The sequence below is a fragment of the Lepidochelys kempii genome, chromosome 14 (genome assembly GCF_965140285.1).
Source record: "Lepidochelys kempii isolate rLepKem1 chromosome 14, rLepKem1.hap1, whole genome shotgun sequence".
NCBI lineage: Eukaryota > Metazoa > Chordata > Testudines > Cheloniidae > Lepidochelys > Lepidochelys kempii.
The window spans coordinates 10,760,703-10,830,510 of record NC_136393.1 but is presented as its reverse complement, the minus strand read 5'-3'; the positions used below and the strand labels follow the sequence as shown (position 1 = coordinate 10,830,510).

Genomic DNA, 69,808 nt, shown 5'->3' with positions numbered 1-69,808 from the left:
AGGAGAGGGCTAGGGTAGCTGAAGGGGATGATGTCTAATGCCCATTTGTTAACTGTAGTGGTTGCTAGGGCCCAGTGGAAAGGAGCCAGATGTTCCCAAAGGCGCGAGCAGACTCCAGATGGGCTCCTGTGTGACTCCTGAGGCTCCATCAAATCGGCTGCCTCTGGCATACCCAAAGATGTGAATGATGGGCATCCCTTGGAGAACCTGGGCTTCTTTCTTTGAGAGTACTCTTGTTGTGAGCCTTGGGAGTAGGACAGTGTTCTCTCCTTGGGCTGATACTTGTGTGATTTTCTTAGCGGGCTGGTGTCTAAATCGCTTAGGACTTGAGGGGTATGGTACTGTCCTTGAGGGAAAATCTTTGTCTGTCATCTGGCTGAAGAACTCAATTACCTCAAAGGGCAAGTCCACCAGTGCCCCTCGAGCATGTTGTCAGCTATTCTGAAAGCTTGGCAGCTGATTGCAGAACATTTCTGAATAAACACAACATTAGGCTTCCCATCTGCAATATAACTTCCCACAGCCCTTTTTCATTCTTTTATTCTTTCGTTTTTTCTTTCTACAGTGACTGACAATCCTGCTGTGCCGGACAGGATTCTTGCTACGTTTCAGAACTGCTGAGCTGAATTTTTACTAGAACTGGGAACCATAACTTCAGCTGTAGATGCCTGAGCACATTGGGGGATGTTAGTATTTGGATCCTTTGCTTCTTAAACTTCCCTTAAAAATCTGTGCCACCAACGGTATGGCTTTACCAGAATTTTGAGTGTACTAACAATGTTGCAGTGTCAGCCCTTTAATGTCCCAGAGGCAAAGTAATGAACTCTTAAGGCAGCGGGGGGGGGGGGGGGGGATGTGCCTTAAAGAGGTCTGTATGGATTAAGGTGGGGGGACACTGATGCAATAGGGAGAGGAAGGTAGCAGTTACTCTGTTACGGCTGTTACTCTGAAACCTCAGGTAGCAGTGACGCTGCCCGAGCTGTACCTATTGTGTGGATTAAGCACTCGCACTGGAATAAAGGCCACTGCTCGTGTGTTTATGTATATAGACCTCAATCCTGTAAATGCTTAACAGAAGCTGTCAGATTCGAGCTGTCGGTCAAGCATTTTGCAGGAGTCCAGAACTGACTGAAAATGCACAAAATATAATGAAGGAATAAATGAATACTTTGGCATTGCATCCATCATCTCTGAAAGAAACATCGGGAAAAATCCTTCAGACAAGAGAACAGAGCTGTAAATCTCTGGAGAGGCTGATAGTGGCCTCATTCTTCCTTAATAAAGGATAACACACATTATTACAATCTTGGACCTGGTTATATTTATAGTTTAACTCCTGTTCTTATCAAGCCACACAATCATGCGTAGAGGAGTTCATTCATCCACTTGATTTATAACTGGAATATGAGCCATATTTTGGCACATGCCATTTTCCAGTTGTGAACTGCTTTGGTACAAGTCCATGAGCGCCATCACCTGGACAGGATCCAGCCAAACATCTGATATCCAGGAAGCTTGGAAATTCCAAAAAATAGTGCTAGAAATTCCCTGTCACACTCCTCCCCGCGCAGAAGAGATATACCCTCAGAATGTGTATAGGATATGGCCATTATTGATTGCGCCAACAGATTCCCCTCAATCCAAGGACATACTTTGCATACTCTGGCTGACTGACAGTTAGTCTTGCAAGCCCTTAGGAACATTTGAAAATCCTATGCGATAACATAGCTATGCGCTGAAGAGTGAGGAAGGACGTTGAAGGAGAACAAAATGGATTGGCACACTGGAAGGGCTCATGGTCATGAACAATGAAACAAACAAACAACCCAGGTAGAGCCCAAGTCTGTGTCTTTTCAAATATAAGTACATTAATGATGCTGGTGTTTCTTTCTTTTTTCTCGATGGGCAATTTTAGTCAAAGACACCGAACATGGGTCAAAAGTTAACTCTCTCTTTGGATTCTTATATGGCTCATTAGTCTAGTATCTGAGTGCACATTGTAACTAATGACTCTTTGCACTCATTTGTATTGTACACTCTGTGCACATATGGTTCATTGTTTGTATCATAGCTAGATGGATACTTGTATCTGTCTCATACATCAACCTTCTAAAACAAGGGATAATGTAAGAACTACTTAAGTATCATCTGTGCATATATGTATAGTATGTATTTTTCTATTGATGTAGAGAGACTAATTAGAACCGTATCACAGTTTGAACACGTACAAAAGAGTTCTACAGCACCTATTCATGACTGTGTTTTGGAACCTTATTCTTATCTATACATTGTAAATTTACACAGTACCTGCAGGACATGTGTTTTGCAAAATGGTACTTAAAATAGCACTTGCCTAACATCTTTTTGTTAGAAAGGAGGCTTGCTTTTATGGCTGGAACACAGGGTACCCATCTAAATTTCATATGTATAGTTCATGCTTTAAATGCTGCGTGATGTGTGTGAGAAATATGTGAGATTTATCCATCTCGCTGTCTGTCTATAATATGGGAACACACAAAGTTAGACGTTTACGTGTGTGAATGTGGGTACACTACAATCCATTTAGATAACTAGAGAGGAAGCTATACATAAATAAATACTGGTATACCTGCATAGATATATACGTAAACGTCTTTGTGTGTATAGATATATGGGTGGACTGACAGAGATGAGAGTTTCGTGTATATATCTCACCTCACATCAAAGTATTATATATGTATTTAGTGAGATTATCTCCAGTGATCTAACCCTGGCAGCAAACGTTTTCAAACACAAGGGGTCATACTAGAGCTAATAAGTATCATCTTGATCCTTCAGTTGAACATGTAACCTGTCACTCCCCCACCAATTATTATCGTATTAAGCTTCAGCAGGAAGGAAGACACGCAGAGAGGACGTTTTAGCTCAGATGTTCATGTTACTACTACAGGTGGTTGGACATGTGTGTTCGAAAACACTGAGACCACAGTATGGTGGCTGAGGAGACAACACCCGCCTAACTAATAACTCTGCAAAGCTTGCCAGGGTTGACAGCACAGCAGTTCAAGCAACGTAAAGACCAGGAGTGATATGATCTTTTGGAACAGATCAAGGTTTCCATTTCCCTTCTAACTACTTTACCGGCTTGTGCTATGGTATCACCGTGGATCTGCCGTGTTTAAATTCTTCAGTGCCCATGCAGGAGCAAAGAACATATTTGGCCTTGAGGGGCTAACGATCAGTTGGTTTGTATCCTGGTACACAGTTTTAGTATGACTTGTTAAGGAAGGTGATAGCCAAAGCAATAGCCAAATTTAGCCCTGGATAGTTTCATTGACTTCAGCAGAGTTTCCCTAATGATGGATTTGCCCTTTTATCTGTAATTCAAACCCTATATAACAGCTACTTCACTGTCCTTAATCCACAGTAGTCTCAAGCCAGGTATTTTTATTGCATTATAATGGAGCACTCCATCACTCTCCATTGCTGATGGAACCTGGCTGATGCATTCTGGAACCTGACACAGCACCTACTCTTGAGAACAACAGTGGTACAATCTATCAAAACAAATCACTCTGAACCCATCTGCGGGAAATAGGTAAGCTCAGAGAAATCTGCATTTGTTCCATGAATCTGTATCTTAAAAACAGATCAAGGGGTATAAGCTGGGCACTCCCAAGAAGGTTATGTGGTACTGGAAAAGCTATAGTTGAATTAATTAAAACCGGTGTATTTGGAAAGTTAGCCTGATAGATTCCTGCTTCCAGACTATATGTTCCCACATGAAAAAGCTTCATGCGTTGTGAGTTCAGTTTGCTTGACTGCATATACCCCACCCCCTCCCCATGCAAATAATAAAAAGCAAGGGAAAAAGCAGTTGCTCACCAACCCATCCACACCCCACTCACCAGCAACCCTTCTCAACCTCAGCTCCCTCCCCTTCCACCATCCACAACCCACATATCTCCAACCTCCTCCTGAACAATTAGCATGACACCTTGACTCCAACCATGGTTGCTGGTTACATGGCCCCGAGATTCAGTAATTAATATGGACTTTTGCATGTTTCCCGATTACACAATAGGTGTTTTTGAACTGGTGGGTGTGAGGCATGATGTCAGATGGTATACGGTGATAATGCAATATAGATTCTGCTGTGTTCAGGAAAGGTCTCATAAATGGGTGATCTACATCAGGGATCATGCTCCCGGGGGTAGTAGTTTTTATTTACAGAGCAGAAATCGGCATGTGTGTGCTCACTGGTATTTCAAATCTATGGCTGAGGTCCAGCCAAATTGGGTCTATAGAGACAGGATGGTGTGGTGGTTAGAGCAGGGAGACCTGAGACCTGGGTTTTGTTGCTAACTCTGCCAGTGACTTACTGTATCACCTTGGGCGAGTCATTTAACTTTTCTGGCTGCAGGTTCCTCATCTGTAAACCAGGGCATTGATAGGACTTACACAGCTTTGTAAAAGGTTTCAAGATCCCTGGGGAAAAAGGGTAATTTGCACATTCTTCTTATTTGCACCTGGAAAATAAATCCCTTTGGTTGAGGGCTCCTTGAGCATGTGCAAAGGCAGGGATAGAGCCAAGCACATCAATCCCTTAATAAAAGACCTAGGATTAATCAATAAAAACAGTCAAGGAGTCAAAGTCCAACTCCCATTAGAATCTCTCCACTGACTTCAATGGGAGCTGGATTAGGCTCCTGAGGGTGCATTTTATTAAAGGTACTATTTCATGGTTTACAGAGAGAGTCAATGAATCCCTCCCAGTCATTACAAAATAGGACCATAGGGTAGAATCAAATATAAAGGGGATAAAACAAACATATGACAGTGAAATGGGTTATTACAAACACACCAGAAGGCAACTCACCTTTTGATCGAAATAGAAAGGAGTGGTTTGACAAGCTTACCAAAGCCAAGACAATGACAGTTAATAACAACTGCAAGGCAGCCTATTGGAGACAACAAGATAGAAAGAGGCAATTCATGCACAGACAGATGGAACCATGGGAAACTGTCAGCATACATGCCCCTGGAAAGAAAGATGAATATTTCTGGAACTGACTGGGCTATACAATGCGGTAAGTGTGACTATTGAACTGTGACTCAGTGCCAGCTGCCAATTTCTCTCTTTAGAAAGAGAAACAATGCACTGCTTGTATCTGAAGCTAAGAGCCAGATCCCCTCTCCCTGCTGCATGAAATGACTGGCAAAGCTCCCACTGACTTTCTGGGTGCAGGATGTGACCCAAACTGGCACAGAATGGCAAGTATCTGCGTCAGTCGGTGCCTCTCTGTACCACTCTACATTAACTGCCAAAATCTCTCCCACTTTGAGTCACCAGGACAGAGATCCCAGGAGCCTGCAGATGCTCTTGTGCTGAAGAAGACTGACCTTATTTTTAAATGGAAGAAATTATCTTAGACTAATAGGAGATGAGTCCCAGTTTAAATCCATCTTGAAATGGATATTGGGATTGGATTTTGGCTGCAGCTGGCTTCCATATCAATCATGTATTTCTTTACATCTTGCCCCTCCACTTCCTTCCCTCTCACGTCATGGAAACATTTATAACTTTCAAGTCCAAATGCAAAGGATACATTTTAAGAAGGGGCCTTAATCTAGCCTCTAATTTTGCAGCTTTAATTAAATGTGGCCACAGATAGTAGCACTGAAGCAGCTCACTACCCGATTGCTCCCACAAATAGGAAATCTCTACCAGTTTTCACACAAAAATGTGTGAGAGAGAATCAGGCCACCAAGTTTGGCCTTGACTGAGATATAACTCATCTGAGAACAGGTCCAAAATGTTAGTGATAGTGTTTCTAGATTCAAGAGAAGCAATGTTAACATTTGCGAAGAGAGGATATGAAGATGATTGTATAGTCTTTCAGCAGATGGCTATAAAGCTACTGTACATTCTGTAAATACCAGCTGCCTATATTTTAACCCAAGTTTTCCTCAGCTAGACTCATGGATAGCAGAGAAAAAGATGAGACTCCAAACCCTATCCTCTCTCTCTCTCTCTCTCTCTCTCTCACACACACACACACACCCACCCACCCACCCCTGGATTTCTGCGAAAGTCAGAATTAGGTTAATTAAATAAACTATGTCAAGCTCCTCAGAGTAATATTCCAAAATTCCCAGCCACTCTTCATAGGGTTAACACATCCAATCCTTTTACATCAGCACAAAGCATAATTATTTTATTTAAACACACATTAGGAGTCCATAGTTTGAAATTAATTTCCAAGCAGGCTGCTGTAAATATCAGGATGTAAGAAGTGGAGCGATGAGGGATTTTTGAAAATTAAATTTTGTCTGCATAAGAACATAAAATTGTGCGAGATCACAGTAAAGTTCAGTCCAACAGTTGCTAACAGCTGATGCTCAAGTGAAAGGTGAAATACTATAATTGCTTATTGACCTCTGCAAATATTAACGTACCCCATCAAACCTGAAATTTGATTATCCTTATCTTAATCCAGCCACAGTGCATGACACAATCTTATGTGGTGTTGAGTTCTACATACAGACACCATGCTAACCAAAGTACTGTTACTGTGTATTTAGATGCATATTGTCTTTATTAAGCTTGACTTAGTACGAGGACAACTTTCTAACACATCTGTTGACGGGGGAGAGAGACAGACACAGTGAACTTTTGCTCTGATTAGCAGTGATTATTTATGAGGTAATTTTATTTATGAAAAAAACCAGAACTCAGCCAAGCAACAACAAAAATGCCCATTTTGCAATATTAGTGAAACAGCTGACTTCAGAAAGGGGCACACATTTAAGGGCACTATTTTTTTTTTTTTAAACAAAAGCTAATCTTACTTTATACGAAGGTTTTAGAGTCATAGAATATCAGGGTTAGAAGGGACCTCAGGAGGTCATCTAGTCCAACCCCCTGCTCAAAGCAGGACCAATCCCCAATTTTTGCCCCAGATCCCTAAATGGCCCCCTTAAGGATTGAACTCACAACCCTGGGTTTAGCAGGCCAATGCTCAAACCACTGAAATATTCAGTGAAAACCATGTCCCTGGATTTGTAACATTTCCCTGGAAGTTTGATAACACTAGCCCTTAGCCACTGCAAGGGAATCCAAAACTGAAACTGATCCAATTAATGTTGACTATGTTATTTTCATTTCTCAGGCTAAGTGAAGTGGGCCCCCCCAAAAAATCCCTAGAAAGGATCATAGTGAAAAATACTATCTAATTTTAATACATATCTGTATTAGTAACATGTAAAGAATTTAGTTTTTGTAAGTTTGTGATTTTTAGTGGAATGACCTTTTAAACTTCCAGAGCAAGAAATTTCAGTGATTTAAGCTTGCACTGTATTACTCACTGTGCCCATGTAGTTTATGATACATTCTAAGATCATCACACTATTTAAAAGCAAGAAGCAGTGCATGATTGTTGGAATAAGCACCATTCTAAATGTTCTTGCTTTTGTGGGTTTGATTCTAGTGTCATTTTAACATCGTGTTGAATAAGCACAAACCTTTCTCCAGCCAAGCTTCCTGTGATCTGGTTTGAACTTCCTGTCTGATAGGAGGCTTGGCTGTCAGTTGACATTGGTAACACTGCTCACGTCAGGGAAGCTGCAAGAAGGTCAGCGTCTGTTATAACATTCTGGCAGATCAAGAGCTTTATACCCTGCCACCTAAACCTGTGCGTCATTGTTCTTAATATTGAACAGGATGCATAAGAAAGCAAGAACTCTTTTTCCAGGAACTAAAGCCTCAGTAATTTAGTGGACTAGAATCAATGGCTTTTTGTTTATATAAAAAAAACTAAGGGGGAGATTTGCAAATCTCTCCCACACAATTTAAGAGCACAAATCCTTTTAACCTGTCTCCTAATTCATTGAGGCACATGTGAAAAGTATTCCCGTAAGCGCATACAGCTCTAGGGTAAAGTCAATGGCAAATCTTCCACGGCTTCACTGGGGCCAGGATTTTACCCCTAAATTTTGTAAGAGGACTCTGGTTTCCTCTGGTTTATCCTTAGTCATCATAATAAGTGTCCTCATTTCACAAAAGAAATATGCAGCAATACTCTCTTGTATTCAAAATAAGCTGATGACAGAGATACATCGCTCAGAGAGAAAGCTAGTTTCTATGCCAATTATCTTGGCAAATACTACATTCAGGTGACTAATGGGAATATCAACTTTGTGCCTGCCTACTAGAGAATAACATTTCAATAGAAACTCAGAAAACTTTTAAAGAAACCACCACTTTCCAGTCTGAGCCCCTTTCCTGAGGCTAGGCCCACAAGACCTAATGTTTGGATTAGCTGACTAAGGTTCCAATCTTGTGAGATGTGTCCTAAACCCGAGTGGAGTTGAGTGCTCATCACCTTGCAGCTCTGGGGCTTATAGGACCACTTAACTTCCCCTCCTAAACAAAAGGAGTGGTTGATTCCAGCTGTGGGAAAGAGAAATACATTGTGAAGTGGTTGCTGGGAGATGAGGGTGGTATGATAGGCCTGAATGTATTTCAAGTAATTGTATGGCATGAGTTACAAGTGATTCATATTTATGCAGTATATAATGTACTACGAATGAGTTACAAACTTATTTAAGATTTTACTGCATGAGGAGAGAGGTTCTTAATAGAGCTAAAGCTGGAACAGTTGCAGGTTAAGTGACCTGCTCCACCCTAAATGAGACTGAAACAGGGATTTAATAAAAAGGCTCCTATATCAAGTAGGAAGGCATTCATCCTGGGCATTCTTCTGGTAACAGGAAATTCTAACTATTTTTAGCTTTAATCTTACTGCACCTCTCACTACTAAAAGCAATTATCTAGCATAGACTAGCATCCTGTATTCCTTTAAAAATAGCAAAGCCGTGAGAAAAGTCGTAGTCAAGCACCTGATGTCAACATGACGGCCACAGTCACAGGATTCCTCTGGAGGTTAAAATAACCTGGACCTAAATAAAGAATCCTGGAGGTGACTCATAGAAAAATGTTCCATACAGAGGTAAAGTAAGACTCCTGTATGCAGCGGTGCCTGAAAAAAATATTAAACATTAATTTTAAACCAAAATTGTGCAAATATCCCCAGTAATTTCATTTAATTCAGTCACTGATTACTATGGTCAAAAAACTTCTAAAAAAAATGTAAAAAGAAAAGGAGTACTTGTGGCACCTTAGAGACTAACCAATTTATTTGAGCGAAAGCTCATGCTCAAATAAATTGGTTAGTCTCTAAGGTGCCACAAGTACTCCTTTTCTTTTTGCGAATACAGACTAACACGACTGTTACTCTGAAACCTAAAAAAAATGTGTATTATAATTCAAGTACCAGCTTTCAGCATTCAAATTATTGGCTACAAAAAGCAATTTGGTTAATGAATCAAAATGCTGAATACAGAAGACAGTCCAAAGTAGATCCATGTAGCAAGATTATCCATCTGTTGTGTCTTGTCTTACATTGTAAGCTCCTTGGGGCAGGGATGGTCTTCGTACATTTTGGACTAGTGTTTTAGGGTATGTCTACACTACAACCAGAGATAGGATTGCGGCACAAGTTCGCATACCTGCACTGGGCTTTGGCACTCCATTTGGGTACAAAAAACAAAACAAAACAAAAAACCCCACACCATGAAGTTTCCAAATTCACAAAATATTTATTTATTTATTTATTTTACAGTCTAGTACATTCAAATTCATGTAGACTAGAATACAGTAATTCAAAATAGTTTTGGCGAGTTCAAATATTTAAAAAACATTTTCACTATTAAACACTCCAAACAACTGGCCATGAAAATTAACTTAAAAGATAATGGAACAAATCCAAGCTAAAATTCCCATTTTTGACATAAAAGCAAACTCTTACCTAGATTTTAGTGGTTTAACAGTGCTGCATTTGAACAGAATAGATGAACCCACAGAATTGAAAAACATGGAAACAGATGTTAAAAAAAACACAGGCATCCACATGTTTAAGTCTCATACAAGGGAACGTCTGCCCAGATGTTCCATTTTTATGCTTTTTAGAGATTTGACTAGGGTGCTTTAGTGGTGCCGTTTTCCAGTCATCAGCTAACACTGTATGGCAACTCATTTCCATGCCTTGATTTTTTTTTTTTAAGTGTCCCTTCCTGGAAATTTTATAGAAATGTACAGATTTGATCATATGCGAACAACCCACTGGCAAGTTCAGATGAAATATTAAATAGTACCTTGAAAAACATCCCTATTGTGCTAGTCTATTGTTTGAAGACAGGCAATACCCAGAACAAAATCTGAAAAAGGCAACATGTTTGTTTTTTTTAGTTTTTAAAACACTGACATGAAAAACTGAGTAAATTAGAAAAAAGGATCGAGTCAATCTTAATATAAGACATTGATAATGTAGCGAGACAGATACTATAACTGGAAAACAGCATTACAGTGAGGCTTCTACATCTAGATATTTAATGCACATGTTCTACAATCATGTTTTGCTACATTTTGTTTTCCTGTACAGAAAATAGCAATATGATATGCCCAGTTTTGCTCTTTTTAAGGTCCCAAATTGATGAGAGATATTGTATCAAGTTCTTCAGGCTTTCTTCACTAAAAGGCCAAGTGTGTGAAGACCAGTAACTATAAAATACTCTAAGTTACCAGCAATTGCAATGTACCAGTTTCAGCTGGGATTCTGAAGGGGCCTAAGGGAGTTAGACATCCAACACCCACTCAAAGCCAGGGGTCACTGGTACCCAACTCCACTGAGATCCTTTTGATATCCCAGCCTTAATGTTTCAGCACCAATATATGTTAACTTTTCTGGACAATTACTGATGCTTCCTCATTGTAATTTGGATACTGGGATATTTAATAGCTGGTCACCTGCATTGATACTGCCAAGTTTTGAAAAGTCTGCTCTAATCAATTCAACTGTCTCTATAGATGGCATGTGTGGAGGTGTCTTAAAATGTTTGACTGGTATTAACTACTTGTCTGAAACACTTTGTTTCTTTCATTGATAAGCCAGATGGTAAAGTGGACTATGGGGATATGCTGAACATTAATTGGTTGATATAGACCCTGCTGGTGTGCACTAAAGGCTCCCTTGTGGACTTTAATGTAGTGCTATTTAAAACAGTATTATGTTAAAGTGCATTAGGGAGCCTGTCATGTGCAGCATCTGGGTCTATATGGACCAATTAACGTGTAGCATGTTAGTGCACTTTACAAATCGCACCCTGCAAGCTGAACTACTCCACTATGTAGACAAGCCCTAAGTAACTAAATATACTATAGTGAGCAGCATGTTTTCACGTCCAAGCTTGGCAGAACCACGTTTCGAAATTCATAATTTTTAAAAACTTGTACTTACAACCCCACTGGTAATAAAACTTTTGGAAGAGGTATAATGTTTGCTTATCAGTACAGTATATGGAATGTAACATTTTCTTGCAAGAGTTTGCAATATGAATAACTGCATAGATGACAGTTGTGTGTTTTCATTTCAATAAATGTACTTTTAAAATTTACAAAAAACAATTTAAAATTTCTATAAAAGTCATATTATGCCAAGATGACTGGTGGTAAAACTAGATCTATCCCTCCATGATTTATGTTTATTAAATGGCTAGTGGAAAAATGGTAGAAACCAATTTTAAAACAAAAGAAGTTACAGTTTTGCTATTGCACTGACTTTCACAATTTGAATCACTAATTTAGAAAAATTCATATAGTAAAAACTGTAAAATTAATCTAGAATACAAAAATTCTGGTTAGTAAACATCAGGAACCCAGTTCTACTAATGTGGAATGGACTATCAGTACTGTACTATAGTGCCTTGATTATTTACAGTGCTTACTGTATGAAGGGCAATTCCAGGACACATTATTTAACGTCAGTTCACAGTAAATGTACTCAGAGAACTATCGACTTCAGTGCGGTTTTTCCTGTGCAATTTTTCAATTCCCCAGAATTCCTTACATCAAATAATACTGTTATGGAGGCCTAGTGCAGATTATTTTTTTTTAAATCATAAGTGACGGATAATGTCTGCAGGGCTTCTATAAAGGTACTTCCAAATGGCATAGTAATGAACTGCAGCTGCAATAGCTACAAACATGTGCCAGATGGCATGGGCAAATGGAATGATTCCATCACTCTTGAAGAACACCACTCCCATGCAATAAATTAAGCCTCCCCAGGCAACTTCTTGAAGTCCATCGGTGTTGTTCTGTTAATTAACAAGGAAACCAAAAAAAAGTTAGCCTTCAGAAATTAAAACTGGAACAGAGAGTTAATAAGTCTCTAGGTCTTGTTATTGGGGCTGGGAGAGGGGGTGGGACGGACGACTTATTTAATGACGTTTAAAAGGCCAGACAATATTATTCTGAGACATCACTTTGGAGTACATAGTATATTGATCCTAATTGTGGGTGAGTTTCTATAAACCTTTTCATGTGACAGCTAATATGAACAGAACAAACAGGGCAGCCAATCCTAAATGCTTACGGTTCAGCTTGGAGTTTCAACCTCAGTTTGTCTGAACACTGGCCTGGCCTTGTGATCATTGTAAGATGTTATGCCACACGTGTAAAGTTAGACTGTCACTGTTTCTGCTGCTATAGTTTTGTTTCCGATTCATCACTTCACAGTTCTAGCAGTTTGAACAAGCTGTAATGTACTTAAATGTATTTACAATATAATGGCTATTCTTGATTTTGTGTGTGGTGACATGTTCGACAGGTTACTATTATCAAAGCAATATCAGGTGACATGTTCAGAGTTGAGCAGGTCTGACATTCTACCCAGTTGAGAGTGGAGTACGCACATGGGAGATCACAAACACATAAGGATGAATGTAACGGGCAAAAGAGACATGATTGTATACAGCTTATCTCCATGAGTTACGGACAACATTCAAGACGACAGAATTTGAAGGCATATTTTATGGCTTGTATTCAGGTTTGCTGCAGGAACAGTGATTATAGTTATGCATGCTGCAAAAAGTTGATAAGCAATTCTGAATATACTTTGACTATTGTGTCTATTGCTATTGTCAAGACATTTGAGCTGAGAATGGGCTATTTTGATCATTTTCAAACTATACTGAACAGACTAGGAGGATGTAATGATTTTTTAAAAAAATACATTTCCCAATGGCATGGTATAATGGTCACTAAATAATAAATTCTTGTAGAGAAGTTAATTAGTTCACTAGGGGTGGTTCTGAGTAGTGGCATCTGTGATTCAATCTTTAAATACATTATATCCATTAATCTGGAGATGCCTCTAATAGGAAGAGTCAGACTATTCTCCAGCCTTCTTCTAAGGCAAGTCCTTTTTAAAAGAGGGAAGGAGTAACCTATTTGTAGATTTTGGGCCAGAATGGGGTGGGGGGAAAACCAACCAAAAAAACCTTACAAACAGTCAGTGAATAAGCCAAACAGGACTACAGGAAGTCTTATGCCACATTTCTAAATTAAAAGCTTCCTTCTGAATGTCCAAGGGATAAGGAAGCAAGTATTAAACGGAGTCATAAATATTACAATTCAAACACTTTGCTTTGAAATACGTGGTGTTTGGATGTATGGAACTGAAATGCAATATTTGATTCTTTCTGGCTCTAGTGAAATAGAAGTACTATCCCTACATGATTCTTTTAAGCTTTTTTTTTTTTTTTTTTAAAGAAACTGAATCTACATAATGGATGGAATTTCATTGCCTTATCGCTTAAGGACCATTAAACCCAAACAGATGGCTAAACACTTTCAGTGCTTCTACAACTAGCATTTATAACAGTGTGTTGAACTGAAATTAACAGCTATACAGACAAAATGGAACTTCACTGGAACTCCCTTTTAAACTACTTAAAAAAGGAAAGGTATTTATTACATTAACAGCATATTCCTTACCATGGATATCACTACCAGAGCAGGAGAAAATCCCATTGCTAAATAGAAAAGGAGTTCAACAATCTTATACCTAAAGGAATAATTTAAGGAAAGGTACAAGATGAATTTTTAATGCACATTTAATATTTCCTTAAAAGACAAAACAGCTAATGCAGGGGTGGCCAACCTGAGCCTGAGAAGGAGCCAGAATTTATCAATGTACATTGCCAAAGAGCCACAGTAATACATCAGCAGCCCCCATCAGTTCCCCCCCCCAGCTCCCAGTGCCTCCTGCCCACCAGCAGCCCCGCCAATCAGCACCTCCCCTTCCCTCCCTGCACCTCCCCATCAGCTGTTTCCTGGCATGCAGGAGGCTCTGCGGAGGAGCGAGGGCATGGCAGGCTGAGGGGAGGGGATGGGAAGGGGTGGAGTGGGGGCAGGGCCTGTGGCAGAGCCAGGGCTTGAGCAGTGAGCCCCCCCCCCCCGGCACAGTGGAAAGTTGGCACCTCTAGCTCCAGCTCTGGAGTCGGTGCCTGTACAAGGAGCCGCAGATTAACTTCTGAAGAGCCACAGGTTGGCCACCCCTGAGCTAATGTATGACCTTTTAAACTAACAGATGCACATCAACCACCTAAAGACTTTGTATACAGATAGATCACATTGAGGTTTTATTTACTTAACAGAGGGCTGATATTTTTCTAATTAAGGGAAAGAGGATGACACTATGCTAGAAACATTGCCGATACACTTTCTATATATGGCTAAATATATCAATTTTTCTCCATACTTTTGAGATGTACCTGTAACTACAACTGAGTCTCCCACCAAGTGGGTCAATGCATATGGTTTCAACCCTTCTTTCTTACTAGGTGGGGAAAGACTTATGAAGATTAGTCGCTCGCTCCTTGGGAATGAGGTATGCAATGAGAGGCAGTCACATAGGCTCAAGAAAACAGTAGCGTAAACTAAATAGACTGCCCTCTTCAAATAGCTCAACAGGGGTGTTGTAGAAATTTCCTGGGTTAGTAACCTCTCTATTTGCAACTTAATACTGCACTGTAATCCTATAAGGAATACTGTATCAATTAACTAGCATAGTATAATATGGAAGCAATGAAGACATCTTTATTATCCAGACATTTCCCTCAACTCCCATCAACAGATTTAATAGGACAGTAAAGACAAACTACTGAATGAAGTCAATAAAGATACTACTCCTCTCCTTGCCTACTTTCCACCAGCAAGATTTATGTATTTATTGGGCTGTGTCTTAGTTTTCCACAGAAGACATATAATAGCATTTATAAATTTGTTCTAAATGTGAGCTATACAAGTTACTGTACATTTATGTGTGATAAAGTGGGTGCAAATATCTGTTCACAAGACATAAGCTTGCATCCTTCTATTTATGTATTTCTGCTATTTTGAAGTTCTTAAGTCAATATGCAAGACAAGCTGACATTTTATTACAGGAGTATTTAAAAAGCAGCAAGTTCAAATGCAGTTTAAAGTTTAATGCAAATTAGAATTCTTACTTTTCATGGTAGAGAAATACATAAATGGTTCCTCCAGCTGCCATTAGCCAGATAAACCAACGCATATGAGATGCCAGAGGTCCAAGCTCACGAAGATTTAACCTGAAAATGTGAAGATTACAATAGACAACAGAAGTGATGACTGAATGGAACTTACTGACATACAAAGATTTTTCTTTACTTTAAAACATGGGCTACACTTTATTTAGAACATGGGAAGGGGAAATAATCTTAGGACTTCTTGGAGAGGTAAGAAAACTTATTTGAGAACCTAAACTAAGTAGCGTCTAGGTGTGTTGGGACAGATGTGAGGAAGAGAGCGCGCTTTTTTCTATTTCCAAATCCTTTTCTAACATTATCCCTAAAAAGGGATGGTAAGAGTATTTTCCATAACAAGTCTAAGCTGAAGTATAGCATTTGGCTTATGACAGTAGAATAGTGAAAAAGACAACTGTAGTACTTGGATAACTTAGCAATTGCTCATTCAAAAGGAGTATCACTGTAACCTAGCTCCCTTTCTTCTTCAGTCCAAATTTTAAAACTTAAGGTAAAAATTAGGGGCCCTGTCACATTCCTTACATAACCTGATGTCCTACTGAAGTCAGTTTGAATTTTGGATAAGCAGGAATGAAGGTTATGGCCCATAATTTCTAGTCATGTAGCTCAGAATTCATTCAAAATTACAAAGAAAGTGACAAAACCAGTTTGTTCTTCTTGTAATACAAAAGAGGGAGGAGGCAGCATAGTTAAATCCCAGGGCGATTATGCCATATTTCATTTCCCAATTCAACAATGTTGTCAATCAACTACTTCCCAAAGCCTTTGAAAAAATTATTTGGGAATCATATTGATAATACAGTGTAGGAAGTTTTAATCCCTTGAAAATATACATTTGATTTCTTACCATGGTGCATATGATGCTGCAATAAAGACATAGATCACCATTCTGTCACACATGTGAAAACAATGCTCCATTGTCCTAACAAAGAAAAAACAAGCTGCTAAAATACAAGTTTTGGAAAAACTTCATGATTCCTCTCTGTCAAGAAAAATCAGAAGATTTGTGTTCAACGTGAAAGTTGCCCAATTTTAAATGCTTTCGCGTACACTAGCAAAGCTTCTCGGTGCTCCCTTATTTCAGGGCTGGCTAAGCCTTCAGCCTGCAGCAGCCTCCAGGCTGATCTGTGTTGGGCCAGTTGGCTCAGGCAATAGAGCACAGCAGTGCTCCTGTCCTGTCTTTTCCCCAGCCCTGACCCCATGCTCGGACAAGATAGAGCTTGTGTAGCAGCTCCATGCTACAGTACCCAAGGACAGGCACTATGCAGGGGGAATCCTTAAAGAGGCTGTTTAAGGCAGCTTTGTGACCTCAGAGGAATCATAGCAGGATCAAGAATCTAGCCCTAGTTCGGCTATCAGAGACTAACTTTGAAATAGAACCTTCACCTGGTCAACTGTGTATTAGATTGCAAGCCACTTGGCAGCTGTCTGTGTCTAGCTCAATGTATGGTAGAATGCGAAACATCCAGCCAGCAATCACATTTCTCTATTGAGATAAAATCCACCCCACTTTTAATCTAGCAATTTTCTTCTACAGAATAACGTTGAGTTGCTTATGACATCCATTAACTGCAACAGTTAACGCCAGCATAAATTGTGTGGTTTTGTTGCGTTGCTCTGTCCTGTATGTACATAGTTAAAGTGATTCAGAGTCTTGGGATGGAAGGCAGTATATGCTATTATTTTAATAAAGACATAATCAGGAACATTGAGTGATTCATTATGTTCCGACTATAGAAAGTGATCAGAAATAATGGTAGGTGTAAGATTAGCAGAAGACCAATTTATTTTTGGTTCAGTATCCTATTAAACACTGAGTTTTGTCTTCACAGAAGTCAACTCATATTTGAATATGCAATGCAGGCACACAGAAATGTGACAAAAAGCGACACTTTCTGCAGTATTCTGTGTACTTTAAATAATGCATCTAGTTTTCTCTGGAGTAATTCTTCCCAATGAACAGAGTATACTGTTACTTTAGTGACCCAACCTTGCAAACAAAGGGTCTGCAGTGACAGAATGAAGGTTTCCTGGAGAATCTATTACACAGCACACAAGGTACCCCTCACAATGCTCCGCAAAAGTGTGGGGGGGGGGGGAGAGGAGGAAGTGTTCCCTGGTCTGCTTACTCAGGGTAATTGAATCTGACCACTTCAGAAGCAGCATGAAAAACATTACAGCAAGTGAGTGCTCTGTGGATACCTTAAGTGACTCTTTTTCCAGGAAACTATGTGAAACACTGTTGAAACAATGAAGAGTGCACAGAGGCCCATGCCATACATCCATGCAGTTATCTTTTCCCATCGATCATCAGAGAGCCGGTGGAGGAGGGCACTACCCACAATGGCTGGAAAAATGAGGAACTAAGGAAACAATAATAAGAACACTGATGTTATTCTCTATCCCCAGCCACTGTGTAGAATCACCCACCCATTCCTGTAACCAAAAGTAGTATTCTACTGGTCCTGACTATATATTTTTCAGGTGTTACTGGGGGGGAAAAAAAATTAATTTAACCAATGAAATCATGGGTACAGCCTGAAGTGGGAAAACACAGGTCTTTCATGATAAACACTGCATCCTGGAATTTGACAATGATTCACCTTTTAAAAACTCTGTCATGAAAAACAGAATTACAGGATGCAAAGTTCTTCCTTGATCTACACTGTAGATACACTGTACTTTATCCACATGCAAAACTCCCTGTAGCATAAATGGAAATTCTGAGCATGGAGACAATAGAGATCATTCAAGAAAAGTCTGCACTGTGGATTGAAAAAACAAACAGTTTGTAACTTGAAGACCAGAGTTCACAAACCAATTTAAAAGCACAGAACTGGTGCCTGTTTCAAAAAGGAGATAAAAATATAAATGTACTGGATCCTTAAAAACACACAAAGAATGCAACAATTGCATTTCTATAATGCCTTTGCCTTCCATCCACAGACCTCAAGGCCCTTTTACAAAGATTAGAATATGTAAGCTAACTGCATAGCTGTAAAAATATGTTGAGTACTACACTGTTAGTACCACAGCATATGGACCAATGCACGAGACAAAGCCCTGGCTGGGATGATTTAATTGGGGATTGGTCCTGCTTTGAGCAGGGGGTTGGACTAGATGACCTCCTGAGGTCCCTTCCAACCCTGATATTCTATGAGACATGTTTACCTTTTAATTTGAAGTTCACACTGAATGAAACTTAGTCTTCTCCTTTCCCTCCATCCTCAGATTTAATGGAATCCACATAAACCCAAAGAATACTTGAGCCTAGAGGTATACTACTCATAAAACACCTTAAGCACTGGTGGTCACCATTAAAAAGTAAACTTTTATATGAGTAAGAAACAGTGCATTTAAGATACGAGATATTTTTGACAAGGTGGTGTCTAACTTTTATAATGACCACCGTACTTCAAGTTATAGCAGGATGAAGCAAATCAGTTTGTTTTACCATCCCTTCCTTCATGCCTTTAAAGGAGGAATACAGATACAAATCAATGCAGAGCTGCAAGCTATCAAATGTAATTTTATTTCTGCCTTTTTCCTGGCTTTTATTCTGAGCTCCAAATAAAAAATTCCACTCCTGCTATGGAAGAACTACACAGTCTACATTTCTCTTTTCTTCTAAGTGGTCCATTTGCAAAATAGCATGCCTTACCTATATGCCATTAAGTGTATCATGAGAACAATTAACTAAACAAAAGGTGTTTTATTACTTCCAGGGTATTTATGTCAGACCAGAAGTGAAATTCTGCTGTCTGCTTACCTACTGGGAAACAAAATTTTCTACTACATTAATTACACTTGACACAATATAGGTTCTAATAAAAATAAGAGGTATGTATATAAAAATGGACTTCTCATCCATCTTTTAAACAGCAAGATATAGCTTTAGTCTTAGAGCAATGATAAGCAACACAAGTTTTCCACTCAAACTTTTCATAGATATAAAGATTTCCAGGCCAGAGGGGACCACCTATAACACAGGCCATACAACTTCCCCCAAATAATTCCTGGAGCAAATCTTTTAGAAATTTAAAACTTCAAAAATTATGCAACAAGAACAGATACATCTGTTTCAGTGCTTTCCCCTTTTGAGAACTGATACTTTGTGACAGTACCTTTAGGGTTGATATTTACTAACAAACCCAGGGAATGGATCTACTTCGACAGAATCATAGAAATGCTGAGTCATCACATTCTAATGGAACAGTGCTAAACTGCCAGACAATGTCCTATTCTTGGTATTCAAATTTGCTGAAATTTATACTTCGTTCATTGTGAAAGCAAAACTATATAAACAGGAGAGACTGTACCAGGGTGCTAATTCTGTGTGCCAAATCCACCACTTTATAAATAGTCCAACTGAAATAAAATCCAGCATTGAAGTAAATCAATTTAGAAAGTATTTCATTTCTTAGTTCAAGATCAGCAATTACTTTGAGCACCTTAGCCAAAGCATACTTGCTAAATTAGAGGAAGTGAGCACTGAGCTTTGGAGAGGCAAGGTGGGGTCGGGGAAGTGACAGAGTATTTTAGAGGAGATATAGCAGAATTGTTCTTTCAATTTTACTGAGATATTTTAGAATAAATTTGAGAACCTGGTCTGATAGAAAGTAAAGAAAATGACTCTCTGTTAAGGAAAGGACAGGAAGGAGTTAAGATTCATTAACAGCTTATGCAGCTTATTTTTATGGGCTGGGATTTTCAAATGAGCCTGTTGAATGAGGAGCTGAATGTCCATTGAAACTGGCTGGGATTTAGGTACCTAACTCTCTGTTAGACCCTTGGAAAAATCCCATTCATTCAGTTATGAGACAGTCACAGTCACTGCTGGTAGGAATACCTGTGGAAGGAACTGAAAGGTGGCAAATACACTGGGGAAAGTTAATAGCACTTTGCTATTACTACACATAACAGCAACTTTAACTAAGGCCCATAGCAGAATGAATGATGCAGAAATAATAATCCCTAAAGCTGACTGGAGAAGTTTTGATGGAATCATATGCCATTGGAACATGCAGAGCTGTTGAAATCTTGGCACTCTGTGAAATCCAGTCATGTCCCTGGAATTTCCTTTTGGAAGAAAACCAGAAGAAAATGTTTAACAGTGTCAGAGCATTCTGTTTGGACATTTTCAGAATAAAACATTTTGATTTTTTGTTCTGACCAACTTTCCATTTGGAAGTTTTAAAATTTTGTACCATCTCATATTAGAATGCAAAATAAGCGCATCACAATCAAAACGAAATGTTGTTGAAACAAAACATTTTGATTAACCTGAAACAATTTTTTTAGAAGTTTCTTTCTCACAGCTTCAAATTTTTCAGTTGTTGTTTAAATTTAGAAGGAAGCCAAATTTTAAAAAAAACAAACAAACAAAAAAATCTTGAAATCCTTCGTGAAACATAATTACATCCTCCACACAATTCTAATAAGCTTCTTGCAGCACAAAATGAAACCCACACAACTTATACTTAAGGCAACCACTGAAATCTTCTATATTGCAACATCAACGTTCTGTCTGCTGTCAAACTACAGCAGCACAGTGTAAACTTCCCATCAATTTTCTCAGTTTACTAGGGTGGTATATAGACACTACTTTGCCTCAACTCCTTCCACATTTCACACTGTTTACGTAGCACCGTTTTGCTCTTTATACGGTAGCTACGTTAGAGCACTTTGGCTTATGCACGAAGTTACGCCAAGTTGTGTGTTAAGTTACTACCCTTTTTGTTGCACAGGCCACGGCAACATAATGTAAAGTTATTCTCTTGCCTAAGGTGTCCATGGGAGAGGCAAAAGTTTGCAAAACCCCAATGCTTGCTCTGTGTATGCAGACAAGTGGAAAGACAATGTAAAGCAGGAGGAACCATGTGGAACCCAAGTATTCACAGGGAAACATGCAGCAGTCCCGGCTTCAACAATGAAGATCTTGAGGCATTCGATTTGATTGCCTGCCCCTGTACATGGCTTTCAGAGATGACTTCTCCACTGGCAGTGCAGCATGATCAATGACAATGCTACATTGTTTACACACCGAACATTGTTTCTCTCCAGCCAACTGTTAGGGAGTACAGAGGGAAACAGGGCCCTCACTCCTTTAGTTCTTTCACAGCCTACACCTTTGAGGACCCTCCCTCTCATCCTCCAAGGAGCTGGCAAACTCTCCACTGCTCCCTTCTGGGAATACTTGCAGTCCTTTGCTCCCTACTGCATGATGCAGCATTGGGGCATATAGACCATGACTCATATTTTGAAATACAGAAAGAAGAGAGCCCCTTATATGAAAGCAAGAGGGAAGAGACTTTTTAAATTGTTGCAAAGACAAGTTGTTTACACTTTGTTAGTTTTACTTTACTATAGTACAGCACATGCTCTCTACACAGATATAAAAAAACCTTGTATTTTGGATAGTTTCAGACTGACCCCTCCATCCCCATATGAAATGGAGTTTACTTTATAGCAATTTAACTGTAAATTCCTCCCAGCTTCACTCATCTGCACTGTTTCTTTCCCATTCCTGCAGCTACCTAAAGAGCAGTGCTGAGTGTTGCTACATTCATCCACTAGCTGCCCTTCCTGCATCTCACAGTTAGTGCACTCACCTGTGGAAGTGGCAGATCCAAATACAAGTCCGTGCTCCAAATCAAAAAGTGTGTGGCTTTGAACCTGGGCCTCCCACATCCCAGGTGAATGTACTAACTACTGGGCTAGAGGATTAAAGGGGGCTCCACCACCACCCGCAGGTTGAACAGCAATCAAGTTCCCTTGTAAATCCTGCCTGAACTTTTTTTTTTTTTTGGGCCAAAACTATTTGCCAAATTAGTATCAAATTCATAAACAGTTTTAGTTGACCCGAGATTGCATTTTTTGGTGAATAAACCAGTCACTCAAAGTATTGTGTCCAGGGTAAGATGTGGATATTTATATATGATTGTTTAGAGTTTACACTCACCTTAATTATTAGTGTCTCTAAAAATGTCTAGACTCTAAGCAATTTAGAAAAAGAGAAGATTTATCATTGCAAAGCTGTTCAGTTTTATTTCTATCCTAAACGCAGCCCTGTATTTAAAGGCTCAAAAGTTTTTAAACAGTTAAATCTTCCTTGTTCTTCCTGTACTGAAAAATAATCCATCTAAAAGGATTATAGCAATCATCAGGCTAGCAGAGATCCATTTTCATGATGCTTTAGTCATCCTTTGATTGGGCAGAATGAAAATAGACGGGTCAAAACCTTTAACCTGCACGACATTTCCAAAATAGGACTCCTTGGATCCTTCTGCGCTCCCAGAACATAATGTTTATGATCACTACTTGTATTTACTACTACTTTCTAGTAGTTGTGTACTATAAGATTGATTTTAGAAGTTGCAAACATAATATACTGAGGAATTCAAAGCTAAAAATAAACTTAGGGTTCCAATACCATAAAGGGTTTCACTGAAAGAACTGGTAAAATAATGAATTTACTTACTGCATGTGTATAACAGTTAGCAGCATGTTCATAGCAAGTGGGTTTGTAGCGGCTGTTTGCTGGAGCTGGGTGGTTCATGAACCTGTTCAGATAATCATGGAATACTTTTAGAAAAATTAACACACTACCACACACAATAGCACCTAACTTAAATCTGTTAACATGTTAAAAATATAAGGAAAGTGATGTTTAAAATATCTGTAAGAAAAACAATCTTGAAGGTAGAATATACAATTGAAAGCTGACCTAATGAAGGAACTCATTAAATAATTTTTTTCTGTGTCTCAGTCTATAGAAGACCAATCCCCTACACATGGGGAACACTTAATTTAGTAGTAGTTGTATGCAAGATCAGACCTTTTTATTTAAACAAGCCATGGGAAAAATTTACTGTTTCTTTTCTGTTTTCTTTAAACATACACATGATGTGGCGGCTCTGAGGAATGGCCACGACTCAAGGGAATACATGTTAAAATAGGAGTAATCCTGTAACCAAGATTTCTTTTATCTAAAGTTGTAACAGTTTTCTCTAATTCTATGTAGATACAGGAGACTAACCCTTTGGATTAGGACAGCTGAGATACTGGTGTTTCTGTTCCTGTAAGGGGCCTCAGCATTTGCCTCGAGTGTGCCTAGTCTTTTAACCTAGTGTTTTAGCTAAGATCAAAACTTTGGGTCTGCCATCCAAGTCTAAGTGTATGTCTTCACTACCCGCCTGATCGGCGGGCAACGATATATCCAGCAGGGATCAATTTATTTCGTCTAGTCTAGACGTGATAAATTGACCCCCCGAGCGCTCTCCTGTCGACTCCTGTACTCCAGCGCCACAAGAGGTGCGGGCAGAGTGGAAGGGGAAGCAGCAACAGTCGACTCGCCGTGGTGGAGACACCACGGTAAAATCGATCTAAGTACGTCGACTTCAGCTACGTTATTCACTTAGATCTACACCCTCTCCGCCCACCCCACCCCCCATGTAGACCAGGGCTAAGACTTTTTTTCTTTTTTGAATGACGGTTTCACCACAATCTCTTCCCCAGGCCATATGGACCCATAGTATTCAGAAGATCCTGGAGGAAAACTGGGTTTATTCCAAATTAAGATTAGATTAGGGGAAGGAGGAGCAGGGCTGAACTCTCTCAACTTTTCCCAAAAAGCATGTTACTTGAGAAGTAGCTTCAGAAAAGTGAGAGCCAAAGGGGATGTCAAAGTTCACACTGTTCATGAACTACTGTTCATCTAGTTCTGAGGAAAATTTTTCACCTTATTTTTTCCAGTCTAACTTCTAAGCAAAATGTGGCATTAGGACACTAAAATAAATCATTCCCAACTGGTGTCTAAAACATGGCAATTTATACCATTTTTTAGACAGTCTAGATAATGGAGATGTTCAACTTGTCCTTCCTTGCTGCACTACATGTTTCAGCACCAAGCAATTAAAATAATATTTTGCTAGCTCTAGAGCGATAGGCATTATTTTAAAAGTCAAAAATTGCATCTATATTACAATGTACACATAGTTTTGAATACCAAGAAGGAGTTGTATTTTTGTAGCGCTAGATCTCTATATAGGCATCCTAATAAGGCCAATGAACCCATTTCTAAAGACTTTTCCTTTAAGACTATACACCAACTTCTGTCTGCTTAAGACTGACACTGAAACCACTGTGATCTGAATGCCAACATACATCTAGATACCATTTCACCAAGTTGTGGCAAATATTCTATTGTATATTTAGGAATTCCCAAGGATTGCATAGAGCAAGAATAGGTAGTCCTTTTGAAGTGGATGGGAGTATAAATCTAAAATAAATAATGCATTTTAATTCTGCTTGAACCAAGAGTCAATCACAAGAGGCTCGTGAGTAGAATCAAATGAGAAAACTTAGGAGAATGTTAGACAAACTTGCCAACATAAGCTATATTCTTCTGAGAACAGCTAGTCTCTAAGGTGCCACTAGTACTCCTTTTCTTTTTGTGAATACAGACTAACACGGCTGCTACTCTGAAACCTAGAAAACCCTGTGTCACATAAAACTGCAGACATGGGCAACAAGACCAGAACCAATATGCAAATATTCCCTGTATCATTTTAAAACCTTTTTTTAAAGCTATACACAAATAGGGAAATTTAATGCCCAAGAAGAAAAGCATTACTAACTTACTCTCCTGTCTGTCTATATCCGTCTCTTGTCTTATACTTACACTGTAAGTCCCTTGGGACAGGGATCATCTTTTTGTTCAGTACCTAGCACAGTGGGGTTCTCGTATAGGTCCCCTAGGCACTACAGTAACACAAATAATAAATAATAATAATAGTTAGTAGTAATTATTCCAAGTAGATCATTTCGTACCAGTAACCAGCAACACCCAAATGGGTTTCTCATAGATTTTCACTGGTACCCAGCAGGGAACAGAATCATGAATTCACAGGCTCCCCGCCCCCCACCCCAACAGGGGCTTATGTGTTCAGAGCTCAGAACTGCTTTATAACATAAGTCTTGTTTATACTGCAAGAACTTTTAAGAAACCTAACAAGAAAAACAAAGAGTCCTATTTTAATACCATCCACTTAGTGTCCTGTGACGTCAGACCAGGCCAATCTTAAGCAGCTGAAGTTGTGGCATTTGGAAGCGAATTCTTTTGACCAAATATAGAGTCCTATTTGTGAAACAGAAAATAGTGACAAATATTTTGATCCGTTCCTAACTGGCAATCAGAGCAAGTTAACATTGATACTGTGGGTGCCAATGTTTTTTATTCATGTAAACTAAACTGATAAATAAGGAATCCTGCAAAGACTGATAAATTGAGCAAGATATCAAAATAAAACTCCCCTTCTAAACTGTTCCACTAACAAATACAATCTCTACATTAAATTGCATTTTCTGAGTTCCCTGCAGAGGCATGACAAAAGTGTAATGATTATTCACACACCAGTGAATACTGAACATTTATGCCTAATTGCAGTGCAAATTGTAAATGTTCACAACTACACTAAATCCTAAAACAATGAGGAATTTAGCAGACTTACACCTGTTCTTAGTCTCTAAGACAACAGAAGGATTGTAATCAGAGGTTAACAGATTTCCAGGACATTTGGAAAATGGAATTAATGCTAGGTGCTTATCTTTATTTAGTCAACAACGGTTAAATATTATCTGAAAGTCGTCTACAGTTAGCCCAACAGTTCACTCAGTTTTCTTTCCAAGTTGGGAAAATCGTTAAAAATAAAACACCTGTTAGGTTATTCTAGTGTTCACGATTAGATTACTCCTGCACAATTAAGTGGATTCAAAACCACAGGAGACATCTTCCCATTGATTACATCTGGGATGATTTTACAAAATTTCTCCATGGACCACACTGGTACCTTTGAGGCCTTATTATACGTAGAAATAAAAGGGATAATTATATCTTGAGAGTAAACTTTAAAGCTTTGTGCATTTCAAGATTTGGAATGTTAACTACTTCAAAACAACCAAACTATTCATGATTTACAAGAGAAAGTTTAAGATGGTTAATGGGATACCCTATTGCAGCACAAGTTTAAATTAAATTATAGTTTTATATCTAAATGAAAAGAAAGATCATCATCTACACAGGAGACTGCATTGCCAGATCCTCTAAGGACTTAAATGACTTTAACAGGACTGGGTTAGATACAGACTTTCACTAAGGCCCCCCTCTCCAAGAGGGTTGGCTGGTATATCATACACCAATGGAGACTAGCCTGGTATTGCTTATACCAGTGGGGAGACACCTTATAGCAGCAAAAGAGTTCATTTGTCAGTATAGCTTATACTAGTTTCCCAAATGAAATCAGCTATACCAGCAAACAACTTTTTTGCTGGTATAAACTGCATCTATATTAATGCTTCCTGCTGGTATGAATGTGTTGTAAAGAATCACACCCCTAACCAACATAATTACACTGGCTAAAAGCCTTATTGTAGAACTGGCCTCCAAGTTTGGAAATCTTCACAAACATGGAGTCTGTTTCTTTAGACAAGATTCTAGAAGCTCGTTTGAAGATTTCTACTTGGTTAACACATTGACAGCACAGTAGAGAATTTCAGTGCATGTTAGCAAGAATCTTACTGGAAGAGCAGCATTACTGAGCTACTAAATGTGAACTGAGCCCTGCCCTTTTTCTACCATGGATGATTGTCCCACAGGATTGTGTTTTTAGGGAGGGGTTCATCCATATAGTGACAGAGATCCTAGTTTGTCTACAAACGCTTTGTTTAAACATCAAGGGAAACAAAGGTGTTTGGGGATAATAAACATGAGAGCTCCCCTTTGGATCTGGGAAAGGTTCTAAAAATTTGCACTTCTATTGTGCCTTTAATGGGACGATTTCAAAGCACTGTATCACCTATCATCTTTTAGGTGTCACACACCCTCATGCCTCCTTTGTGAAAAAGGATCATACCTCAGTGACACCACAATAATTACTAGGTCACGCTGACTCCCATTCTAGATTTCCAAGAAGACCAACATTTACAAGTGTTTCTTTACACTTATCAAACATAATAAAAAATACTCCAAGAAATACACAAATCAAATGTTAGTGTAAAGCTAATTTGAAGAAAATGGTGAAATAAGGAACAATAGGCAAGTACAGCAGCTAGTATAATTTTGTTTAATAATAATAATTTTGTATAATTAAGAAGGAATTAATGGGAAAGAGTCTCGTTTTTTTATCTAGTATCTAGAGCTAATGTTTTTAGAACATATGCAGGTCAGCCACTTCCCTTCATGACAAGAATCTCCTCCAACTCCCATCAAAGTGCAGTGACATGTGGTCACTTACTTATTGGGCAACCGTCTGTCTTGTATCCACAAGCATTTACAACTGTACGAAGTACAGGTATGCTCTACATTGATAACTGCATTTCTTAAACAACTAGTTTGTTGGTCCCTTAAGTGGTCATGCAAGACAGGTCTTGCTCTGCAGCAATTTTATTGTGACATATATGGCTTTTTTTTTTTTGTGCCCCCGTGAAGTGCTCATAATTATCCAACCTTGACCTGTGAGTTTGTTGCCTTGTCACAAGTTTCATTATGTGCTGAGAAAGTTCGGCTATTTATTCTGGTTCATGTAGGAAGAAACTGGGCTAAAGAGAGAACAGGTTACTTTTAAAGATTACATACTCCTCAAAAACGAACATGTGGTTTTGACATCTACTGTGAAAGACAAGCTCAGACAACTATTCCTGTATGTAAAAGTTAAACCTATACTGTAGCACTGAGACAGATAGATATTCCTGACCCAATATGCCATGTTCAAGGTGACCTTGAGATGCCTGTTCCTTAAGCCAGTTGGGGCTGGAAACCTCATGCACAAGACTGCTCTGCTTCTCCTGTGGGAATGCGGCTGGTTTTTGTTACCTAAAATCATGAATGTTGCAAAGATGATCATGATACTGGTTTTCCTGCTAACCCAATCTTAGAGATAATGGGCCATTTATTCAGACTAAGTTGTATGTTAAAAAGTCAGGGTTGGGAGATTTGAATCTACAAATTTATACTTAGGAGAAACTTTCTTAGGCTATGTCTACACCGTGCACCTTACAGCAACACTGCTACAGCAGTGCCGCTGTAAGGTACGCAGCGTAACCGCTCTTTGTCGGCAGGAGAGAGAGCTCTGCTACCAACAAAATAACTCCTCCCCCATTCCCCAAACGAGGGGCGGTAGCTTTGTCGGCAGGAGAGCATCCCCCGTCGACATAGCGCTCTCCACACTGGTGCTTTTCGTCAGAAAAACTTTTGTTGGTCAGGGGTGTGGTTTTTTTCACACCAACGAGCCACGAACATTTTACTGACAAAAATGCAGTGTAGGCATAGCCTTAAGCTGAACGATTAGACTTCAAAATATAAATAAAAACCTCAAAATAAAAGTAATGAATATGCCAGGCAGATGAAAATCACCAAGGAGTGCACAGTAATAGCTTCCAAGAAAACCCAGCTAGTTTTAGTTATCTGTTACACCAAGAGACAATCCAGTAAATGTTTTCCAGTGTAAGACTCTTGAACAGTAAAGATACACGGTTCTTATATTAGTTCTTTCATTATTAGAGCCAATATAGAGAAGACTGTAAAACAAACAGTTTCCAGTATAGGGCACTGGGGCTCTGCTTAGACACACACACACATAAAGGGGTATCATTAGTGTTAAGGTTGTTTTGTTAACTAGACCCAGGGGGCCTAGTTACTGCAGAGCACAGAAGTCATATACACCGAGGGCATGTCTATGCTACAAAACTTTGGTTCACGCAAGTTATGCCAGTGTAAAGCCACCGCAGTTAAGATATGGCTTGTGCACGTCCCTACTGAGTTCCTGCACATACTCACCAGGAGCGCTTGTGTTGATACACAATGTTGTGCACCATGGGCCGATATCCCAGTGTGCTACAAACCATTGTGCAGCCTCTTTTGGGAAATTCAGGCACTGCATGGTGGGACAGAAATGAGTCACGCAAGGGGGTCTGGGAGTGAAGGGTCAAGTTCTGATCATGCAACTGTCTCCATCCCATTATGCCATTTCTATCCCATAACATTTGTGCCGTCTGTAAAAATCCCACAAACCCATGCAGTACCAGTCACAGTCCTCCATCTCTTACAGAAGCAGGGAGTCTGCATAGCTCTGCACAACTGTCATGAGTGTTGCAAACACAGAATGCACTATCCTCTAGTGTTTGCAGAGCCACAAAAAGAACCACAGCTGCGAGCAATGTGATAATTTCATGGAGGACAGCCTGCTGTGGGACTTAGCAAAAACCAATTCAAGGTTGCTGGTGGTGTTCCTGAAACAGCTACAGATGATTGAGTGTGGCTTCTGGACCTGAGAAACAAGTCTTCACTGGTAGGATTGAATCATAATGCAGGTTTGGGTTGACAAGTAGTGGCTGCAGAACTTTCAAGTTGTGAACGGCCACATTCCTGGATCTGTGTGCTGAGCTTACCCCGGCCCTCCAGCACAGGGACACCAGAATAAGAGGGGCACGGACAGTTGAGAAGTGAATGGCAATCACACTGGAGAAGCCTGCAATGTTGGATTGCTGCTGATACATGGGAAATCATTTTGGAGTTGGAAAATTCACCATGGCAGCTGATGTTATTCAAGTGTTCCATTTTGTGGTGCTTGTTGTACCTTTGTAATTACAGTGTTTGTTACTGATCCCATGAGTTCTGTTGCCCTGTACAATAACAAATAGTGGGTGCTTTCAGTTATGCTAAGCATTATGTTGCGAATTAATAAAAGATACATTATGTTCTCAGAAACAGATTTTATTGGGTACCAAAGCCAGTGCATAGAAATTATATGCAATTAAAAAAACCCACAAACATTTTTTTAAATTAAATTAAAAGGAACAAAAAATTAAACACAGATAAAGAACGTTCATCTCCATTTCAGCTACACAGACAATAATCATGGCTCCCACAGGCCAGGATGTGAAACTGTGGTTGTCCTTACTGTCTCCCAGTGTGGAGTGGCAGGGGTAGGGACGCAGCCCTAATGCCATGTGGAACATTGGAGCGCAGGGGGGTGTATGAGAACTCCATTTTAGCACCTCCCATTCACTGAAAAGAGAGGCAAGTCCAGGCTGGTTGATCCTGCAGGTCCACCAGAGTTTGCAGCATCTGTGTTTTGTGCTGAAGAAGCCTCACTATGTCCTGGTGCATCTGCCTCTCCTTTTCCTGATGGGCCTTTCTCCTGTCCACTCTTTCCTTCTCCACAGAGTCTCTTCTTTCTCTTCCTTATCTAGCTCAAGCACTCCACAGATAGGGAGGGGGACCCCTGAAGGCCACAATGGCAGCAGCTACAGCTAACACAGACAAAGGTATCATTGTAAGTATAGTCAAAACGGAAAGTTTACGTTTAGTTTCAGAACTCCCTTCCATTGCTGCCCTAATGTTTTAAACAAGACACACTTATTGACACTTCAGCATGCTTGGGCACAGCCCCACCCTCCAATTCCAGCCAGCGTGAGTGTGGCCTGCCAGAGGCAGGGGGAAGAGAAATGAGGAGGGAATTGTTTGGTTGCATGAAACAATACGAAGTATAGGGCAATGGCAGTAAATACGGCCACTATTTTCCACAGGCAGTGGTGACTTTAGCTGAACTCTCTCCCGAGGGTAACAATAGGCACAGAGCACAGCTGCAGATGGTGACCCAAAACCACCAGGGCCTATATGCTGCTAGCTGTCAACTCCAACGACGCCTGCTAAAGTGATCGCAGAGTGGAGTGGGAATGTGTCCTACCACAGAGGAAGAAATAGAAACCTAGCAACCTGCAGGAGAGGTTTGCAGAGTGCCTCCATGAATGTTCCATCAAGGTCTCTCAGGACGATCCAAAGGACATCCGTTTGTACCTAAACAAACTACTCCACAGGTCCCCTACCCTCTGCCTATCTCTAGTGGGGAATGAAAAGCAGATCACTACCTCTTTTTGTTGTACCACTACCTCGCCTAGCATGAGTAAATTAATAAGTCAATAGATTGGTCCTGCTATATTGGGGCCAGGCACCATCAGTACATTTAAAAATTGTACAGGTGAGTCGCATCATACACTTATTTAACTTACGCGAATTCAACTATATGTGCTCGGAAAAAAAAAAAGAAAAAGAAAAACAACAACAAGATAACTGTAAATAGTGTGGGTGATTCCGCCCACTATTCCACTCAATGAGCCTATGCCCCAGAGTGAGCGTGAGATGGGAGATGTGAATCTGCTGTTCCCTCAGTCGGTCTTGGTTCCCGCGTGCCTCTCATAGCGTGAGCATCTTGCCACGCTGAGTGTGATTCTAGAGTTTAAAGATACTGTATGTATTTTTCGTACAACATGGCCCCTAAACACAAGCCAACTACCTCATCTGGTGCTCAACCGAAGAAACAGCGATCTGTTCCAACGCTGGAGGAAAAACTGGCTGTGTTGGACTTATCGAGAGACGGCATGTCGGTCTCCAATGTGGCATGTAAATATGGCCGCAACGAATCTAGCATCCGTGCCATCAAGATTCGAGAGAGAGAAATTCGTCAAGCCGTGGCATCAAGTGCTCCAATAACTGCTAAGGTGACGAGCCAGGTGCATGATAAGACTTTAGTGAAGACTGAAAAGGCTTTAAACTTACGGCTGGAAGACATGAACCGTAAAAGTGTGTCTGTCGATGGCAACACATTGAGAGAAAAGGCTCCTAGCCTCTACGTGCTGTTCAAACCTCCCGCCGAAGAGGGAGAGCCTTCTGAGGAGAAGGAATTCAAAGCCAGCCAAGGTTGGCTTAACAGTTTTAGGAACTGCTTCAACCTCAAAAACGTGCAGACTACTGGTGAAGCTGCATCTGCCAGCGAAGAGGCAGCAAAAGCCTACCCCGAACAATTAAAGAAAATCACAGAAGAAAAGGGCTATCTTGCAGAACAAGTTTTTAATGCCGACGAGACTGGGCTTGTCTGGAAAAAAATGCCCAACCGCACTTACACTTCAAAATCAGAAAGACAAGCCCCTGGCTTCAAAGCAGCTAAAGACCGTGTGACTGTGTTGTTTTCTGGCAATGCGGCTGGGCATTTAATGAAGCCGGGTTTGCTTGACAGGGCTGCAAATCCCCGTGCCCTAAAAGGCAAGAACAAAAAATATCCTGCCTGTGTTCTGGCAACCAAATAAAAAGGCTTGGGTGACACCAGCATTATTTCTGGATTGGCTCCCCTGTGTTTTATTCCAGAGGCCAAGTGGTACCTCGGAGAGAAAGGACTGGACTTTAAAGTGTTGCTGGTCATAGACAATGGTCCTGGCCACCCTGCGGCACTCCGGTTTGCGCAGGATGACGTTGAAGTGGTCTTGCTCCCCCGCACTAATACCACCTCCATCCTCTCGACCAAGGCGTGATTCGCTGTTTCAAGGCCACATACACAAGGCTTATGTTCTCACGGATAAGTAGCACTATGGATGCTGATCCCAATCTTAACGTGATGGAGTGTATACTGTACTTTATGGGCGATTTAAGGGATTTTCAAGGGTAATTTTGACTATAGGCGATTTTCGCCTTACACGCTGACTTTAGAACCTAACCCCTGTGTAAGATGCGACTCCACTGTACTGGGAAATGCATTCACACACTTACCCTGCAGCAGGCTCCCCTGTGCTTGACTGGAAAGTGCGGGCCCCTTACTGAATGAGGGAGGCAACCTAGTGACAGAGGATGTGGAAAAAGCTAATGTACTCAATGCTTTTTTTGCCTCTGTCTTCACGAACAAGGTCAGGTCCCAGACTGCTGCACTGGGCAGCACAGCATGGGGAGGAGGTGACCAGCCCTCTGTGGAGAAAGAAGTGGTTCGGGACTATTTAGAAAAGCTGGACGAGCACAAGTCCATGGGGCCAGATGCGCTGCATCCGAGAGTGCTAAAGGAGTTGGCGGATGTGATTGCAGAGCCATTGGCCATTATCTTTGAAAACTCATGGCAATCAGGGGAGGTCCCGGACGACTGGAAAAAGGCTAATGTAGTGCCCATCTTTAGAAAAGGGAAGAAGGAGGATCCTGGGAACTACAGGCTAGACAGCCTCACCTCAGTCCCTGGAAAATCATGGAGCAGGTCCTCAAGGAATCAATTCTGAAGTACTTAGAGGAGAGGAAAGTGATCAGGAACAGTCAGCATGGATTCACGAAGGGCAAGTCATGCCTGACTAATCTAATTGCCTTCTATGACAAGATAACTGGTTCTGTGGATGAGGGGAAAGCAGTGGACGTGTTGTTCCTTGACTTTAGCAAAGCTTTTGACAAGGTCTCCACAGTATTCTTGCCAGCAAGTTAAAGAAGTATGGGCTGGATGAATGGACAATACGGTGGATAGAAAGTTGGCTAGATTGTTGGGCTCAATGGGTAGTGATCAATGGCTCGATGTCTAGTTGGCAGCCGGTATCAAGTGGAGTGCCCCAAGGGTTGGTCCTCGGGCTGGTTTTGTTCAATATCTTCATTAATGATCTGGAGGATGGTGTGGATTGCACCCTCAGCAAGTTTGCAGATGACACTAAACTGGGAGGAGAGGTAGATATGCTGGTGGGTAGGGATAGGATACAGAGGGGCCTAGACAAATTAGAGGACTGGGCCAAAAGAAATCTGATGAGGTTCAACAAGGACCAGTGCAGAGTCCTGCACTTAGGACAGAAGAATCCCATGCACCGCTACAGACTAGGGACCGAATGGCTAGGCAGCAGTTCTGCAGAAAAGGACCTAGGGGTTACAGTGGACGAGAAGCTAGATATGAGTCAACAGTGTGCCCTTGTTGCCAAGAAGGCCAGTGGCATTTTAGAATGTATAAGTAGGGGCATTGCCAGCAGATCGAGGGACGTGATCGTTCCCCTCTATTCGACATTGGTGAGGCCTCATCTGGAGTACTGTGTCCAGTTTTGGGCCCCACACCATAAGAAGGATATGGATAAATTGGAAAACGTGCAGCGGAGGGCAACAAAAATAATTAGGGGTCTGGAACACATGACTTATGAGGAGAGGCTGAGGGAACTGGGATTGTTTAGTCTGCAGAAGAGAAGAATGAGGGGGGATTTGATAGCTGCTTTCAACTACCTGAGAGGTGGTTCCAAAGAGGATGGTTCTAGACTATTCTCAGTGGTAGCAGATGACAGAACAAGGAGTAATGGTCTCAAGTTGCAGTGGGGGAGGTTTAGATTGGATATTAGGAAAAACTTTTTCACTAAGAGGGTGGTGAAACACTGGAATGCGTTACCTAGGGAGGTAGTGGAATCTCCTTCCTTAAAAGTTTTTAAGGTCAGGCTTGACAAAGCCCTGGCTGGGATGATTTAGTTGGGGATTGGTCCTGCTTTGAGCAGGGGGGTGGACTAGACGACCTCCTGAGGTCCCTTCCAACCCTGATATTCTATGATTCTATGACTGCCTGGACTGTGGAGAAGTCTCAAACAGGTCCTGGCTTTCAGCACGGCTGGACTCCTCGGTCACATGTTACCTATCCTCCTCCTCCTGCTGCTACTCCTCCTCCTGGCTGTTCATCCAGAGGTCTGTGTGTCAAGCTCCTTGAAGGTACCCACGGTGCTCTGTGGGGTGCTGGTAGGGCATCCGCAGAAAGTATGGCATGCAGGTCATTTTAAAAGCGGTATGTCTGTGGCTCAGCACTGGATTGATTGCCGGCCTCCCAGTATGCCTGCTGTTGTTCCTTCACCATCACACGGCTCTGTTGTTCCCCTTCACCCACATCCCCTGTGCAATCTGCTCGCAGATGATGATATTTCTATGACTGCTGCATAACTGTGCCTGCACGGCCTCTTTTCCCAATGAGCCCAGGAAATCCATTATCTCCCATCTACGCCAGGCAACAGCATATCTAGAGCGTGTAGACAGTGCGGTCAGTTGCACCCAAGCTGCTAGCTGGGCTCACCAAGCCGGGCAATCAGGAAAAGGTATTTCAAAATGCTGAAGGGTTTTTAAGGCGGGGGGGGGAGGGGGCGCGTGGCTTCTGCTGTCTGCGGACCCTTGGGAAGCGGAGTTCACAATTGTGACCAGAGCGGTCAGTGTCAGGCGTCGCAGGGCAGCTGCTGGCGGACTGTTATGGTCGACATAACTCACACAGCATCTACACTGATACTGCACAGATCTCAGTACACTTATCATAGCTCAGCGCTGTTCGAGAAGACAGTGTAACAGGGTGTTTACATTGGCTAGAGACAAAATTCAAATGTAGACATGCAACTAGGCAGCTTACGTTGACTTAACTTTGTAGCATAGACCAAGCCCAAGTCATTCAAGTCCATCAGGTAAACACATGGACTTCAAAAGGAGTTGCAGGAGAGAATTTGTACCATGTTTATATGATCAACGCTAACTGCTATTGTAGGGATTTTACAGCCCAGTTAGGAAAAAGACACAGAGTTCCTGGTTTTCTTGATTTTTTGGTGTACTAGACTTTACTGTTTATGAAAGTAATGGACTACTAATGCTAATTAGAAACAGACACTGTGCAGATTGGGCTAGGGAAGCTTCCCCCAGTTAGCGCGGCTGAAGGAAATCAATTTTGACATGAGACTCCCTTAGATATGTTACCAGTCAACTGTATCAATCAAGGCAATATGAAAGCATTACAATATGTATAAACTATGTTTGAATGCAACCAAGCTTTAAAATGAAGTATTCGTCAAACTAAAATGGCCTTGGACCAAAGGCAAACCAAGTCCTTTACATCTTCAATGCAGAATCCTACATGAGGGCAAGCATCTTCATTTTACAGACAGGGAAAGTAATGAACTGGGGGCAAGTGGCTTGTGCAATTCATACTAACGTCTTCATCTTAAGGTTTTCATACACACACGTGCATGTTTAAATCACTTGAACTTTGGGCCTAAAGTATCTGACAGTCTTTTAAATAAAAAACAGAGTAACCTATTAGATTAGTAAAAGGACAGAACTGATGTAAAGTTTTTAATGTAAATTCTTGTTCATTTCCCATAAGACTGCCATGTACATTGTGATGGTAGGTGAATTATACAGAATTAAATAGTCCTATGTTAAGGGAAAGATTTATTTATTTATTTATTTATTTTAACTGTACCATGAACCACAATGAGTTTGGAAGACAGTATGAGCGCTGTTGTAGCTAAGACACTACTTCATGATTCATTTTTATTTTTTCTGTAATCAGACCAATGGCCCATCTAATTGTACACTCAATATTGTGTTGAACACTGGGTTACATCCAAAACTGTAGTAAGAAAAACATCCACAAGAAACCTGCCCATTTTGCAATATATTCTTGACTTCATCTAGTGATCAATGTAAGCTATGAAACATGAATAGATAGCCCTTGTAGTTCTCATCTTAGTGAATTAACTGTGTATGCCGTTATTCACACAATGGTCAATATTTTGCAGTATTTAGTTTCATACACTAAGTTACTTTAAGCATCACGTATTTCCTTTCATCCATTTTAAATGTGTTGCCTTTTTGTTTTACTTGGTGCCCTTCTGTTCTTGTATAACTGGAAAACCCAAGTAGGAGATCTGAATGGCCTTTTATAAAAGAAAATAAATCCATGATTGACAGAGTATGAGAAAATACACTGGCAGGAAAAAAACAGCATTAGCAGGGGAATGGATTAAATGGAATTCCACATTTAGATACGAAGGTAATAGGTATAAGGAACCAAAGAGTCACTAGACAACCCAAGAGGGGTAAGGAAAAGTAACTTCCATTGTTCCATTCATGGTTTTATTTTTCTCTAAATAAAAAGGTATTAAATACAATTTTTACATTTAAAAAAAAAATCAGTTCTGCATCAAGCTCGATGTTCATAGTCTACCGGGCAGCTATGTCTACTTCTCTCCATCCTTTCCCAGAATAAAGAGAATAAATGAAAACCCTTCACAAAATAAAACCACCACATTGTTTTAAAGCATAATTAATCAGCATTGATAACTGCTTGAGATGTTATCGACTACTACACAGAATTATTTTAGAGGCAATAGAATTCAAAATGCTTCAAATCATGTGTCAGCACAGAATTAGATTGCTTTCATTTGTCACATTCAACATTAGATTAAAGAAATAACACCATTCACAAGTGGTATGAACTCCGAAGCCAACATAACATGGCCGCAGAGTCTTCTTGAAATATGCAAATGCTGAAAGTTAATCCAAGCCCACACTATGCTCACAATCTCCATTATAAAAATAGAGGCCTGCTGTTTTATAGTTCCCTATAGCCTAATCTAAAATTCATTACGACATGCGCCTCAGTATCCCTAGATTTCTGGAAATTGCGAAGTAAAGGCATGTTAAGGTGGCAGAGCTCAAAATGAGAAGAAAACAACGTGGAGCAGCCGGGAAAGAACAGACGACCCTCATGTAATGCTGCAGCACACGTCTGAGCTGGGGGGCGGAACAAAACAAGTATATCAAAACAGGCATTGGGCAATGTAGACAAGCTCAAATGAATCTTTCCCCTCATGTGTACTTTAGGTTTTATTTGTTTGATCTTTCAATCTTTGCCTTTTGGTTTTCTTACTCAAAAGTAAAAAGCTATTTAATTTTGCAAGAGACTGAGACGGTGTACCTCCTTGGGGGGGAAAATACACCAGAGGTCCTACTCACTTGGGAGGCTCACGGTCATTCAAAACTTCATCTTCACTGTACCTGATGTTAGAATAATGAAGCACCTGAAAGCCCAAATACTTATGTAAGTACCCGGGTTCTATTGTTCCTTGAACTGACCCATTTTTGGAAGGGAGGGGACAAGAACTAGGAATGAGGCCAGCATTCTAATTCTGTCTGCTAAGGGACATCTCATTGTTGTATGCAGTGTCATTGTACCTGTGCTGGTCCCAGGATATTAGAGACACAATGAGGATGAGGCTATTTCTTTTCTTGGACCAACGTCTGTTGGTGAGAGATACAAGATTTTGAGCCACCCTATATCTTCTTCAGGTATAAGCGACTAGTGGGGGCTCAACAACTTGTCTCTCTCACCAACAGATGTCGATCCAGTAAAAGATATTACCTCACCCTCCCTGTTTCTCTAAGAGACCTCTAAAGAAGCCTGCATGGATTGAAAATATCCCCATATATTTAAGGCTCCTCAACCACATCAGAACACAAAAGACAGCACTCTTTGCTTGTCCCTTGCCAACCCTTCTCCTCCCACCAACCGCTCTCCATCATAAAGCGGCCAAAACAAACTGCCAGACATCATAATCCCCAAGCGCCCTATACTCTACAGACCCCATGGCCAGCCATTCACGAGAACAGATCATTTATAGGCTGGAAATTCCCCTGCCAGCGCTTGCACAGGCAGGGAGAGCTGGCGGCGCCCAACCAAAGATGAACCTGTGGCAAATCATCCCACCGGATGCGTGACCCTTCACCCACTTAAAAGGGATGAGAAAAAAAAAAAATCTCATCCCTGCCTGCGATCCATTGCCTCTCTGGAGACACGCTGGCTCCTCATCTCTCCTCCCAGCCGGCACAGCCCAGGGCCCTTCCCCAGGAGGGACCGGACTGGCTCCCCAGTGACAGACGCAGCCCATGGGGAGGCTGGCGGGGCTTTGCAGGCAGCTGGGGGGGGTTCCTAGCCCCAGAATTTACCCCCCCCAAGACTTCAGCAATGGGCCCCTCGCCCCACCCAGGCTCCAGTATTTGGGGGTGGGGGAGGCAGGTGCCAGACCCCCAGGAGGGGCGCCCAGACTCGGGGAGGGTGGGCGGGGGGAGCCCCGGGTCCCGCCTGGGGGGGGTGTCTCCCCCCCGGGGATGGGCGCTCGGCCCCTGGCTCACCTCCGCAGTCTCTCCTGGAGCAGCCGCATGGGTCCTGGGCGCTGGGCGGGCGGGGGGTCGGGCCGGGGGGCTGCGGGCGGCTCCTGCGGCGGCGAGGGCCGGGGTCCGGGCCCTCATTGGCTTGCGAGCCCCGCGGCCCGGAGCGCCGGCAGCGGCGTGTGCAGGAGAGACGGAGCCGGCGGCACCGGGTAAGGGGGGCAGGCGCTCGGGGCGGCCGCTTTATCCGGCCCCTCGGCCCGGGCTTCCCTCCGCCCCATCCCCGCCCATAGCGCCGGCGCCGGCCCGCCCCTGTCGGCGCTGGGCCAGGGCGGGAGCGGCGGTGGAGGCGGAGACTCTGCCCCGGCGGGGGGACCCTGGCCTGGGTCCAGCGCCTGTCCGGGGGGCCGGATCGCCCGGGCTCCGCGGGGGCTGCAGCCAGGTGCAGCGGCGGCCCTCGCTCGCCCTTCGTGCCCGACACAAGCTCTGGGCCGGGGGGGATTCATAAAGGGCTCCCCGCAGAGCCTGAGCCTGCCTGGGGCGCCTTGCGTGGTACAATGGAAACCCCAAGCTGCGGCCAGCGAGAGTCCCCTGGCCGATGTTTGAAAATCAGACCCCATTTTATTCCAGCGGGACGCTGCTTTGTAACACGAACGAGCACATCCTGGTAGCAAGCTAGAGATTTCCTTTTTAAGAATGAAAGAAGAAGAAGATGAAAACCCTTGTCCTGGTGGATTCCCTTCGTACACACACACACACGATGTTCAAAAGAAAGCCAGGCTGGAACTGAGCACAATTTTTTCTTAGGTGAGGAGAGAAGCAGGGGTGCTGGAACTAGGGGTACTGCGGCACCCCCTGGCTTAAAGTGTTTTCCATCATGTAGAGGATTTAGTTTTGTTCAATGGCTCTCTGCATCCCCGCTATACAATTGGTTTTAGTGCCACGTTGGAGAAGGGGCAGAGTAAAAGGAGGGGAAAATGTAAGATAGGAGACTTTCAGATACAGGGGTGCTGGACTAAGAGCCTAAAGAGAATAGTTGTGAGGGTGGATGAAAGAATTGTAGGGGAGAGTGAAAAAGGAGAGCTAGGACAGGCAGCTGAAAAAGAGGACAGGGCTGAATCAGAAAGGATGGTGGTTTCAGTCCCTTTGTTTTAATGTAGTTGCCCCAGGAAGCAGTGAGCTTAAAATGATGAATCTTCTTGACTCTTAAGAACAATGTACTTGTCTATAAAAAGGTTAGATACCATAACAGAAACAATGGAGAGAGAGCATGGCCTTGGGCATGGTGCACTGGATGCTGTGCCCAGAGCAGCTTGGCTTCTGTTCCCAGCTCTGCTACAGGTCAGGTTGCTTCACTTCTCTGTACCTCTGTTTTCCCTCCCACTATATGTCTTGTCTATTGTGACGATAGCCTTTTCCAAGCAGGAACTGCCTCTAAATATGTCTGTACACTACTTAGTATGTTGGAGATAGTAGACAATGCTGTAATAGAAAACACAATATTCCATTTATGGTGTGCCAAATACCAGAGCTTGAAGTGGGATGATGTACCACCTCTCAGAAGCTCCCATCTTCCATTAAAGAATCTAAGGCCTTGTTTAGGCTTGGGATTGCATGGAAAGTGATCAAGGCAACCACTGGACAACTAGGCTATGATTTGTGTTGATGCACTTTACCCTACTTTCAGGCTGGAGTGAGCTGCAGTGGTGCAGATCACACCTTTCTCATTTACAGCGAGGGTTTTCATCAGGGCAGGTACACAAATCCCCAGTGTGGATGGACAACACCTAAGCTTTCATTAAAAAAAGGGGAAGGGAGAGGAATGTCAAGTTTTCCCCCCATAGTTGAAAATAAAACCTTCAAATTGCCAAGTGGGTTTAGCCACTGCAGATACATTTTCCTGTGTTTACAGAGAGCCTAAAATAATTTCAAGATATGTGAATGGCCCCTATTAATCTCAGGTTTTAACAATTTTGACATTTAATTTTGACATGAATTAACTATTTCACTGCAAATCAAAGCACATCAGAAAAGAGATCGAGGTTCGAGGTATGAAAATCTACCCAGTTAACATGTGTGACACTGGGCAAGTTGCTTCACTTTTCTGTACCTCTGTTTTCCCTCCCAACTTCTCTTTCTACTAATCAAAAAGGAGCAAAAGCGAAGGAGCGTAGCAAGGCATATTTTGAATACCTGCACAGTCTAAGAGTAAAAACAAAAGGAGGACTTGTGGCACCTTAGAGACTAACCAATTTGTTTGAGCATAAGCTTTCGTGAGCTACAGCTCACTTCATCGGATGCATTCAGTGGAAAATACAGTGGGCAGATTTATATACACAGAGAACATGAAACAATGGGTGTTACCATACACACTGTAAGGAGAGTGATCACTTAAGATGAGCTAATACCAGCAGGAGAGCGGGAGAGAGAGTAGCAGCACTGCCATCCCCCACAACACACTACTGTCTGTGGTTGTTTTTCCTCTGTTGCTTCAATATGCTACTTGCTATGGGAAGTATGAAGAAAGTAGAGAAAACTGTCAGGACACTGCTGCATCATCAGACTGTGGCTGTGAGCAGAGCACACGCTGTGTGGAGCCCAAGGAGGGCAAAGCAGAAAGCATGTGTGAACGGTATAAAATGTATCCAGTCAGACCCTCAAATCCCTCTTGGTACGTCAGTCATGCTAGTCTGCCCACATCCTCTTTATTCCTTTTTCTTCTTAGCTGCTGCTTCTTTTATCATCTCCTCTTATAGTCTCTACTTCATCTCTTTCCCTGCTGCCTCCTTATATTTGAACTAGCCTTCTGCCCTCCCCATGTGGCACCCAGACTTCCTGTCTTTCTTCAAGTTTCTCAAAACTGATTTCTCCCACAAAGTGTTGTAGCACCCACAGCCTCCTTATTCCATGTTGGCCTTATTATTTACTGCAGCACAACCACAGCCCAATCCTCTGGGTGCCAAACACTGAGCACACACAGACCTTGAAGAGCATACAGTTTAAGGAGACCAATGACTTGTGAAGGGTGGAGAACAGTGGCCTAGGGAGAGGTAAACCACCAAATATAAACATTTTAAATGTATGTTATCTATTTGTAGTTAAAAATTGCCATAAAGTGCTAACTATCCCCATGAACTTCAACCTTTGATTGCCTGATTTGTGTATTGCAGATGCACTGGAGTTTTTGTATAATTTTATACCAATTCATTACTTTCATTGATAATCTCTGTATGGGAGAAACGTCCATCCTGCAAAGATTTACTCTTGTGCTTAATTGTATGTTACATGTATAGAGCCATTGGATTAAGTAAAGCTAACAGTGCACAAAAAGTAAGTAATGTACATAAGTCTTTGCAGGATTTATGCATGCACATGTGTCTTCATTCAGTACATTCTAGCTATTTCACAGTGCATAGTACACTTACCATTAAAAATCATGTAGTGTAGCAGATTTCCATGATACAACATACATTTAATTCGGTCAAATTTTAACACAAGACCCTCAGGGAGTATTTGTAGAATGCAGCTATTATAATACAATATTTCAATATTGCCCACCCTGAACAGTCAAAACAAACTAATAAATAAAAAAAAAAATCATGAATCAGGCTCTCAAAAATCACAAGAATGGCTTAAAATAATGAGATTTTTAAAAATAAAATTTTGGGTTCCTTTTATTTGCCTTCTGCTGCATGAGCACTGGGGATTCACATTTTCAAGTTTTTCTTTCAAATCATGAGGATTAGAAACTTACTTCTGTGTTTTAATGAAAAGCTGACATGCTCAGAGAATAACCTGATTGCAGCATCTGGGGCATTAAGAAAAGGGAAAAAAATATCACACGACTTGTGATAAAAATCGTAAGATTTTGTGATGCTGATGTTGAGTCAAATATGTATATTTCTTTTTGAAATGAAAGTAAGTTATTCAGCATTCACATTTAAGAGCCTGATCCTGAACAATACCATACTTAGCACTTGCCACTCCCACGGAAAACACATATCTAATTGCATTTCATGTTTTAATGACTCAGACATTTTATTGTATTTTGTAAATATCAGAAGGGCTCAGACCTTATTTTGGTTGCAGGACCTACAAATTAATTTAAAAAACTGGCATCATGCACAAAACTGCAGAAACCAAATCCCCCAAGTCTTCCAAACGCCACTATTTTTATTACACTCTTATACTTTACAAATTAAAAAAACCTAAGATGCTATTTCATTGCTTTATTACAAAGTGCTCCTGGCACTAGAAACATGTTGCTTGCCTTGCTTTAGCTAGGAGTGCATTTTTCGATGTGTCGGGTTTGCTTAAACAAAATTGCCAGTGGTTTCTTAAGGAATGAAACCCTAGCTGCTACAATGTCTTTGTCCTCCTAGAAACAAAATGGCTGCATGCTGATGATGGATGGCCCGGGGACTGCTAATAAGATACAGAAGCTTTCACCGCTAGTTTGGCGGATTGAATACACCTCTGCTCAACAATAATGGAAATTTGTTAGATGGGGGATGTGAAATGAACTTGATAGTTTCAGTCTAGTTCCTAATAGGCAGGTGTCCACACAGCAAACCTGCTGCTAATTGCCATGCTTAGTGGCAGGCTCATCACAGAGAACAAAGAGTGGATGGGCCACATGGAGTGACCTCTTCTTTCATTGCTATTTCAGGTTTGACACATGGGAGGAGCTGGGGGACATGCAAAGCTTGCACAGCAACTGCTCTGTGGATAGAGAACTTCATTCTCCCCGGCTGTTCATTAATCATTTTTCATGAGCTAAGTTCACACAGATATATCATTTCTTCTTTTTGGCACAGACATCAAGCACCATAGTGAGATTATACTAACAGTGACAGAAAGATGGGATCTTTGTGACAAGCTGCCATTTTCGCTCTGCCTCACAGCACATGCAGAACCTACATATGATGATTGGCATAGGGAAAACACACACCACAGCCAAGCCTAAATTGTAGGGTCCCACAAGAAGTCTGTGTAAACGTCTTACTAACAAAATTAAATCTCTCAGATAGAAGCTGAATCTCTTCTTGTCACTTTGACAACATAGGAATTATTGTCTTTAATATAGGTTTCAGAGTAACAGCCGTGTTAGTCTGTATTCGCAAAAAGAAAAGGAGTACTTGTGGCACCTTAGAGACTAACCAATTTATTTGAGCATGAGCTTCCGTGAGCTACAGCTCACTTCATCGGATGTATGTCAGACATACACGATGTACCCAGTCTTGTCATTTGTCAAACAGATCAAGAGAATAACAAACATTTAGAATAAGGAACTGCAATTGTTTCTGGGGTGTGTTTTGGTAGTCACCAAACTCTTACACAATGAAAGCTAATGTTTTCCTTACTGACTGATTTACATTCATGGATACTTGTCTGAGTCTTCAGTGGTCACAGGTACACAGCTAAGGTGGCCAGTTTCCTTCTATGACTCTTGGAGCCATCATCCATTTTAACATAGCAGAAAATAGCTTAGGTCTTTTTATGAGGCAAGAAGAGACAATTTTGACTCGTGTAACTCCTTTGCTCTCCAGGTATTGGTGAGTTGGACTTATCAGGAGGGGTGGGGTAAGTCAGGATGAAAAAAAGGACCATTGGCATGCCAATAGAATCCAGTCTTCCAGTAGAGGAGGAGCTAGATGACTGCTCTGGTAGGAGGGAATAATTTGGCCTGTTGCTTAGGCAGACAAACCAGCAACGCTGAAACTGTGCTGCTAACATGAAGAGATAAAGTGAAGGATTCATGAGAATGGGAGGGAGTGTGGATAGCTGACCTTGGCTCTGGGTTTCTGTGAATTTCTTGTTGGAAGCTGCTTTGCTGATAAGAAGAAATTATGAGTTCTTTGCTGTTGCTAGGGAAATTGTTGACCCATTAGAGGTTATGTGCTTTGTATTGAGCTATCTGTAAAAGAGATTTATTAGAGTGTGCACTTTGGAGAAGTTTTGGAGTGGATTTCAATGAGCTAAAGGGCTGACACCAAACTCCCCAGTGGGTAGGAGAAAGGCTGGCCACTGGAGCCCTGCTACTGACTACTCGATACATCTCAGGCTTTGGGTAACTATATCTGGGGTTCTCTAGATGAGACTATTGCTATTTTAGATGTGTGCTTTGTACTTAATAAAAACAAGGATTTTGGGGTCAAAGCACTCTTGTGTGTTCCAATTGTTTATCAGATGGAGGTGTTGTGTTCCCCACTGATTTATTTCCTGTCACCACCTGGAAAACAGAGACTAGTTACCATGGTTTGGGGTTCAGAAAACCTCAGGTAATACAGTGACTTAGAGGGCCAAACCCTCTGTACTGGGATGCATTTAACCAAATGTAGTAAGTACAATTCATACTGCATGATGTTTTAGGTTGTATTCTGCCTCAAGGAAGTCTCCATTAGTGGATAAAGAACCATCACTTCTTGGGTTTATAACAATACATACTATAATTAGCTCAACAGACTCTTCCTGAGTCTGAGTCTACTGCCCTCTCCTCCTCTCTTGCTGATTGCTTTCAGTCTTATCCTGCTATGAAGGAGACATTCACTATTAACACCTCCCCCAAAAGGAGACTGCTGACAGAAAAAATAGTCACCATTAGCTGATTTGAGGTGTTGGATTCTTGAATGAGCAAGAAATAGAGTTTGTGGGAGGATGTGGAGTCAGAACCTCAGCTGAGGCCATGGAATGCTCAGCACATCAAGGGGGTGCAAAGGTGGGTTTTATGCTCTCCCGAACATGGGCTCTTGTCTGCTGGCCTGTGCCCATAACACAGATTAGAAGAACCCGAACCCTCTATTCCCACTAGTCATTAGGACCTATTAAAAAAATCCACAATTTTCCTGACTTCTATCGTCTTGTACACTCATATACTATAGTTTAAATAACATGACATTTGAAAGCCACGCCACTTTCTACTTAAAAATACAGTGTTTCACAGATCAGATGCTCAGCTTGTTAGTTGTCTGGATGGTCATCAGGGCACTGATTATCTCTACAGTCTGTAGCATCTCTGGAGCTGGATGGTTCCCAGATAAATTGGGACAACTCAATAATCTGCCCTAATGTACAACATTATACAGATAAAGGGGCAGGTTATAATACCCTTACACTGAGTGGTGTCTTACTCCACTTACACATGGTGTAAAGTGCTATTCAGTGTGAATAAAGATATCACAGTCTGGCCCAAGATACCAATCAGTTCTCTCCTCTGCAGAGCAGAAAGGTCCTTCCAAGCCAGGGTTGATGGTTCTGACACTGCAGCATGGGAGAATGACCATGCAGAGAAAAAAGTAGCTGGTGTAATGCATGAGAAAGCTGATAACTTCAGTTGTCAATATGACGAGTCCTTAATTCTTCAGCCCATTAAGTGTAGGCTTTTCACAAGATTCTGTAGCTTTTCTTGGCAATGTGACATTCACTCAGAACATCTCATTCTCCTTGGCACTGATATTTGAGCAATATTTTACCTTCTATATCGTCAAAAAACAAGTATGGGATTTTTACATTTGTGCCAGCATCCATTATATAATTAATACACCTGCAAATCCCTCTTCAGTAACAAAACAGAACTAGTCTGGATTGGTAAAGCAGACACCTACATGTAAAGACTTCTCTCTCACTTCCTCCCAAATATCAGATTTTTTCCCTTTGAAAAACACATCGATGATGAGCCAGATTCTGCCATCCTTATTCATAATAAGGAATATCTTCCTTTGACATTGCAAAGAATGGGACTACTTAGTGGACTAAGGTAAATGGGTCTGATCTAAAGCATGATCTATTGTCGAGAAAAGAATAGAAAGACTACCCCCATTGAATCCAATGGGCTGTGGATCAGGCCTGCAGTAAATAAAGGTCACAGAATCTGGCCCTTCATATTTACAGATTTTAATACACGTTGTTACCTAACTGAAGGAAAAAAAATTGTAGTTTCCCAATATACGGTTAAGCATGGCAGAGGTTTTATTCCAAGCCGGTACTGTCCAGTTTTAGGAATTTGTAATTTTTATATGATTGTATTTTTAAAATACAAAGATATCTAAAGCCCTTTTGTTATACTTTCTTTATAAAGAGAAATAAACAGAAAATAGATAAATAAAAATGTCAGGCCATATTCTTCTCTCACATCTAGTGATGTAAATCAAGAGGAATTCCACTGGAGTTTATGGAATCAAAATGGTATAAGTGTGTTTACATGACAAGTTATCTCTTGTTTAGTACTGGGACCAGACCCAGGATTTGCTTAGAGCTGAGGAGTCATTCATTTAAAATCACAGACCACTCTGACAGCATTATGCTAGTTATTTGTTAAAATGCTTTTCATTAGGTTGTTTGAATAATAAATTTGGAATTGGAGAACCCAAATATAGACTGAGATGCACACTTTCAAACTTGAAATAAACATCTCAGTTCTTTTACTTTTGACTAATAGATTTTAGTAAAGTACAACTTAAGAATCAAGGGCTCCTCCAGCCCTGTGTTAATGGCAAAAGTCACGGAGAAGTGAAGTGAAGCTATCATATATAAATAGAAATCCAAAGTAGAGAGAACTCACCAGTTACTGTTTTTATCATGTGTGTTGGAAACAAGAACTCCTGATAGGGAAATATTTTAGAACATGTGAATCTATGGATGAGCCATCTTATTATTTGTATTATAGTAGCACCTAGAGGTCCCAAATGAGATCAGGGCCCCACTGTGCGAGGCTCTGTAGAAACACTTAATAAGAGAGTCCCTATCCCAAATTGCTTATTGATATATAGAATGAAGTCAGAGAGATTTGAAGGTGCACATCACCTTCCAGGACTGGCTCCATAGATATGTTTCATTGTGAAAAAGGCAGTTTCATGGCTTTAGGAACATGGCATTTCTTTTTCCAATTGGTCCCTCTCAACTGTTTTCACTAGATTTGTATTAATTATCTGTATTGTGGTAGCACTGCGGAGTCTCAGTCATGGACCGGGATCCTATTGTACAGGGCACTGTACAAACTCAGAACGAACAGGAAGTTCCTGCATACAATCTAAGTATCATTTAACTTTAAAATAAAATATTACCAACATTGGAAGTGGGGAGGAAGGGAATGGCCAGGCAAAAGAACAGTCATGATGTAATCATCTGATGTCAATACTGATGAGGTAGCTCTCTCCACTCAGCCTACAGGAACAATTCGTGGCACTCAGCAGGAACCTGGGCACTGGGACAAAATAATAATCATACTTGATGCTTTTATAGTGCTTGTCATCTGAATTAATTGATCCTTGCAACATCCCCTCAGCAAGGTAGCAAAGCATTGTTACATGCAATTTACTGAAGAGCAAACTGAATCATTTGAGAGGTTACGTGACTTGCCAAAGGTCACACAGTCAGTGGCAAAGAGATATCAGGAGACCAATTGCCTGTCTCACTGTTCTCATTAGTAGACAAACACTGAGTGACTCCCAGACAGATGCTACTACTATTAATAATGACACTTACCAGCACTTCTTATCTTTGCCATCTAGTTAAGTCTCACAACAGCCTTGCCAGGGCAGAATTACCTAACCGTCATCTTTTATAGATGAAGAAACTAGGGGGGAAAAGAGGGTAAGGGGTAAGTTTTCAGAAAGACTGAGGCCTGGCTTCCCTTTATGTGGATTTAGCTCACACCTGGGGAATAAACTGAAGCAGAAATCTGAATACCTGTGCCTCACTGACTGCCTGATTTGTACCCACAACTGGATCCAGGGGCCAGATCCTCAGCTGGTTTAAATCACTGTGGTTCTGTTGACTTCAGTTGGACTGCATTGGTATAAATTCCAGGAATAACGGTTCCACCCACACGGTTCTTATTTGGAGGATTGAGGCTTTACACTGCAAAGTCTCTTTCTCAGGACTGAATCTTGAGGTTAGGGAGAGGTGCTTACAACAAGATAAAATCATTCAACATAAACAGAAAATAAACTGACAGACAAACTCCCTAGAGGAAGGTTCAGGCCAGTTGTATGATACCTGGGTGTGGACTGAGCAAAGCCATTGACACTTTCTCTCTTACTTCTACAGCACTTTCCTCTGGTTGCCTGAGGAAGGGCATAGAGAAGCTGATCAGGAGTTACCTGGTCCCCAGTGAATTGGGAATTAGTTTCCTTGCACTCTGTGACTTGTGGATGCAAAAGATGCAGCTACATTTTGGGGAGTGCAACTTGCAGCCTCAGAACTGAGCCCACTCTTTGAAAATGTGCTTCTCAGTGACTTTCTCACAGCCCAGAGATAATCAGTACTGGAGCTAGATCAGACTTCAAGAATTCCTGTCTCTGATTTTAACCACACCTCCAGGGTTTAGGCCACACCTTTCTCTTTCTTCTGTTTGTTTTAGCATCATCTCTCTAATAAAATATAATTTTATTTACAGTATATAGCATAAATATTTCAATCGCCCTTACATTTAATGCTGGTTTCTGCAGTATTGCCAACTCTTGCAATGTTAGAGTGAGTCTTGTGATATTTGGTATTTTTCTTAAACTCTCAGTTTTCATTACAAAACAAAACCCAACACTAAGATTCTAACCGTCTTGGTTTTGGATAAATGTTGAAAAATTTGAACCCTAATGGTACAAAAGCTAGATGGCAAATAAAAAAAGACTCCAAATGAATTATTTTAAAATCTCATGATTTTTAAAGACAGCCTCATGATTTTGGGTTCTGTTTCACGAGTTCTGAATTCTTTGGATTGGCAATACTGTGTTTGTTGAATGTACTCTAAATCGGTTTCATGATAATCCAAAGCACCAACGTGATGGGATACTGTTACTATGAATAATTTATTTCTGGAAGTCTCAGGGTATGTTTACGCTGCAATGTAAGCCCAGGGTAAGTAGAAGTCAAATCAGCAGCTCCTGGGTTTGTTAGGGCTAGAGCATGTACATTTATTTGTAACCCTAGGTTAGGAATAGTTGAATCCTGGGTCCCAATGTGGGGCTCCAGTGTCTACACTGCATTATGCAGGCTTGAGTCAAAGCACCCACATCCCAGGCTTCCTAGCACCCTCCCAAAATGTGGCTGCTGTAGCCTTTTGTTTGTGGTATAGATGGGAAAACTTGACAGTTCAGCAAACATGACTGTCCAGAGAACAAAGAAAGTCAGCCTGTAGGATCGTGGGATACTAGTGGCAGACTGGCAGAGTATGTCTACACTGCAATAAAAATGTGTGAGTTGACCCAGGCCTGCAGGGCTCAGGCTGGGGGCTATAAAACTGCAGTGTAGACATTCAGGCTCCAGCTGGAGCCCAGGTTCTGGCAGCCCAGGAATGGGGAGGTTCCCAGAGCTCTAGCCTGATCCCAAATGTCTATGCTGCTATTTTATAGCTATGCAGCATGAGCCCCACAAGCCAAAGTCAGCTGACCCAGGCTGGCTAGCCACAGGTATTTTATTGCAGTGTAGACATACCCCCATAACACGAGTCCAGTGGGTCTACGTCCACCCTGAAAATCAGTGACTCTGGTTCGGACCCTGCACCCGCGTGGAGTCTGGGGACACTGTGTGTGAACCCTGGGTTAGTGCAATGTGTGTGTAGATGAGAAGGGGGTTAGGCATGAGCCCAAGTTTGCACCCTGGGTTTACATTGCAGTGTAGACATACCCGTAGTGGTTTAGGTATGAAGATATTATGGGCCTAATCTTGAGTTGTTGTAAATTGGAAGAATTTACCTAGTCACATGGTGGATCCTCACTCACATGATATTGAATATCTTTCTAAAAGAGATGCTATTGCTCAGAAAGAAGTTATGGGTTAGATGCTGGGTGAGGTTCAGTAGCCCATGGTATGCACAGTTTAGATGACTGTAATACTTTAGTCTAATCCAGGCTTTTGGTCTCATTAAAGGGAAATAGTAGTCTGTGATGTTCAGAAGGTCAAACAAAATGAGCTGGTGATCCCTTCTGGCCTTAAAATCTATTAAGTTGATTGATATCCATGGAGCTTCCCCCATTTACATCAGCTGAGGGCCTATGAATCCTCCTTTACACTAGCCAGCGAGTAACTAGCCTACTGGTAAATAAGATCTCAGATGGACACAGGCAGCTGATTAGAACTGAGCTTTGTCTAACACAACTCTTTGTAGAAGCTCCTGAAATTGAAACTAAGACAAAGGAATTATTGATGTGGCCTGGAACAAATGGATACATTAAACCCATAAGGCTGTTCATAATCTGTCAGAGTCAATTGACTAAGGAGAAGCCAGACTAACCACAGCACTTAAATTTATACCCCTACTTAGTAGGTCTTCAATTCAGTATCAGAGCAGTCTCAAGGAATAATAGGAGAGTATAGGAGAATAAAAGGAGACCCTTTCCTTAAAGTGGGTTTAGACTTGCACTGGAGTGTTCTTTGTGACTGTCCCACACTATTTTTCCCCTTAAAGAAAGAATACTTAGAAATTGTCTTTCAGTTAAGGGGCTGAAAAGACTTTCTTCACAGGGAAGTCGTAAAAAAGCCCCATCATTTTACATATTGAAGACACGAATGGAGAAACAGGAGAAAACATATTGTAGGAAATATATTGTAGTGTTGCCCGGAATGGACAACCTTTTTGGACCGGAATGGCTAGTCCAAAATATTGGCTGAAAAACAATTTTTTTTGTCTAAAACCCCAAAATTTCAGTTCAGATATGCCACCATGGTGCCTAATGGGACTTGTAGTTTAGGTGCTTCAGGCTCCCCTCCTCTTCTATGGACTGGGATCCCTGTTTGGACTACATCACCCATGATGCATCATGAGCTCTCCGCGTGGTGAGCCACTATGGAAGTCGTAGGGCTGTGGTGCATCATGGGAGATATTCCAGCTGAAGAGTCTGGTTTATAGAGGAGAATTGGAGCCTGGGGAACTGACTCCTTTGGTGCCATTTCCAAACTGAAGTTTTTGACCAAACATTTTCTGGTTTTGACCCAAAACTAAAAACTTTTCAGATATTTGATTTTTTAACAAAAAACTAACTTGTCTGTGGAAAGCAGACATTTTTTGTGAAAACTTCTGAGTCAGAACTCCAATTTTCTACTGAAAAACAGTTCTGATGGAAAATTTCCAAGCAGTCCTATTGATCACAGTTTTGGAAATCTCCAGGTATCTCTCCATCCACACAGCAAGAAGACATTTCCTGGTGTTAGACAGAGGAGTATTAGACTCTAGGGGTCTGCTTCATTACTGAACCACACTTTTTGTAATAATTTACACTAATGCAAAGTGATGTGACAGTTTACTCCTACCTCCTACTTACTTTGCATTAGTGTAAATTTCCTATTCACATTGCATTAGTGCAAATCACTACCCAAAGTGCAGGGCAATAGTATACCAGGTCTCATAACCTCATTCCCATTCTTGAAAAATAAAGAAAGCTAAAGTAAAAAGTCCCAGGAACACTGGGCACTGATGTACAGTTTGTGCTGCTCTTTGTCATGAACCATCACTGCTATTTAAGGGTGACTGATCCTCTTAAAGCTCCAGATTATACATGCTATAAGCATAACTTGCCTCTGTTTGAGATTTCATGCTACAATGCAGACGCCTCCACAATTAAATATCCTCTTGAACCTTCTGTCTCCAGCTAAATAGACAGTAATGAGGAAGTTATTAAAAATAATTAGGTAACTTTACTTGGGATCTCAGAAATCTTCTTGTACTTAAGACTCAAAGTTAATAGTAAACTACATTAAAGATACTGGTCTGATATGTAGCCAGAAATGGAAAGTAAGGCTAAAATCCGAGCTCAGGGTGTGCTTTTACCTCACACATGACTAGATAACCATCAAGGGCGTCACTCAAGTATATTGTTATTATTTGTATTATAGTAGCTCATTAAGCCCCCAACCAAGATCAGGGCCTCATTTTGCTCAGGTCATACAATAGATATAATCACACACAAGAAATGACAGTAAAAGAACATGGTTAATGTTGCAAAACGTCCAGCACTCAAAAGTTAGGAAATGCCAGGATTATGGTTGCCCAAGGAACCTTAATTCAGCCTCCTTGTGCATATACATCATGATACAGTCTTTAATACATAACCACATTCTATTTTTTCTACACAACCCCTGCCTTATTCAGTGCCCAGGATGGATGGTGCTCACTTAATTAGCAGCTACTCAGTACTGTGTTTTCTCATCATGGTTCAATGGGTGGCCCTCGGATTTATTTTCCACACACTATTCAAACTCACCTCTAAAGATGGAGTTATTCATTTCCGCCTGGGCTTTTCTATGATGCTCTTTGCTAGAGCATCTGAGTGCTTTGCAAATATGAGGTGAGGGGGTGTCATTATCCACATTTTACAGATGGGGACCTGAAGCACAGAGATTAAAGTCAAAAGTTTCCACTAATTTTGGGTGTCCAATCGGAAACCACTCAGACCTGATTTTTCAGAGTATTTAGCATTATGTAGCACTTTATATGTTCAAAGCACAGCTCCCTTTGACTTCAGTTGCCAATGAGAGTGCACAGCACTTCTGCAAGTCAGACCCCAGGGTATCAAGTTGGGCATCCAGAAAATGAGGAACACAGAGTTTGATTTAAGTGACTTGCTCAGCATCACATAGGAGCTCTGTGGGAGAGACAGAATCCCGTTTTCCAGGGTGATATTCCACTGCCTTAACCACTTAATGCTTTCTATTCCTGCAGTCCCCTGCTCATTCACTACATACCTTCCACGTATTAAGAGACAGTCCCTGCTCCAAAGAGCTTACCATTTAAACAAGATAATGTGAGAGGAAGAGACACAGGTCACGCAGCAGAGCTGGGAACAGAATTCAGGTCTCACAATGCTCAATCCAGCAGCCAATGCACTGGACTACACTCTCTCTCCTTTGATGCTATGGCCATTTTTGAAGTGACCAACTAGAAGGCCTTAAAGGTCCCATTCCAATGCAGTGCTTGTGCACAAAATCCTAATCAAGTCACAGCCCATTCTCCCACCTGCACTGACCAGCAGAGGTGGATTGTTATGGGGAGGAGCACATGCTGCTCTCTTTCAAAGACGTGGCTAGTCAGACTCAAACCTACTCTACTGCAGGCTGCTGCTCAGAGCCCCAGTGAAGCCTTGTAAGCAAAGTGAAGCGTATATAGAATCACTGGGGAATAACAAATCAAGGGCCCTAAATCCTGCAGATGGACTTTGGCCCCGGGGGTCTGCTCTTAGGCTCCAGCATCTACCCATGCAGATTTGACTGCAGGGTTGGAGGCCATGAATCCTCAATGGTGCCATTCAGATTTGGAAAACCTGACCTGTGCAGAAAGGTTAAAACAACTGGGCACATTTAGCCTGGAGAAAAGACCAGTGAGGGGGGACCTGATAGTCTTCAAATAGGTTAAGGGCTGCTCTAAAGAGGATGGTGAGCAGTTGTTCACCAGGTCCATGAAAGATAGGACAAGTAGTAATCAGCTTAATCTGCAGCAATGGAGATTTAGGTTAGATATTAGGAAAAAAATGATCTAACTCTAGGGGTAGTTAAACTCTGGAACAGGCTTCCAAGGGAGGTTGTGGAATCCCCTTCATTGGAAGTTTTCAAGAACAGGTTAGGCAAAAACCTATCAGGGACAGTCTAGGTTTACTTGGTCCTGCCTCAGTGCAGGGGGCTAGACTAGGTAACCTCTCAAGGTCCCTTTGTGCCCTATATTTCTATGATTCTTTACAGTCACTGGCTGGAGAACAACTGCACTTTACATAGAAGGAAAGATCTTGCTAAAACTGGTTAGCGAAAATATTTGAATAAGAAGAAAGAAAAAGCTCGTGCTTTGCACAGCTAAGGGTATAGTTTCCATTGTTCAGATATGACTGTTATAGAACTGTAGCGAAAGAACTGTGACTGGCATTGGTTTCTGAGCCACTGCTTTTAAAGTATTACATAATCCTTGTTCCTGCAGAAAGCAAAACAGGAGGTCTGTAATGAAAGCAAAATTGGCTTGAATTGATGAGCTTTTGTAACTAGTGAGTGGAACCTTAAATGGAGCTCTTGATCATACTCATCCCTTTGCTGCTAAGGAGCAGAGTGCAAATATTTATACAACAATGTGTTTGTATCCAGTTCCCATAAAACCTCCTCTCCAATCTACAATGAAAGGTTGCCAAAAAGGTTTAGTGCCTGTTAAACTTTGCTGCATGCGAGAAGGTTCCCATTAAATATGCCCCGTTAAAAGGTACTTGCACTATCGAACCAAATCCAGCAGGAAAGAGAGAAAACTCATTTATCTTAACTTAGTGAGGCAGCTGGTATAAACGGACACTGCTGACTTCAATGGAGCTGTGACAATTTACACCAGCTGAGGATCTGCCCCAGGTGTACCGCTGAAATATGCTTTTTACTCTATTTTTTTTTAAATGGGACAGATTCTCTACTGCAGCCAAGATCCAACCAATGCAACTGGGGCTTAGGGTGCAGATGGGGCTGGGGAGGGGGGACTAGAGTTGGGAGAGCAGCAGGGAGCTAGTTACATATATCTTTCTTTCTACCCAGCCCTACCCTAATCTTAGCTCTGGCATAGGTTAGAGCAGCCTGGATAGTGCTCTAAACTATGCATCTGATAACAGGACCCAAGGGAGTTTGGTGCCGTACAGCCATGCCCCCAGTAAGCTTCCCCCACCTTAATGCCAATCCTTATGCCAAGGCTGCTGCAACAGGAGCTGGTGAAGGGGTTGGCTCTATGTCCGCTCTAGGCTCGCTGTGCTGCCTATACAAACGGTGTAGTGAATCTGCTGCTGCTGTACATGTGTGTGAATGTCAACAGGCATGGCAATGGGGGACTTGCAGCGAGACTTGAGCCAAGCACATCAGAATGCAGGCAGCCACTATGCATGCTTCCGTGACAGGGTTCTGCCAATTCACCTTCAGCCCCAAGCTGTCTGAAACTCCCCCGTTCCCATACCCACTGTCAGGTATGTCAAAGTCTATCATGGTTCTGTAACCTGGACAGGGGGAAATCACAGTCTCTTTTTTTTTTTTGGGGGGGGGGGGGGAATGTAGGCCAGGAGGCAAAGAATAAACGTGGTGGTCTAGATTTTCTGATCTGAGGAGCGCAAACAAGTGGCCCTAAAGCTGTTTAACAAACCTAGTGGAGAATTCTGCTCCGGGTAGGAGAATCTATGAGGGAGGCAGAGACTCTGTTGTGGCTTCTGTGTCACCCATGTTCTGGGACATAGTACAGTGCAGGCCTGGAAAGAAATCTCTCCACCCTGGGAACCCTCTAACAGCTGCTCTGTGCAGGTTTTAGCAGTGGTCTCTGAAATGCTGATGGACATTGTTTCTCTTTGGCTCCATTTGCAGCTAAATTGGGTTCAGTAACCTCCATTCTCTCTTGAAGCTCTGTTTTTATTCTATATTCAGAGCGACTCCCTCTTTTTTTAACTTCATCTATTTGTGCAGATAAACTCTGGTAATAGACATATGGAACATATGTCTTGTGCACATACTTGTCACTTCTGAAACAGAATAAACGGCCTTTCCTAGAGATTCACAGTAACACATCAGCTTTCATTATCACCCATCTAACATGAACACAAGAAGGCAAAAGTTTGCAATGACAGCCTTTTGCAAACCCAGCTCTTTCCCAAGCTTTGTGTTTTGCATTTGAATCAATATGTATGCAAGATAAAGTACACAGATACTGCTACAGAAGGCCATTATTTACATAAAGTCCAAACCAATAACAAATTCTGATGTATTAGAATTGTTCCACACAACAAACATTTCCATAAGCCATAGGATCAAGGTGCACCCTCCATACTACCTCCTGTTTTAATTTTTTAAAAAGATCAATAGAATATTTGTGCAAAAAAGCATCCATGCTGTAGACTATTAGAGTATGGGATAGAAATGACACGGTCAGTCACAATTACTTTATTTCTGGAGGTAAACATTTATCCAAGCCCAACATAGGTTATATAGTAAGAGAGTTTTCAAAGGCACAGAAGGCAGTTAGGGGCCAAACTCCCATTGGAAGTCAATGAGAATTAGGTGCCTAGCTCTCATTAATGCCTTTGAACATCTATGCTAAAAATCAGCTGAGTTTTCGGTCACTAAGAAATGTATTACTTTCTTTTACAAACTCATACACCTGGAGACCCAGCATAATGTGACAAAGTTCCTTCTCTGCCTTGGTGGGTCCTGCACTTATTGGCAGATTTGCTCGCCTCAGAGGTTCACAGCATCCCTCAGTTTGCCCACTTTCACGGCTCAAATCTGCCATTCACTCAGTTAGCCTCATCACTGGCCAGCATGGGGAAAAGGAAGAACAATCCCTGCAGTCTCTGCTAATCCACCTAGTGGATCAGGGAACAGGCCAGAAACCTTCCCCTCTGGTGGAACCCACAGTCCAGGTCAACTCCTCCGGTATCAAGTAAGGAGTTGGGGGATGAGGGATAGGGGGAACCCGGGCCCACCCTCTACTCCGGGTTCCAGCCCAGGGCCCTATGGATTGCAGCTGTCTACAGTGGCTCCTGTAACAGCTGCGTGACAGCTACAACTCCCTGGGCTACTTCCCCATGGCCTCCTCCCAACACCGGCTTTATTCTCACCACAGGACCTTCATCCTGATGTCTGATAATGCTTGTACTTCTCAGCCTTCCAATAGTACGCCTTCTCACTGTCAGGTTCTTGTGCCTCTTGCTCCCAGCTCCTCGAATGCACACCACAAACGGAAATGAGCTCCTTTTTAAACCCAGGTGCCCTGATTAGCCTGTCTTCATTGATTCTGGCAGCTTCTTGATTGGCTGCAGGTGTTCTAATCAACCTGTCTGCCTTAATTGTTTCCAGAAAGTTCCTGATTGTTCTGGAACCTTCCCTGTTACCTTACCCAGGGAAAGGGGACCTACTTAACCTGGGGCTAATATATCTTCCTTCTATCATTCTCCTGTAGCCATCTGGCCTGTCCCTGTCACAGTAACTAGTGAATACTCCTTCAAAGATAGCCATTCATCTGTTTTGAAGGAATTGGCCATTCTGGACTGCAAACCTAAGTGAGGTATAAGGTGGTATAACTTAGAATCGTGCATACTCATGCAGACTCTCCTTAACCTCCTTACATCTGCTCTACACATATGTCTTTAAGTGGGGGCTTGTCTACACTTGAAATGTTACAGCAGCATTGCTATAGAACTTCAGTGTAAACATTACCTACTCCAATAGGAAGGGTTCTCCAGTGGGTATAGGTAATCCACCTCCCTGAGAGGTGGTAGGTAGGTCTACAGAAGAATTCTTCCATTAATATAGCTCTATCTACACCAGAGGTTTGGTCAGCTTAACTACGTTGCTCAGGGGTGTGGATTTTTCACACTCCTGAGCAATGCAGCTATGCTGATATAAGTTCCCAGTGTAGACCAGCCCTGAGTTGGTTTAAACTTACACGCCCAAGAATCAGAACAAATTACAAGTTCAAGTAAGGTGAGGGTTACTGAAGGTTCATCTTCTTATTCCTGTTGGGTCCTGAGCAAATTTCCACTGATTTCAACATGCATTGGATCAGGCCTCATTTGGGATAAACCATCTTAGGTCTGGTCTACACCTAAAATTTAGATTGACCTAGTTATGTTGCTCAGGTGTGTGAAAAATTCACACCACTGAGAAACAAAGTTAAACCAACCTAAGTCCTACTGTAGACAGTGCTAGGTTGATAGAAGATGTCAAAACAATGAGAACAGGTCCTATTGACTTCACCTGGAGAAGCAGATACAAAAGAGTCTATGTGTCAGGGAAAGGAGGCCTAAGTTAGCGTGAGCAGGGTCTAACAACACCAGCTCCTGTATGACTTCTGAATTTGTCTCTCACCACACTGACCTGGGTTAATTTTGCCTCTGTGTTCTTGTAATTTAATAACAATTAATATATATGCACATAACACCATTTTTATTAAATGATATATTTTGAAAAGTTCCTTTCCCTTATTTTAAATATAATTATTCCCCGCTGAATTTTTTGGTACTAGCACTGACTTGTTTTACACAGCTGGCAGGACCTGTTAGTGTTGGTCCCAAATTCTTTTTGAAACAATAGCCAATTCCTAATTACTGCTGATCATAAAGAACATGCCGTGTGGTGAACCCAAAGGGCTGTAGCTGAGCCCCGACAGACACTGTGCACCACCCAGATTTCCACATCACTGAAATGGAAAGAAAAACAATAATGTAGGTCATCAAGGGAGTGGCAGATATAGTCTTCTTGTTTATCTGCTTCTGATGACTGCATGTAGTAAATTTCTAATTCCTTGCATGTATCTTCTGGTTTTATAATAGGTGCAGGGGAGTTGTGGGAGGAGATGGCTTGCTTCTTGCCAGTCTTTTTATTATTATGACGTTTGCCTGATGGCCAGCTGTTATGAGCCTTTTCTGTGTAGTAAGCTTGCCTGGCTCTTTCTTTGAATACAGAATTCTATTTGGAAGGTTGAGAGGCAGTTGAGATGGTATTCGGTTGTTTTGTCATTCTAAGGGGATGAGTTAGTAGGGTTCATACGTGAGGTCACCCCTCCCGCCCCCCCGTTTATTCTTCTTTCCATCTGTATCACTCAACAAACACCACATAAGTTATTCCATTTGGCATTGAATTCACAGCAGATTCACAGGGCCAGCCAGAGCCCATACCCTCTCTCAGAGCACTTAATTTCCTTTCTGTTGCATCCACAACAACATCTGAATACAGTGGACACATAAGACACCAGACAAAAGAATACTGATTGATGCCAGCTTGAATTCATATGTTATTGACACTGCTAGAGTACATGGTTCTGGATCCACCATCAATAGTGTGCTCTGACTCCAGGCTTCACTTTTTAGGTTTGCATATTAGATTTCAACATACAAATTTCTGTAGTATGGCTGAGTCACAAATTTGGATTCAGAGTGTCAATTATCCAAATACCTTGCATTTATCTTCTGATTTTATAACAGATCCAGAGTCATTCATAACCCAGATTTTGGTCTAGACTTGTCCCAAATACATGCGTGTAGTTTTCTCGGTCTGGATTTTTTAAAGCACTCCTATAACTCTGAAATGCTACTGCCTAAATACATGTAGTACTGTTTTTTGAAAGAACTTTAAAAGAGCATAGAAAGTTATTCTCCAGGCACAGAACTACAGCTGGGAGCCTCCTGAAGTTTTCATGTTGATTTAGTCATTGATCTCTGAAGAGAAGAATTCATTGATGTAGTACTCTGCAAGAGTTGTTATCCCTAATGCCAAGAATACAGAGACGCTAGCCAGGGCTTAGGAACTTCTAAACAAGGAAAGCTGCTGTGATAACAGAAACCTACTTTAAAAATGCCCAGGCTGTTTCTTGCTCCCCAGCTTGGCAGACGTTCAAGGTGCTGGGTAGGGGTTCATTCCCGGCCCTCAGCTGAAGAGGGAGTGTATTCTGCAATTCAGAAATTATGCCACCAGCCAACTAACTCTCCCGGTGACGTAGTGGATTCTGAAAGGGGCTGTAAGCATGGCACAGATGCAGCACAGAACTTCAGCGCTAGAGAAACGAAGCGTGTGGGTTTAGGAAATAGGGCCCTCCTGACCATCCCAACATGCAGGTGGAAGATCCTGTATCCTGTAATAGCATAGCTAACCTGACAGGTAAGCACCCAAACTGAGTGAGAGCAGCAAAAATCTTTAAGGGCCTGGAAGGTGGTGTTAGGCATTGCACGATACTAGAAGGCACCTGGGGAGGCACTGTGACTAAGAGGTACCCCACCTGAGACATAATTCCCTCCCTGCTCCCCGTTTGCCCTGCTGAGGGAGTAAGTAAGGCCTGGAGAAGGTGCGGCTTGCTTATCCTCTTCTATTTGGCCAGAGAGTGGCTGAGGAGGAACTAGGGCGCAGCTCTGTCCCCACTCACTTGCTCGCAGTAGGAAGTATCTGCAGAGCAAGGGCTGTGCTCCATACCAGAGCCAGATGCAAGGTTCACATTACACTTGCTTGGGAGGGACGGGGGAAAAGGACACACTTTGCATAAAAATTCACAAAATACGTATCCCTGTTTTCACAGAAAAATTAACAATTTGACATTTGCCAATCAGCTCTTGTTCAGGTGGGTCTGAGCTGGATGCACATGGAGATAGAGAAAGGCGTTCCTCTTCTGGTTGGCCAAATAAGTAAAGGGCACAATCTAGCCCTAGGTGATATTGTTTCATTCTTTCATCTAATCTTCCCTTCCATAGACATTGTCCTTTGCTCAGCACAAACTGTTCAGTACCTGTGAAAGTGGAATTGGACCGGCCTTTACAACCTTTGTTTGTTACTTTTCTCACTAGGGTTACCCTGTACACTTTCCAGCAAATGGAGCACAGAAAAACCACAGTTACAGAACCCATCCTCCCAGTCCATGCAGCTATTAAAATGAAGGAAGAAGAAGAAATGGAGGTTCTAAACTGTGACCCATGTTTTGAAGTTCTGCTTTTGTAGGATGTGCTTATGTAGGTTTTAATAGGCAAGACTTGATCCATCTTCTATTGGAACCCTTTTCTGACCTTCTTGTGGAGAGATTGTCATTTCTTCTATCATTCTCTCTTCTATCATTTTGGAGTCTGTATATGTAGGTTTTCAAAATGCCCTGCACACTTTACTGTCTATGTCTTATGTTTTACAATGCTGTCTACTCTGAAACCTATAAAGAAGTGAAATAAAAATAGGAGTTCACTTTGCCAGAAATTGACTCGAGCATAGAATGTAGACAATTTTTTTTTCCATAAAGGGGATGAAGGGAGATGCAAACCCATCTTTACTACCTACACTCAATAATAAGTCCAGTGATACCATCTTAGACCTTCCCAATGATCGGTTTAACTATTGCAACTGGAGCTGATTGGAAAATGTCTCTCAGCCCCTGGAAAATTTCTATCATTTGTTTTTCTTCATCTTCAGCAGATAACTGTCTTTTAATTGATTTTTTTTCCCTTTCAGTTTTTGGGTGTTCAGTTTTCTGATGAAAAATAAATTTTTAAAAAAGAAAACAGACAGATACTTTCCATGAACATTTTGGGTTTTTTGAAAACCAAAATTTATGTCCTCCTCAAAAAAAGTTTAGACAGAAATATTCCAACCAGTTCTAACCACAGCCCCGCCTTTCCTCATACATATGGTATATGTCACATACACCGAGTGACATGTTACTGACCCCAGGATTTATGTCACCTCCTAATTCACCCCAACACATTTAAAATAGACTAAGGGCTAGATTCGGATACGCTTACTCATTTTGAATAGTACCTCATGCCTGAAGGACCACTTTGGGTCTATTCTAGTCGTGAGGTACTCACTCTGAGTAAGGGCATCAGAGTCTGGCTCTCTGACGTAGGGGTGTTGGAACAATTTGTATAGTGGGGGTGCTGAGAGCCATTGAACCAAACTGTAAACCCTGTATATGATGGAAGCCACTTCAAGCCAGGGGATGCGGCAGCACCCCCTGCACCCCTAGTTCCAGCCCCTATGTCTCTGTTTGATTTTTGAACTGGTAACATGGATGTTTGAACAGGTGCACTTGCAACGTGCGGGGAAACCTGATACTTTAGGGTGTTGCAAATATGAGGAAACAGAATTACCATGTACAAAGGAATCCCTTGTCTTTACAGGTTTAAAGAAAGAATGATACAATATCACTGTGTGCCTGTGCAGGCAAAGTAATAATGCCAAGACAAAATTATGTGGGGATAAAATAAATCCACAAAAGAAACTTAACAATGGCAAGACAAAATATTTCTTCCCAGGTCAGTTTGTGGCCCTGATTCTGCAAGCAATTCCTTGCAGGAGGTCTGGCCTGTAGCAGTCATACAAAATCATAAGCCCTGATCCTTCTAAGAGATCCCTGAATGCAGGCTCTGACTAGCTTAGAGTCTCACTGACATCATGTCAACATTTCACAACTCCGATTTATTTTTTTACCCCAATCCAGAATGAGTAATAGTTCCCTTAGAACTTCTGGCTTTCTCCTGCCTGCATCGCCACATTAATTCTCTCCAGCTAGCCATTCTTCACATGTCCAGAGTTGGTGTTGGGATTCATGCCGAAAACAAAACCAAAGCTCATCCCATTGCTAAAGAGTTGGCTTCTATTTGATACCTTATGGACAAAACACCAATACTAGCAAGCATTTCCCCTATTTTCAGTTAGGCAGATTGATACAAATATCCCTCTGTATTTATATAATGCCTTATCTACACTAGAAAAGTTTTCCCAATACAGCTATACCAACAAATCTTCCCAGTGTAGATGCAGTTATGTCAGCAAAAGAGTGCTTTTGCCAGAATAGCTTATCCTGGTTTGGCAAATGAAAAGCTCTACTCCTTTTTGGCCCTAACAATTCTAAGAATTTTTTGCAAAAAGAAAAGGAGTACTTGTGGCACCTTAGAGACTAACCAATTTATTTGAGCATGAACTTTCGTGAGCTACAGCTCAATTTATTGGATGTATTTTCCACTTTATGCATCCGATGAAGTGAGCTGTAGCTCACGAAAGCTCATGCTCAAATAAATTGGTTAGTCTCTAAGGTGCCACAAGTCCTCCTTTTCTTTTTGCGGATACAGACTAACATGGCTGCTACTCTGAAAAGAATTTTTTGGAGGCCAGTCTGAGACTGGAATGAACTCCCACAAGAACTAAGCGCCATCGCAAACCTCATCTTCTTCCACTCCAGGTGCAAAGTGCTTTCCTTTTGGCCTTGCCTCCCCTAACACAAACTCATAGCGATGTGTATGTTAAAAGCAAACAACCTTACCAAAACAAGATATCTCACTGCATATACTTCTTCACCTGGGGACAGGATGAAAGAACAACCATCACACTACAGATGTCAGTCACATTGCTTAATACACTACTGGAAATGATCAGATACTATGGTGATGAGCACGATATAAGAACTTATATAGAATTGAATATAAATCAGCTGCAATAAGCCCTGTTAATATTCATCCATCAAATACTACCTATCTTTATCTGGCTGCCCTTTGGGTTAAGTGGGAAATCAGATATTCTTTAAGAATACTGCATGTAGAGACATTTAGATCATTTGTTATGTTGCTACAGATGGATTCTTTTTTTTCCAACAAAGAAGCTATTATACTAATGTTTATTACGTTTGATTTCTCTAACATTATGAATATCCAAACATCAATAGCAGTTTGGAGGTAACTCATTCATTCTTCAATGGCATGAAAATTGCTTGAGTTACGTTATTTGGAAGAACACATATCTGGGGACATTATGAAATCAGATTCTAATGCTTCCTTAAAAAAGAAAAGGAGGACTTGTGACACCTTAGAGGCTAACCAATTTATTTGAGCATAAGCTTTCATGAGCTACAGCTCACTTCATCGAATGCATGCTTCCTTATCTTTCTCAATAAACATTTACTGTCCAGATGCTTATGCCAAGAATGGCTTTGTTGGCTTTGTTTTTAAATTTAACTCCACTCAATTTTTCCAGTTCTAATTCAAAACAATATCACCAATAGAAGTTGTGATGGGTATTGATCCTCTCTTTCTTGCACGCTTGAAACGCCCACTGAATTAATGACACTGGGTTCAGTGAGATTTTTGGGTGCACTAGGGATATATGATCCGACACAATAAGTTGCTACATTACAGAACTCAGTTTTAAAAGGTGGGTGCCTAAATAGGACATCCAAATCCCACTTCAGGGCATGAAATGGACACGAATAAATAATCACAGTAATCATTAATACCTTGTGCTTCTATAGTTCCTCACACACAAGATATCTCAAATCACTTTATAAATATTAAGCATCACAACATCCCAAGGATATAAGCATTATTATCACCATTTAACAGATTGAGAAATGGGGGTGCAGATTGGTCACCAGCACACATCATCTGTTGCAGGGTTGGGAACAGATTGACACACCCACAGGCTGGGCTGAATGATCAAATGCTGGATTTAGATACCCTATTAAGGTATCTGCATCTGAAAACTTGTTTCCCCTCCACCCCCCCCCCCAGTCAGATTGGTATGGAAATGCCTCTTTGAAAGGTTCATGTTAAATACTGGAACTATAAGGGGGTGGAATTCAGGGAGGGACAGGTCTGGGGAAACTAATACATGCGAGAAAGCACAAAGCAAGAAGCCAAGAAAAGATTAAAATAAGACAATAAGAGTTGATGACAGTTACAGTTTCCAAATTTTGGACATTGATGCTATATTTGTGTTTCAGTAAATTAGTAGTACCAGCTCTTTACTCTTCAGTAGCACCTTTCAGCTGAGAATCTCAACACGATTTACCAACAGCTCATTTAGCTGCACACCACTCATCTGGTAGGGAAGAAATATGAAGGGATCACATCATCCACCACTGAAATGCAGCTATGTGTATTCTCTAGCGGCACAGCTAATGGTGGGACTGAGTCAGAGAGGTGCTGAGTGCCTGCAATTGACATTGACTTCAGGACAACACTGCAAAACCAGTTTAGGACATGTAGTGTAAAATGTTGCGGGGGGAGGTGGGGGTGGTGTCGGAATGTAATTACTTGCACTGGAATATGTCCAGGAGACCAGAGTTAACACCATTATTCTTACAAGAAGTCCCACTATATCTTTACCACACGTGGTCCTAATCTCGGTTTTATATCTTGCCCGAAAGATGGTACCTCCAGCAGTGCAGCACCCCTTAGTGCCATGAAAGAGGACTGGGTCAATAACCAGAAGAAAGAGAGCCTCTCACTAAATAACCAACATCATTTTTACTACCTCGGTAGTTTAGAAAAGGCCATGCAACTATCGTAGTGGTTCTATGACGCTTGCTGTGTCTTTGTCAGCTCAGTTGCATGAGTGAGTGATACATGCAGAGATAGAGATTTCCAAGGCTATGGCTAGATGGCAGAAATCCTCATTCAAGTATTGCTCTAAACTTATGCTGCTTGTTTTGTGAGAGTTGAACAGCTCCCAGCACAAGGTGAGGTGATGGTAGGTATTTTCCACAGTATGCATCCGATGAAGTGAGCTGTAGCGCATGAAAGCTCATGCTCAAATAAATTGGTTAGTCTCTAAGGTGCCACAAGTACTCCTTTTCTTTTTGCGAATACAGACTAACACGGCTGCTACTCTGAAACTAGGCAATGGAAGTAATTCTCCCATGCTAGTTACAGATATCTTCTCACAACCAGGGACTTTTGTCTTGGATGAATCTATGTTTCTATATTTAGAAATATCAACAGATGATGATCTGCTGTAAGAGAACAGTGCACTAATAAAAATTAGCAAAGACACAGCACATTCAAAATTGCAAAGTTCAAAACACTAATTCTGTGGGCTGGGATTCTGCTGCTTTTGTGAGGGAGGTTTAGTCCGTCTGGACTAATCCTATATTCATATATAGCAGCTTATCAGGGATTTTAGAAAAATCTTATGGCTTTACATTAGCATTGGCACATGGTAAAGCTATATTTCCTTGCCATAGTGAGTTTAACTACACATTTGATTTGAATTAATGTAAAAATCTAGCAAGTGAAATGCTAACGCTTTTTTGTTGGTGTTTCTATGGAAACCCTGGAATAAAGGCTTCTCAGCAGGCAATAATATGTAGCTTTAAAAAAAGGTAATACAGCCTAATAAACAGGAGTTGGTACAGAGTGACGTGCTACCCCAGTTCAGAACAAATTCCTATCCCCCATACATCACCTTTCAAAACACACAGCCACAAAATGCTAGATAGCCATTATGAATGTCAACCCATTTAAGGAAGTTTTCAAAAAGGGCTTTTAGAGCCCGTGAGTGCCACGTATTTACAATAGTTTGTTCTTTTATCCTCCTGCTCTCCCCTTTTAAATGCTTTTAAAACACCGAGGGGTGTGTTTGTTTTTTGAGTCAATTGACAACTTCTGTGCAGTTCATTAAGGGTGAAATTCACTTTAGCTCAGAGGACCCCTCTCAGGCCAAGTGTACTACTTAAGCATATACATTATTTATACCAGAGCGGTGCTCAGGGTTTCCAGCCAGGCTCAGGACCCCATTGTGCACTGTACAAACACACTGTAAGAGAGAATCTTTCTCCCCCGTGGGGTGCCTTCGGTCTAAATAGACAAAACGCATGGGAATGAGAAACAGAGTCACTTCCTCAAGGTCATGCAGCGAGTCGGTGGCAGAGCTAGAAACAGAACACTGGTCTCCCCATCATCTATCCCCCATCTACTTCTCTATCCCCTGGACCACCTTGCCACGCCAAACTGCACTGCCTCCCAATCAGGGTTAAATGATGCAGTTTTTACTCAGACCTTTGTTCACAAAGGGCACTTACTGCCATTGCTAAGTATCAAGATGAGGGCTTAAAACACTGCTGAAGCTGTAATGTAACAAACATACCCCAAGAGTAGCCACAGCTGGGACTTTGCAAGACACATACCCATTATCAACAGGGTAGCAATTTGAAAGCAAGATAAGTGTAGTACATGCAAAGAGCAACATGGCTGTTACTGTATTGTTATAGATCTCTGGGCCATTGTGGTCTGTTTCTTTCCCACGGGAATAGGGAGAATGGCATCAGAACAAACTCCCCCACTCCACTAACTTGTTAAAGGGCATAACTCCAGGAAAATAAGAGCTCATCCTAAAAGGTTTATTCAGTCTTTGGCTCTCCAGCTGGTAGATTCAGTTGAGAAACCAATGAGCACCAGATGAAATGGGGGATTATGGGTGAAGCAGGCAGCTGCCCACTGAGAACTGGATGGAAGTCACAACTTGGAATGTACAGAGAATATTTAAAAGGAAGTTATCAAGGTATTTTACATCATCTTCAAAAATTCCATAAGTGCTTCTATTTTGTTTAATCCTCAGTAGCAATAAGGAAGGCCCATTTCACAACCTGTTACCAATTGAACTGTTTAAGTGAGAGGTGTGTTTCACACATTCAGCTCAGCCAATGGGACATTGCACAAAGAAAGCTCACCTTGATTTTACAGCAGAAAATTGATATTTAACTCAAGATGGCCACAACATAAAACAATAATCCTTTGTCGGTCCAACCAAAAAGTGTGGTCAGAGTTAGGCCCCTGACCAAGCCAGGTTTCTTGGGTTAAGACAGGATGAAATCCTTCCTCCCCCTGCCCCGGCTTCATCCAGAACTGGTCTCTGAAAGAAGCAGCGGCAACCAGCCTTGTTATCTTGCCTGTTGGGCCCTGATTGGTTTCTGCCTACTCCCACCCCTTTTAGCTGCTGGAGGACCAATTCTTGTTGGTTCCATCAGCAGCCAATCCTGTGTAACCTCTCTAGGCAGCTCCTGGAGGTCTGAGTTTGCTGCTTTTTTTTCCAGAAGGACATCTTCTTTGGACAGACGGAACCCAGAGGGCAGGGCCTCTATCAGCAGGCAGCAAATGCCTGGCACACCTCATCAGAGTGTGATTTTAAATCTGTGAACCCTTAGTGTGGGCTGGTCAGACTCATATAAAGACATTCATATTAGTGTAGCTTATTCCCTTCCCATATGGGAATAGCTATATTGGTATTAGCACCATCATACCAGTATAACTGCATCCATACTAGGGGATTTATACTGCTTTAATTATACTGGTATAATTGTCCATGCTAGATAGTTGTACTGCTTTAACTATACTGGTAGAGATAAAGCAGTAGAGATCAATATAGTACTGGACCATTTACTAGTATAGTTAAAGCAGTACAACTTTCTAGCACAGACAAGCACTAAGAAATTTTTCATTGGCCCTGGGGGAATGGAAACATTGATACTCATTTAATCTTTCATTTACTGTAAGCAGAACTGTGCATAGTTTTTAGGAAACTAATATCAGTGTCAAGTGATTATTTACTGTTCATAGTTCCACATGTCAGGGCAGAGTCCATAAACTGTGCTGCAATTGATTACTTCCTTCAGGGCTGAACACTGTGCTTTTATAAACTGTTAACATAAAAAACTCAGGGACATATTCTGCTCTTGAGTTATCTCATTCAATCCTTTATGTCACTGGAGGCCTGCAAGAGTGAGGACACTATCTGACCTACTTCTGTCTGACATTTAGGGGTGAAATCCTGCCATGACTGAAGGCAATAGACGTTTTGCCATTGACTTCATGGAGCCAGGATTTCACCCTAGGGGTTGAAGTGCCAATCAGACAAAATCTACACAAATGGTAGGAAAATGTATTGCTGACAGATTTCTGCCCTCCAGGAATATTTCCTGCCATAACCTTACAAGTCTTTATCTCTGCATGTATAATTACTCACTCTGTATCAATGAGCTGATAGAGATACTGTGAGTGTGTCATAGTACCATTAAAATATTTGCACAACCTTTTCTAAACAGCTACATATCTGCTATTATGCCTACAGCATATGGCACCTCAACAACAGCAAAGAAATGTTCTGTGATCACACTCTCTGTCCTATGTAGTTCTTTCTCTATTTTTAAGTCGTCCCCCCCACCAAATCTATTCCCAGCAAAGCTTAATATACCTTGTATTAAGGGTGGTTATAATTTGCAGTTAATTGATTTTGGAATAACTTAATTTTTCTTGTACTAAAAATCAAAACAAAAGAAACATTAAAAAAGCATGATTTCAGTGGGGACTACTTGCAGAGCACAGTGCTGCTAGGTCTAATGACTGTATTACAAGACTTGCATGGTTTTGTGTTTTATTTAAAACTCCAACTCTTGGAGAC

General features: G+C 41.5%; 1 protein-coding gene across 4 annotated transcripts; it reads right to left on the bottom strand.

Annotated features, from left to right (window-relative positions):
* Positions 1–9,688: 9,688 nt before the first annotated feature.
* On the bottom strand, positions 9,689–39,473 carry MMD (monocyte to macrophage differentiation associated). Of its 4 annotated transcripts, none has more exons than XM_073310714.2 (8): positions 39,212–39,472; positions 38,036–38,100; positions 22,928–23,009; positions 17,650–17,810; positions 16,295–16,369; positions 15,391–15,492; positions 13,877–13,946; positions 9,689–12,195 (listed from the first exon to the last, which is right to left on the bottom strand). In XM_073310714.2, the coding sequence occupies exons 1-8, from the start codon at positions 39,326–39,328 to the stop codon at positions 11,995–11,997; spliced, it is 873 nt and encodes a 290-aa protein (XP_073166815.1). In that variant the 5' UTR covers positions 39,329–39,472; the 3' UTR covers positions 9,689–11,994. The 4 variants fall into 4 exon arrangements, with proteins under 4 accessions (XP_073166815.1, XP_073166814.1, XP_073166816.1 ...); XM_073310713.2 differs by lacking the exon at positions 38,036–38,100 and adding an exon at positions 25,130–25,209; XM_073310715.2 differs by lacking the exons at positions 15,391–15,492; positions 38,036–38,100 and adding an exon at positions 25,130–25,209 and having other exon boundaries at positions 39,212–39,473.
* Between the last annotated feature and the right edge of the window lie 30,335 nt (positions 39,474–69,808).

What these genes read in the sequence shown, in the direction of transcription:
- MMD (XM_073310713.2), bottom strand. Translation starts at nt 39,328, where the DNA reads ATGAGGGCCCGGACCCCGGCCCTCGCCGCCGCAGGAGCCGCCCGCAGC. An exon ending in CTCCAGGAGAGACTGCGGAG is followed by an intron (nt 25,210 to 39,211) that starts GTGAGCCAGGGG and finishes GTGTTACTGTAG; the next exon opens with TGCCTAGGGGACCTATACGA. An exon ending in GTATTTCTCTACCATGAAAA is followed by an intron (nt 13,947 to 15,390) that starts GTAAGAATTCTA and finishes TTATTCCTTTAG; the next exon opens with GTATAAGATTGTTGAACTCC.